The 60,948-nt window shown below is 41.0% G+C and overlaps 1 protein-coding gene across 1 annotated transcript; it reads left to right on the top strand.

The window, feature by feature from the left end:
• The first annotated feature begins 238 nt into the window (after nt 1–238).
• pip5kl1 (phosphatidylinositol-4-phosphate 5-kinase-like 1) lies at nt 239–54,859 on the top strand. The gene is made up of 9 exons (XM_085359601.1): nt 239–655; nt 30,008–30,058; nt 30,143–30,297; nt 39,542–39,666; nt 42,395–42,429; nt 42,523–42,578; nt 42,928–43,040; nt 43,221–43,383; nt 54,418–54,859. Exons 1-9 carry the CDS (start codon nt 239–241, stop codon nt 54,857–54,859), a joined length of 1,557 nt encoding a protein of 518 aa, XP_085215727.1.
• The last annotated feature ends 6,089 nt before the right edge of the window (nt 54,860–60,948 follow it).

Genomic DNA, 60,948 nt, shown 5'->3' with positions numbered 1-60,948 from the left:
TCATTCACTCAGTCACACATTTATACAAGTGCTTTTTATGCCTAAACGCTGATGAACGCATCATTCACCATCAAAAACTATCAGTTACTATTTATTCCATAGGAGTCTTTTTGTTTCTCTGGCTTAGTACTGAGTGGCTCGGGTGTGTAGAGCTCACAGGGTCAAACATTTACTGTAAAACACATGACATGACCACGCAATTAAAATGTTTTTCTGTGGCATTCAGAGGAGCAGCATTATGGCATTATCCACAGCACAGCCCATGAAGCTTTTATCCCTTTGTGTTGGTTTCCATGGTTACTCTGTTAAAGACTCAACTGACAGTCAGCTGTCTTTTGTGTTAGTCGCTGGCCTCTCTGGCCTCCACTCACACTCTGATTTCTTTTCTCCTCTGCGTCCACAGTGGAGCAGTCACATTTTTTCCTCATCGGGCTGTTTTTCTCTATCTCAGATGGAGATGTCGACAGCCGGTCCAGGGATGTTGAGTCACCAGCAGCGCTCCATGAAGAGAAGGCGGTGGGGAGGTCTGAGGCAGCAGTGGAAACTTCTGGGCCTGTTTGAGATTGACCAACAGCATGAGTTCTACAGCCTGACCTGCATGATGAAGGAGGGATTGGCTGCAGCCATCCAGAACACCATCGATGACCCACCCGCAGTGAGTAGCTGTCAGGAAACAGTGCAGCCACTTACACATGGCGGCTTCACACAAAGCCACCTGCTTTGTAGTGAAGTGGAAGCAGTTAGCAAAATAAGCTGAAAGGTGTCACTACCACATATACTAACAGTTACCATGGAGTAGTTGTGGGTGTTTTGAGAGGAGCCCATTTAGGTCGTGGACACATGAATTTTACCTGTCATAAGTTTATGTTTTTGAAAGTAGAGATCATAAAAAAAGAGGGTTTGAGCTGACTGATAAATGGAAAATACTACATTCTCAAACAACTCCAGTAGTCCTTTTATCCTCTAAGTGGGACATTCAATTATAAACTCATTAGGAAAGTGATACTGAGGTCATAAATCAAGTGACTTCAATACAATCAGACTTTAAAAAAAAAAACTTGGGGTCTCTCCCCATTAAAAATAATACACTCTTACGTACTAAAACATTAGCTTTACTTTTGTATATGAAAGATGAACAATCAAGCCTTTATGGCTGTTGTCATGTTGGGCTTTAGGAGCCCAAAGTAACCAAAATTAGATGGTGTGTGGAGTGTAACCATATGGCTACATCACACAGACAAAGATACCTGTTAACTGGTGCTGAGTAAAATCCAAATAAAGATAAATTTTGCCTTATTATTTGTTGGATAAGACAAAGTGGTCCAGTTCTAGGATTTCAATTAAGTAAGGTGAAGCCTAGCAGCTACAGTCACCTTTGTCACATCCACCTCTCAGTCAAAGAGGCTGCACCTCTAAAATTGTAAACTTAATATAATCCTTAAGAACATTTGGACTGGTGGGTTGTTGTACAGTTCTTATAAGGGAAAAAATGAGCTACAGGGACCAAAATCGTTCTTTATAACAGGTTGTAAGATCTTTATTTCTGCTCTAAAGCTGCAAAGGTTCATATTTTAACAGTTTTTCTTTTTGAAGCCTCTAGTGGACATCAGAGGAACTGCAGTTTGTGGTACATCCATATTAGCTCAGATTTCTGCTTGGTTTTGTGTTAGTAGCAGTAGTAGCAGAGTCAGTGAATCCTTGGCAGTATATTACTTTTGTTTACCTTCCATAAATTAAAAAATAAAAGCAGATTACCAAACTGAAAATTCTCTTGTTATATTGCATTAATGAGGCCTGATTATCCTTGTTGTCTTGTCTTGTCTGCTTAGTTTCATGTGAATGAGCCATAACCTACCCTCCAACCACCAAAAAAAACCTTATTATCCATTTATAATATGCAGTTCTTCCAAAGAAAATGTGCTGCTTGTGTAAATGTATTGTATTACAAGTTGGTATTACATTAAAGTACCACTGAGCTGTGACACTGGACTGTTGACACAATCTTCAGAGTGCCAACAAAAAGTCATGAGAGAGTGAATGAAAGCTGTTGCATAATATTTCTACATCACATTATTCTACAAAATAATGTGTCACATGGCGTAATCAGACTACAAAGGTCGTCTGTAATGGCATCTACAGCGACACCACAGCTGTGAAGGCATTGATTATTGGATTACTGCACAGAACCTGTGAGCTGCAAAAATCACAGCTTCACGCTCATTCCAAAGTGAGAAATGAGGGCTGAGGAATTTCACTGTGCAGATTCACACAAAGAACTAGTTCAGTTGTTGTTAATGTAGGGACACCAGAGCTACAGTGACTGAACAGCTTGTCTAAACCGAGAGACAGATGAAACCACTCACGAAAATATAAAATATAATATGATGAATGCTTACATATCTGAGAAATATAAATGAATATTTTGTTGAAGTTTAGCTGGTTAACACGGGCTAAAAACGGTTCGACTTTGAATATAAAAGGTCATTTTTGTAATTACCCTCTGCAAACCTGTACTATAACTTCTACCACAGGAGGGCAGTATTGTAAAACCGAGATCTGAAATCTAAGAAAATGTAATATTGTTGAGACTGAGGTGATGAAATGTTACCTGAAAGCAAGAGGTTTAATGGTTTGACTGTCCTGCTTAGTAAATGTGTTCTTTTGGTTTTCCAGCTTATCAAAGAATTGCTCAATAATGCACAGAAAGTTCAAGAAAATCTAAAACTTGTTTCCACTCTGAGGTTGAGTGAGAGAAGCTGACACTTACACTGACACTTAGATAGTGTCTGACCAATTCTGGGAAAAGGCAGATTTTGGAAACAAGCAAAAGGTTAAATACAAGGGAGGTTTAAATAAGTAGAGGAAAGAGGATCTAACTGATTCTAAATAAGCAGAAAGAAAGACAGGGAGTGTGGATGATGAAATCCTCTTTTCTCTGATTCTTAGAATGACCAAAGTTTTAAAAATGAATCATGTTTTAATCAGTTTGACTCGAAATGAATGAGTCAGACCGTAAAGTTGTAAGAAAGTGTTTACAGAGGTCAGGGCTGATGGTTCCTTGGACTTTTATAGGACAGGAAGTCGTTTTTTTTTTTGTGCCTGGTGGCCTTTAAAAAGAATGCAAGCTTAAAGCATTTCTGCATTTCCTTTACTTTTCAGACCTAGAAGCTAGGTCCATCCTTTATATTGTTTATGATTCCAGTGAGTATTTCCTCACTGGCACACTCAAACTGAGACTGGCAGAGTGGATGCTGTCATGAGTCACTGGGCCTTCTTACTGTATGAAGTCATGTTGCTTGTTTCTTTGCATTTTGTTGATCAATTTAGTCATTTTCCAATGGCTACCTTTTATTAAATGCACTGGAAGGTCAGTTTCCTAAATAATAATTCAACAGAGTTCGTTTTTCATGTGCTGCAGTTTGAGGCCACAGAGAAACGCTTACAAATTATAAAGTAATATTTTCCTATGTTCCTGCTCCCTCACTCAACAATCCTTTTTTTCTTTTTTTCATTCCCTTCATGTTGAAGTCAAAGTCATGGTTGCAATACTATCATCAGCATATGGCTGATTAGATTATATCACTTTTGAAAAAAAAAAAAAACTTCAGACATTACTTAAAAAGTAAAAACTCGATTAAAATTTTTATGTAATTAATAAGAGGCGTTGTAAATAAGTAATCTCTAAAATCTAATTAAATTAAAATCAAAAATATTTTTTTTTAATTTAAAAGGGTTTTAGTATGCGACAGAATAAATAATAGTCATGGACATGAATATAGTAAACTCAAGCTCTTTTAATTTCTGGGGAGAAACTAAATAAAAAGCATTTAAACTGCATTTCAATTCAAAACAGAGAAACAAAAATAATATCCCTGGCCAAAATTGGGCAGACTTAAAAATAAAGTCCTATTTTAAGTACCTTAACCTCCTAGGACCTGGCGTCCACATATGTGGACATCGCATTTTGGGTTATTTAGACCAAAATACTCAATTTGGGCCTGATATCCACTTACGAGGACACTATGCTGGTACTGTTTTATCAAAATTTTAAATGAATATCCTCATATGTGGCTCTTATTTTTCTTTAAAAAAAAAAAAAAGCCAAAAAAAAAAATCTGGTAATTCTTTTTTTTTTTACATTCATCAAGCCCCAATCAGCCCAAATATCAAAAAGAAATTAAAAATGCATGCCGTGGAAGAGTTCGGGTCTTAGGAGGTTAAGTACATTTTCAAAATGGCATTGTCTTTAAATAATAATAATAAAAATGTCATCATAAAGTGCAGTTTTTCTTCTTTAAAAGACTAAGGCAGAAACATAAACGTTTATTTGACCAGGTTCACCTTTAAACTCTGAGTACCCTTAGCCAAAAAGTATTTTGTACATTAGGCTAAAACAATGTGATCATCGAACGTTTTAGTGCAAAAAATAACAAACCCATTGGACTCACAATACCTGCATGCTTATTTATTGGCCGTCTCTTTCAGCCAGTTACTTAGACAAACTAGCCTGTTCGCATAGATAGAAGTGGCAGGACTCATCAAATACTTGCAGGCCAGGACAGACAGTTGCTGGTGGGTCCCTGCTCGACCCTGTTACGCAGGGCTTCATCATCTGAATCAGGGTCCGAGGACAATGAAGAGAATCAGAATCAGAATACTTTATTGATCCCTGGGGGAAATTATTTAAGAGAAGAGGCTCTTTGTCTTTGCTGGCTCCTTTGTGGTGGCATCTTTACACTGTTCCTGCAGCAGGGCCTCAAGGCTGGTCCAAACCTCTTCTCACTCTCCCCTTGCAAGACACAAATCCTTAAAGTGTGTATCAAGCACAGTAGCTATCTTGAACAACTGATGGTTGAGTGTAGCTACACGTTGGGATAGGTCCTTTGTGAAGGCAGTCTTAAATTTCACCATGTAGTTTGAGTCATCATCAGAGACCTCCATGGTGTGATGCAGGAGGCAGAAAGCAGGAAAAACCACTGAACATGAGACATATGTTTCACCTCCACGAAGCTCAGTCACAAACCTGTAGTAGACTGTTCAAGAAAGTAATTATTAACCTACACAATAACTAAACTATAAAGCTTTTTGAAGAAACAGTAACAATAAGTTAAAAAATAGTTTTATTTACCTGCATGGCTCAAGGACAGTTGCCAGCTTTGGAGTTTTACCAGCTCTGATGGAGTTAAAATGACTAGCTTGTGCTTCTGTTTGTCTAGCACAGCAAAAACAGCCTCTTGATTCTTTAGTAGATGTGAAACCATATCCAGCGTTGAATTCCACTGTGTGGAAACATCCTGTATGAGTGGCTTTTTCTGTTGCCCCAGGCTTGTTTGCTCATGTGTAGTTCCTCCATACTAGCAGGGCTGTCGTTTTAAAATGGCGCCGGTGAGGTCGGCTGCCGTGCTGGATGCTCTGCCCCAACTTCTCCACTTTTTGCAGTTTTTCGCCACTTTTTGCTATATCTGCGATAATCTTGCATGGGCATCATGCAAAACACACAAATCCGCTACAGTAGAGACACTTTGGTTTCTATTGGTCTGCAATACACGAACATTTCACCATGTTTAACTCCGGACCCAACCTGGCCAAAGGAGATCCTGAGAGAGAACAAAGGACGCGACCCTAAGCGACGGCCTCGAGGTAAAAGAGCCGGCATCAGGAACAGGCTATGGGCTCGCGCACACCGCGCACCCATGCCCAGTATCCTGCTAGCCAATGTTCAATCCATCGAGAACAAGCTTGATGACCTCAGAGCCAGAATCAAGTTCCAGAGAGACATTCGGGACTGCAATCTCCTCTGCTTCACCGAGACTTGGCTGAACCCAGCGATACCAGACCACGCCGTGCAGCCGACGGGGTTCTTTTCGGTTTACCGCATGGACAGGACAATGGAGTCGGGGAAGAAAAGAGGTGGTGGAGTGTGTTTGATGGTGAACAACAGATTGTCACGGCGGGGTGCGCCGATGTGTGCGGAAACAGGACCCAAAAGCAGATGATGACGAGGAATAGTAATGATTAACAGAAAAGTGAACCTTTATTGCGATGACGGCAGGAAATGAACCAAGAGACCAAAGCAAACAGGCAAAACACTAAACTGGCAAAACACTAAGAAACAAAACACTGAACTGGCAAAACACTAAGAAACAAAACACTAAAGGTACTAAGACCAAAAACTATAACTATGACCGAGGTGGAAAATAAACAGGCTAAGACTATGACTATGACTGTAACTCTGGTGAGAATAAACAGACGAACTGACAATGGCATGAAGAAAACAAAAGGCTTAAATACAGACATGAGGTGATCAGGGGAAGTGGCGACACATGGGGGAAAACAGCTGACAGACATAAACCTAATGACAGGACCAGGAGAGGAAAGCTAAATACAATGAACAAAGAACACATGACATTGTCAGAATAAAACAGGAAATGACAACACAACTTAACAGACCTAATACGTGATGAAATAAATAGAAAACCCCAAAACATAGAAAACCCAGGAACAATAACTGCCTAAACTAAAGGCAAATAGGAAATAACACAAACTAATAACATATCAAAAAATACAAAGAAAACTCAGAGTGCTGGGTCGGAGACCCAGCCTGTGACACAGATGGTGCGACAGCACAAACATCTCCCCACTCACACGCTCTTGCTCGCCCAATCTGGAGCTTTTGATCGTTAAGTGTCGCCCTTTCTATCTCCCTCGGGAATTCACTGCGGTCATTGCCTGCACTGCTTACATTCCGCCTCACGCGGACTCGAACACTGCCTTATGTGAGCTACATGAGGCTCTCACACATCAACAAACACTTCACCAAGATGCCACACTCATTGTTATGGGAGATTTTAACAGAGTGAATCTCAAACGGACATTTCACAACCTTCACCAGCACATCAACTGCCCCACCCGGGGCACGAGGACATTAGACCACTGCTACACCCCGTTCAAGAACTGTTACAAGGCTCAGCCCCTGCCGGCATTTGGAAAATCGGACCATGCCGCCATCTTCCTCATGCCTGCTTACAAACAAAGGCTAAAGCAGCAACCACCAATCAGGAGGGAGGTCGCTCGCTGGACGGACCAATCGGTGGCCGCGCTGCAGGACGCACTGGATGATGCACTGGATGACGCAGACTGGGACATGTTTCGGCGCAGCTCTGATGACATCAACATGTTTACGGAAGCGGCTGTGGGATTTATCGGGAAACTAGCGGATGACACAGCAGAAAGAATTATCATCCGAACGTTTCCCAACCAGAAGCCGTGGGTGGATAAAAACATCCGCGACGCTCTGAGATCACGCACCGCTGCCTACAATGAAGGGCTTGTCTCCGGTAATATGGACCTATACAAGGCTGTGTCCTACAACGTGCGCAGCGCGGTCCGAAAGGCAAAGCGGAGCTACGGGGAAAAACTAGAGTCACAGCTACGACAGTGCGACTCTAGGAGCCTGTGGAAAGTACTGCGGACTATAACGGACTATAAACGATCAGCTTCTTCAATGATGAATGCAGATGCTTCACTGGCTGATGAGCTGAACACGTTTTATGTTCGCTTCGACGCCGCAGCAATTAAAACAACAAACGGCTGCGCGCGCTCGGAGTGCACCAGTGAAGAAAATGCATTCGTCATCACAGAGCATGCCGTGAGGAACACCTTCAGGAGGGTGAACACCAGGAAGGCAGCAGGACCAGATGCAATCCCTGGCCGGGTCCTTAGAGCCTGCGCTGATCAACTAGCACCGGTGTTCACGGAGATCTTCAACCTCTCCCTGGCCCAAGCTGTGGTTCCCACGTGCTTCAAACAGTCCATTATTGTCCCTGTTCCAAAGAAACAACAGCCCGCTTGCCACAATGACTACCGTCCAGTAGCACTGACTTCAATTGTGATGAAGTGTTTTGAAAGACTGATGAGAGATCACATCACTTCTTCACTTCCTGCCACCATCGACTCACTTCAGTTTGCTTACCGGACTAATCGTTCCACAGACGATGCCATATCTCACCTGCTCCACACATCCCTGAGTCACCTGGACACTGGCAGAGGGAATTATGTTAGGATGCTGTTCGTGGACTACAGTTCAGCATTCAACACAATAATTCCCTCTAAGCTTTTCACCAAGTTGACGGATCTAGGACTCAGCTCATCACTGTGTCAGTGGATCCTCAACTTCCTCACAGACAGACCCCAATCAGTGAGGGTGGGAAAACAAGTCTCCCCCTCCATCTCACTCAGCACTGGAGTGCCTCAGGGCAGTGTTTTAAGCCCCCTGCTGTACTCACTGTACACTTATGACTGTGTAGCCACATCCGACACCACCTCCATTGTCAAGTTTGCTGACGACACTGCTGTTGTGGGCCTGATCTCCGACAACATCGAGACGGCCTACCTGGAGGAGATTAGGAACCTGGAGACCTGGTGCCAGGAGAATAACCTCCTCCTAAACATCAGCAAGACTAAGGAGCTGATCGTGGACTTCACTACAAAGCAGGCGAGGAATTACAAACCCCTCATCATCAGTGGCACGCCAGTGGAGAGAGTGGACAGTTTCCGATACCTGGGTGTCCACATCACTCAGGACCTGTCATGGTCCTGTCACATCAACACCCTGGTTAAGAAAGCCCGTCAGCATCTCTTCTTCCTCAGAAGACTTAGAGACTTCCATCTGCCACTGAAGGCGCTCAAGAACTTCTACTCCTGCACCATCGAGAGCGTCCTGACGGCAAACATCTGCACCTGGTTTGGGAACAGCACCAAGCAGGACAGACGAGATCTGCAAAGGGTGGTGCGCTCGGCAGAACGCATCATTCAATCAGAGCTCCCTGACCTGCTGTCCATCTACACCAAGCGGTGCAAGTCCAAAGCTAGGAAGATTATGATGGACCTCTCCCATCCCAACAATGGACTCTTCTCACTGTTGAGGTCTGGGAAGCGCTTCCGCTCCCTTAAGGCCAAAACAGAGAGAATGAGGAGGAGCTTCTTCCCCCAGGCTATTCGGGGCCTGAACCAGGTGTAGGACTGGACTCTCCCAAACACGTCACTATAAGACTGGACTCTCACACACGTCACCACACGCACCACCACACATTTCCTATAATCCTATAATTCCTATAATTTATAATCCTTATCTTTATAATCTCTTCTGCTATTTGCACATTCTTTACTGTAAATTCCTAAGTTAATTTGTAAATTTTTGTAGTAAACTGTAAATTGTAAATATTGTAAAACTTTTCTTCTGTCATTTAATGGTCGGGCGTTGTACAGCTAGAAGCATTTCACCCCATGTCATACTGTGTATGGTTGTGTGTGTGTGACAAATAAAATTTGAATTTGAATTTGAATTTGAATTTGAAAAGGCATCTAAAACAGAAATAAAGAATTTTACTGGAAATAGTCTTTCGGCACAGCATTTCGAAAGTTGGATCACCTGATGCTAACTGTAGCACATTTTCTCACCCCCTATCTTCTACCACTGATAGTGGTCTACAGTCCAGAGCAATTAATTTTGCAAGAGAATCTGTAAGTTTGTCCGATGTTGACTTACTAATTTTGGTCCTGAAGCCAGTCATTTCATCAAGTTTGGGCTACCGACACCTTTTGTTACTACAAATTTGTTTAGGACAAATTAGCTGTTAGCTACCACTAACAGCTTTCACAATTTCTGTGCTCGCTGCATCATGTTTTGCATTTAGATGCTGCCATAAGGTTGAAGTGCTTCGGTGGTATGCAAACTCCTTTTTGCACAATTTGCACAAAACCTCGCTTTTATCAAATCTTCCATCGGGTAGTCTTTTGAAATGAAATTTGCCTCTGATCAGTCCTAGCAACGCACTTTCTTCTGATTCTTTGTAGGTCTGATTTGTGCAACAGTGTAACTGGTATAGCAGGAGATCATACAATGACAAACTTTCCCTTTTGCTTGGAATGCAAAGTGTGATTAGATGCATTATTATTTTTAACGTGCTATTTTTTTTTCAATTAATTAATCGCAAACAAAGCATTAAATTCCCACCCCCATTAAAAAGCCTTTCCTTGACCCACCTGTCTTAGGTAATTATGGACCAATCTTAAAATTTGTAATTGTAGTTGTAAAACAGCAGGCTGGTCATCTGCAGAGGAATGGCTGTTCTAGACAAATGTATTAAAATTACAAAAATAAAAGAATCAATAAAATAAGTAAATTTGTCTAATGTACATAGTCATACCAAAGACAAAAACAAGTTCCCAGTGATGATTTCACAAAAACATTTGTACGTCTTTTGAAGTCAATTGAAATCAACTGAATGAGCTTCAAATCCTTCTTTAATGTCTTCTTTGCAAGCTCAGTACGAACTGATGGAACGGTGAATGTCCTGAGACCGCAGTCTATGAATAAAATGTTTGTGTAACATGTACTCTGATGAATAAGAGGGCATTGAAGTTATTTTACTCAGCCCTGAAAATCTTATCTTAATGACCTTACTGTATCACCCCATTAGAGCACTTTGCTCCCTGACTGCAGGCTTACTTGTGCAATATGAATACATTTAATTGAATTGAACTGAGTTTACAGGTTGCAGAGCAACCATGTTACAGATGTGTTTAGTTAGTCTTCATCTGTTATTGTGTTTTATTTTTAGCTCACTTTCAGTATTTCAAGTCATTTCATGGAAACAGTAGACACAGAAACATAAAATCTCTGAAATTATAGAAATTTCCATCTACAGTCAACAATTCTTTAGCAGTTCCTGTAAGTTCCGGTCTTTGTGGGTCATAGTTTCTGTTAGCTGTCCTCTTACAGGGAGTGCAGAATTATTAGGCAAGTTGTATTTTTGAGGAATAATTTTATTATTGAACAACAACCATGTTCTCAATGAACCCAAAAAACTCATTAATATCAAAGCTGAATGTTTGTGGAAGTAGTTTTTAGTTTGTTTTTAGTTTTAGCTATTTTAGGGGGATATCTGTGTGTGCAGGTGACTATTACTGTGCATAATTATTAGGCAACTTAACAAAAAACAAATATATACCCCTTTCAATTATTGATTTTTACCAGTGAAACCAATATAACATCTCCACATTCACAATTATACATTTCTGACATTCAAAAACAAAACAAAAACAAATCAGCGACCAATATAGCCACCTTTCTTTGCAAGGACACTCAAAAGCCTGCCATCCATGGATTCTGTCAGTGTTTTGATCTGTTCACCATCAACATTGCGTGCAGCAGCAACCACAGCCTCCCAGACACTGTTCAGAGAGGTGTACTGTTTTCCCTCCTTGTAAATCTCACATTTGATGATGGACCACAGGTTCTCAATGGGGTTCAGATCAGGTGAACAAGGTGGCCATGTCATTAGTTTTTCTTCTTTTATACCCTTTCTTGCCAGCCACGCTGTGGAGTACTTGGACGCGTGTGATGGAGCATTGTCCTGCATGAAAATCATGTTTTTCTTGAAGGATGCAGACTTCTTCCTGTACCACTGCTTGAAGAAGGTGTCTTCCAGAAACTGGCAGTAGGACTGGGAGTTGAGCTTGACTCCACCCTCAACCCGAAAAGGCCCCACAAGCTCATCTTTGATGATACCAGCCCAAACCAGTACTCCACCTCCACCTTCCTGGCGTCTAAGTCGGACTGGAGCTCTCTGCCCTTTACCAATCCAGCCACGGGCCCATCCATCTGGCCCATCAAGACTCACTCTCATTTCATCAGTCCATAAAACCTTAGAAAAACCAGTCTTGAGATATTTCTTGGCCCAGTCTTGACGTTTCAGCTTGTGTGTCTTGTTCAGTGGTGGTCGTCTTTCAGCCTTTCTTACCTTGGCCATGTCTCTGAGTATTGCACACCTTGTGCTTTTGGGCACTCCAGTGATGTTGCAGCTCTGAAATATGGCCAAACTGGTGGCAAGTGGCATCTTGGCAGCTGCACGCTTGACTTTTCTCAGTTCATGGGCAGATATTTTGCCCCTTGGTTTTTCCACACGCTTCTTGCGACCCTGTTGACTATTTTGAATGAAACGCTTGATTGTTCGATGATCACGCTTCAGAAGCTTTGCAATTTTGAGACTGCTGCATCCCTCTGCAAGATATCTCACTATTTTTGACTTTTCTGAGCCTGTCAAGTCCTTCTTTTGACCCATTTTGCCAAAGGAAAGGACGTTGCCTAATAATTATGCACACCTGATATAGGGTGTTGATGTCATTAGACCACACCCCTTCTCATTACAGAGATGCACATCACCTAATATGCTTAATTGGTAGTAGGCTTTCGAGCCTATACAGCTTGGAGTAAGACAACATGCATGAAGAGGATGATGTGGACAAAATACTCATTTGCCTAATAATTCTGCACTCCCTGTACACTGTGTTCGTGTTTTCCTCCGAAACAATAAGTTCCGTTGGAGCAGCCTTTCAACGCCTCTCTCTGTCTCTCGCTAGCAAAGTTGACCCAGACAACAAAGTAAAGCTAGTTTTCGGCTACGAGCCCGACACGGAACCCGACTACGGTGTACATTTTAGGACATCCAATTGAATTTAGGATTCATTTTAAACTCCTTTTACTGGTTTTTAAACCCTTAAATGGTCTGGCATCTGCATATTTGTCTGATTTGCTGAAGCCCTATGTCCCCACTCGTTCGCTCCGGTCAACCGAGCAGCTGTTCCTCCCAGTCCCCAAATCATGGCTGACACTGAGAGGAGACTAAGCGTTCTCTATTGTGGCTCCAAAGCTTTGGAATAATCTTCCTCTTCACAAATGGCAATCAACATCAGTGCTGGTTTTTAAATCCAGATTAAAAACGCATTTTTATTCGCTGGCCTTTGACTCAGTGGTTAACTCACTTGTATTAGCCAGAGGTCCCTTTACTACAGTTCGGAGAATTGCTATATTTAAAGTGTAGGAGTGGGAACTACTGAGTGTATTTCTCCAATCCAATCTTTTGAAGCTATTTTATACAATAAAATAAAAGCTACTCCAAAAAGTCTTACACACAAGCCTAAATGCTTTGATAAATATGTCTAAATGGTCAGAAAAATGTATGAGATCATGCAACCTAAATACCTACAATTCTTTCTATGACTATGGTGGTGGTTAAAGGATTTAAAAACATACAGGAAAGCCTTAAAATCAATCCTAAATGGGTTGAGCTCAAATAAAAGCAGGTATAACACTCTCAAAATTATTAAAATATAAGGTTTGACCTTAGAAATAAGCTTTAGTTGGTAAAAAAAAACAAAACAAAACATGATTTTACAACAGAAAGAATCTGTTAAATTCAAGAATGGAAAATGTGAACATAAATATCAGAATATTTACGTGATGATATTCATGTAAATGTAATAACTTTCATCACTGGATACCCTGCACTCATACTGAATTTCAGTATGTTTTTTAAAGCAGCAGGGCAGGCTGGTCAGACTGACGGTTTATGGAAAGAAGGACTGTGACTGTGAGAGTAACTAGGATATTAAAAAAGGAATAAATGGAAAATGTGAAATGAGAAGAGTAAAACTTAAGTTCTATTTTATGTCTGAGTTGGCGTCCAGAGTCCTGTTCCTCATAGTTTTGAATTTCCAGTGAATATATTTGAGTTTGGACTTCTGTGAAGGTTTTATTATGACTCTGAATGTTTAAAGTTTTGAACTTCTGGTTTCTGGGTTCCTATGTTGATTGATGTTGATTATGAGCGCTTTATTTCTAGTGAAATTTTTGAGACTTTGATTCCTATTTTTACTTTATGATTAGTCTAGAGGTGAGTTTTATTTTTGTTTCCTGTCTTTGTTTCTATTACACTGTAAAAAAAAAAATCTTAAAAAAACAGTAATATTCCGGCAGCTGGGGTGCCAAAATAACACTGTAAAATAACATAAAATAACTTTCTCATGAAAATACGGTTATTTTCAGTAATGACAATGCAGTTTGTTGCCCTAATTTTACATGGGATTTTGCCTTTTTCAAGTTCTATTAAACATTAAATTAGGGACATTTTAATGTGATTAAACAATGAAATTACCTATAAACAAGGTCAATGAATGCGGCAATATGAATAATAATACTTAAATGTACAGAAATATGCAGTTAACAGTTGGTTTAAATGATAATGGATTTCATTTATATAGCGCTTTTTGAGACCCTCAAAGCACTTTACAATTCATTCACTCTCACATTGGTGGAGGCAGCTACAGTTGTAGCCACAGCTGCCCTGGGGCAGACTGACAGAAGCAAGGCTGTCATATCGCGCCATCGGCCCCTCTGGCCATCACCAGTAGCTGGTGTCTTGCCCAAGGACACAACGACCGAGACTGTCCGAGCTGGGGCTCGAACCGGCAACCTTCTGATTACAAGACGAACTGCCAACTCTTGAGCCACAATCGCCCTAAATAACATTACGCGATGTAAAAAAAGTTTATTAGAATCATTTTATATATTTTTCCATAGTATTACATTTGAATTTAACAGTTCAATCTGTCAAATAACAGACCAACATTTGTGAAATTATGATACATTTGTGAATGTATTTTAACAATCTAAATATGCATATGTACAGACAAATATATTTAAAAAACAAGAAAATTATGTTTTATTACATTTACAGTGATTTTATGTTATTTTACATTTGAAATCTAAAATCACAGTCTATTTATGTGAATTTAAGGATATTCTAGAAAAACTGTACAAAACTGTAAAATACAGCGTAAAATACTTTTATTTTACTTTTTTTTTACAGCGTAGATGGATTCTTTGTTTCTTCAATGTATCCTGGTGTGTCAACATCTCTTCCTCCCTCTGTCTCATCTTTCTGTGAAAGTGCTAACTCTTACTTTCACCACTTCAAATTCAAGCTTGATTTAGACTTCTGCAAGAAATCTACATCCTAACTTATGACATAAACTGAACCCCTCTTAACCCTTCATGCCTTTCAGTCATTGTAAGCTATGTTGACCCGAGGTGTAATTATATTTCTCGGGAGCTCCTGTTACATGGAAGCCTATGTTGTGGGGTTAAAAGCCGTTCCTTGCTACATCTTAAGTTATGACGAACTGGAGGCCACTGCCTGATGAAGCCCACAGACCACATTGTCCATGAAAAGCAGAGATGAGATTCTGTAGCCACCAAAGTAGAACCCTTCCTCCACTTGGCTCTGCTTGTAAATTATGTCCATAAAAATTATTGACAGTCATTGACAAAGGACAGCCCTGGTGGTGTCCACCACCCACTGGGAGCAAGTCCAATTTATTACCGGCAATGTGACCAAGCCCTAGCTACAGTTTTACACTGTTGAAAGGGCCAGACACCCATTACTGCTAAAGCACCTTCCACAGGATACCCCGAGGGACACGATCAAGTCCAAAAAAACACATACAGACTAGCTGGACAAACCCCCAAGCATACTTGAACATTCTCAAGAGGATGAAGAGTGGGTCCAGTGTTCCTCAACCAGGACCAAAACCACATTATTTCTTCTGCATCCAAGCTTTGACCAATACACAAACTCTACTTTCCAGTAGCCTGGAACAGACTTTCCCTGAGCAGACCCTTGTGTCCCCCTTTTTAACGATGGGCTAATCCAGAGGTGCAGCCCCAGATCGCTGAGCAATGCTGCAGAGGAATGGCAACCAAGTCAGCCCTATAACATCCAGGGGTTTAAGAAGTTCAGGGCAAATCTTGATTGCATTTTTTCTGGTAGTGTTAGTGTTTCTGCTTTATTTCATGAGACATTTTTTGAGCCTTTCGTTTCTGTTTTTACTTTATGATTACCCACCCCTGTTGCACCCCTTATCCACCCCTGTTGCTTGTCACGTGCTTCATGATGTTGTGATGTGGACATTTACGTGCTCTTTGTGCAGAGGAGGTGTTTTGTTTTCTGTTCTGACTAGAGGTCTCTTTTTTTCCCCTCCTCATCTTGCCCATTTTCGGATTTCTGTTTGTCGTTTTGTGCTTTGTCACCTAAAAAAAAACACGGTCCATTGTTTGTTCTACATTCTGCTCCCCAAATTTTCAGAAATAAGTGAGATCAGGGAAGTGAAGAGTCTGCTGCTAATGTGTTACCCAAGTACACTTTTATATACTGATCGACAAGACTGAGAACACATTTTGACTGGCTCAGGTTAGAGTAATGGTTGAAGTTGGGTGCATGACCAACAGTGTTGGGACTAACGCGTTATTAAGTAACGCGTTACAGTAACTACGTTATTTTTGTGGTAACGAGCACGGTAACTAGTTATTATGCCAAAATCAGGAACGCGTTAGTCGTTACTGGGATTTAGATAGGGTCGTTACTCGTTACTTCGTGTGGTGGCTATCGCGGAGCTTCCACAGATTCAGTAACATTAGCAAGTGGTGGAGGCCAGCAGGTGGATGAAGGAAAAGGGACGCAGAAGGAAAAGAGACCCGAGGCGGCCGCCGGTCCAAGTGTGAACTGAACTTCAGGTAAGAAGTTATGACCTGCAGTCTCTCTGGGTCAGATATGAACCAAGTTTAGGTGGAGTTTATTTTCGTTATTCTGACTTTTTCCCTACTGCGTGCTAGCTAGCATGACGGAGTTTCTATACAGCTGGGTGGGTGCTATGAAGTTAATGATGTTGAACTTTATTTTGTTCATAAGTTATTAGAGTTGCCAACCGTCCCGTCTGGTATTCAGAGAAAATATTACGCGTTTCTTATTGAGGTGAAAAGGAACAGTTTGTCCCGTAATTCAGCTACAATGAAAAAGGCACAAAGCTGGAGTTATTCTGTGTCTTTGCTGCACAGCTGCCTCTTCTTCTTTCATTCTCTCCCCTCCCTCTCCCGTTTCTACTTCAATCATGAAAACTGATCAGTGATCAGCTGATCGGCTCTCTTGTTTGTTTATCGCCCACTTTGCGCCACAAAGAGGAAACCAGCGGATGTCGCGCTAAACAACAGCAGCACGTTTAAGCTTGATCAGCTGTTAGAATTTATTTAATATTAATTTCTAGTATCAGCTGATGTTTGCTGGAGCCACAGCTGCAAAAAAGCTGCTGGTCATGATATGGTTTGGTTATCTGGTGAGAGGGAAACATGAAGATGAAACCAGGAGATGTCCTTACTGAATCATCAGAGCTGTGATGGAGAAACAGGTTTACCTTTTAGGTGACATGAATGAGTTGAAGGGAAGTTATGAACTGTTTCTGAGAGACAAATAACCCCAGGATCCTTTTTTAGGTAGCTGACAGCTGGTAACTGTGCAGCAAAATCTCCAGTGTTAAATTAACACTAGAGAGTGTCTATATGGGTCCACACCTCTGAGTGTTAAATACAACACTGTTGAGTGTTAAATTAACACTTTTGACAGTGTTATATGTTTAAAAGTAACCTAGTCAGTTTTGAAGATTAACAAAACTGACTAGTTTTGTTATTTCTAACATTTTGAGTTATTTTCCAGTGTTAGAAAATCAGCACTGCTCAGTGTTGGTGTATTAAAAGGGAAAGGGGGGCACAAAGAAATACTTTTCTTTCTTATTCTCATTTAAAATGTCTAGCTTTTAAAAAATAATTATCTGAATCTATAGCTGCCCACTTGGAATTACCACTCGTGACGCAGAGAGCTTCGACTGATGCAACTTTATTCTCTCCTCTTTAAACCACCGACAATATGGCACCATGAAAACTATAAAGATGCACAAACAAATACCATTAAACATTCAAGTAGAAAGTGCAGAAATGTTCGCATTTTACTATAGAAAATTATTTTGATTAACCCAAACAGTGATATTGACATAAATGAATAGTTTTTAAACTATTTATGTTACAGCATTTAATAAAATGAATTAACAACAACCTTTCTGTCTCTTAAATACATAAACAATCGTTTGCAATCATTAACCAACCTCTTTCTGCTTCCAAGGGTGCTAATCATGCTGAATCAGCTAGCCAACCTCCTCCATGCGCATCTTTTAGCTAGTTCTGAAGCAACGTGTTTGCGTCGCCTCACCGAGAACAGAACAGGAAGTCTGACACAATAAAAGAGGAAGTGCTAAGGTACTCTTCAAAATAAAAGCGCAAAGTAAAGTGGCTTTGCCGGCATTTACACTCCCACCAAATCCTGATACAATGAACGAACAAATTCCCAAAGCAAGTGAGTTGTACAGGATTTCTTATACTAATAGATGGATGACTGAATTGAACTATTAGAGGTATACAGGTAAGTGTACTTTATGCATTGAGGTAGTGTATAAACATAACTATTATTGTCTTAACATATTTTGTTTTATTTAATTCTCAAGGAGTAGTACTAGTTTTTGGATTGGTCTCTCAATAATTGAAGGTTTAGAAGGGGCATCTTGCTTTCTTTGAGGCTTTCTCTCTCCAACTCGCACTTTAACTCGACGGACTAAGCCATCATGGTCTTGAAAGGTCTCCACAACTCGACCTAGTTGCCAATGGTTTCGTGGGAGATTGTCGTCCTTGATAACAACGATATCATTGACTTTGAGGTTACGCCGAGGTAAGTGCCATTTTTGCCTTGTTGATATGTTGAGCAGATACTCCCTTTTCCAACGGCCCCAGAACTGTTCAATAAGGTATTGGACTCTTCTCCATCTTTTTGTAGCATACAAATCTTCTTTCATGAACACTCCGGGGGGTGGAAGAGCAACCTTTGTTTTCATCGTGATGAGATGATTCGGCGTTAAAGGTTCCAGTGCATGAAGATCGTTGATTCCGTCAACTGATAATGGGCGACTGTTGACAATAGCCATGGCTTCATATAGCAGCGTTCTGAGGGAGGCATCATCAAGCCGACCTGGGCACTGTGCGAAGGTTGCATTCAACACATTCCTAACCGTTCTTATTTGCCTTTCCCAGACACCTCCTGCATGGCTGGCAGAAGGGGCGTTGAAGACAAATTCGCACTGTTTTTCAGATAAGAAGGTCTCCAATTGCTTGGCGTCGCATTGCTTAAGTGCTTCCTTGAATTCGTTCCTGGCACCAACAAAGTTAGAACCTTGGTCACAGTGTAATTGTTGGACAGCTCCTCTAAGACTGATGAAGCATCTCAATGCATTGATGAAAGAGTCTGTTGACAAATCTTCAAGCATCTCAATATGGACAGCTCTTGAATACAGACACGTGAAAATCAGACCATATCTTTTGTGTTCTTTGCGTGCTGTCTTCACAATGAACGGGCCAAAGCAGTCCATGCCGCTAAATGTGAAGGGTGCTGAGGCTTCAAGACGTTCTTTAGGGAGTTCAGCCATTCGCTGGCTCTCTGTAGGTCGTCGAAGTTTCCTGCAAAGCACACAGGTGTGTATCATTTTGGCCACCAGCTTGCTCCCACCAATGACCCAGAATCCATTTGCTCTAAGCTCCATTTGTGTCTGGCTTCGACCTTGATGGCATGTCTTAGCATGGTAGTGGGACACAATGAGCTTGGTTATATGACTGTTGCTTGGTACGATGAGTGGATGCTTCACTTTGTGGCAAAGAGACGACCACTTTAATCTCCCACCAACGCGCAAGAGTCCATCAGACCAGATGGGGTCAAGACTGAAGAGAGAGCTTGAGTTTGGAAGGTCACCTTTGGCTTGAAACGTTTTTATTTCATGAGGGAAGGCGTGCTGCTGTACGATCTTTATCACTGCTTCAGCAGCCTTCTCACGCTCCTCGATCGTCACATGTTCAGTATGCTTTTGTTGAGATCTCAGTCTTTTGATTCTTGCAACCACCTTTATGAGTTTTGTCCAAGATGAAAACTGATTCAGACGATCGAGAATATCATTGAAGGTACTGACGTCAGTTGCGAGCACCTGAATTGTCTTGACTTCGGGATCACCAACAAGTAACTCAGCTGGAGTGCTAGGTGTTAGACGTAACTCACGTTCCCAGAGAAACTTTGGTCCTTGCAGCCAGTTTGTAGAGTGGATGTCTGAAACATGAAGCCCTCTGGATGCATGATCCGCTGGGTTTTCTGAGGTGTCCACATAATACCATTGATTGGGATTGCTGTTGTCTCTAATGAGTTGAACACGGTTTGCGACAAATATGTGGAACCTGCGAGCGTCATTGTTGATGTAACCAAGTACCACTTGGGAATCGGTCCAGAAGAACTCATCATCAATTTTCATGTCAAGCTCAGCCTTTAACAGGACGCTTACTTTTGCAGAAACCACCGCTGCTGCGAGTTCAAGCCTCGGGATACTTGTGACCTTTGAGGGTGCCACCCTTGCCTTTCCCATCACAAGGCTGCAATGAACCTCGTCTTTGTCATTTTTATATCTCAGGTAAGAACATGCACCATATCCTAAGCAGCTGGCGTCCGAAAAATGGTGTAGCTCTACTCTGACAATGTTTTGGAAGTCGTGTGGGTGGTAACATCTTGGAATTGAGACCTCCTTCAACTTGAAAAGACCATTTATCCATTTCTCCCACCGTGGCTTCACATCTTCTGGGAGTGGGTCGTCCCATCCAATGCCTCTGTGACAAAGCTCTTGTAGGATAAGTTTTCCACTTAGGCTGAATGGAGCGATAAATCCAAGTGGATCATAGAGTGAGGCAATGACGGACAAACAACCACGGCGAGTCGAAGACTGATCTTTCAGGCTGATGTTAAAACTGAAGGTGTCGTCCTCTATCGACCACTGAATGCCAAGAGCGCGTTCTGAAGGGGATGGGTCGAACCCACGAGGTTCAATGGTTGCTGCTCTTTCAGAAGGGTCCAGGTTGGAGAGAGCAGCTTCTTCATTTGAGTTGAATTTGTGAAGGCGCAGGCCTCCCTTTCTGCACAACTCTTGTGACTGAATGATCAGTTCTTTGGCTTCCTCAACTGATGGAACGCTGGTTAATCCATCATCAACGTAGAAGTTTTTTTTCACAAAGGCTGATGCTAGAGGATAATCAGTTTGATGTTGTCGTGCGAGATGCTTTAAACCGAAATTGGCGCATCCTGGAGATGATGCAGCTCCAAACAGATGAACTGCCATTCTGTACTCCTGAGGTTCTTTCTCCAAATCACCTTCTTTCCACCAGAGGAATTTCAGATAGTTTCTGGATTCAGGGGTGACAGCGAATTGATAGAACATTCTTTCAATGTCACAGATTACGGCCACGGCTTCTTTCCGAAATCTGCAAAGCACTCCAACCAGAGGGTTGATAAGATCAGGTCCAGTTAATAGGGTATCATTCAGAGAGACACCATGGGATTTGGCCGAACAATCAAAAACAACTCTTAGTTTGTCCGGCTTCCTGGGGTGATAGATTCCATGATGTGGTAGGTACCACTCGGTCTGCCCCTGAGATGCTGTTGGAGCAGGCTCTGCATCACCCCTGTTGATGGTTTCTTCCATGAATGTTCGGTACTGATCGTAGTATTGTTTGTTGGCCTTTAGTTTTTTCTTGAGACACTGTAGACGTACCGTGGCTAACCTCTTGTTGTTTGGCAGGTTGGGTGGGCTGTTCCCTTTGAAAGGGAGAGGCATTTCGTAATGTCCGTCTTTCCTTTGTGTGATGTGATTACTGAGGAACTGTATGAAATGGACATCTTCTTGGGACACATATTTGTTCTCATAGGTTCTCTCAGCAAAATCTGATTCCAGGGCTTTTAGAACATCTGTCGCTGATAGAACAGGCAACTCTTTTACTGTGAGCCGATGCACAAAGCTTTGGTTTCCTTGTCTGTCTAGGTGGGGGTTTGATGAGCCAATTATACTCCATCCTAGTTCTGACCTTTGTGCGAAGGGTTCATGCTTGTCACCTATGATGACTTCAAGAGGAGCCAGCGCAGATGGACAGTCATATCCAATCAGGAGCCCTACATCACAATCTTGGAGAGGCGGCAACTTTTCCGCCAAGCTTCTGAGATGAGGCCACAGTAATGCTGTTTCCTTTGTTGGGATGTACGACTTGTCCACTGGGATAAAGTCGCGGCTATAAGCCTGTTGTAGTTGGATACAACTCTCAGAGTGGAGTCCTCTAACTTGTAAACCATGAACACTCTTACTCGAGATGACTGTGTCAATAGCCGTCATGGTACTGAGTTTCAGTTTTACTGGTTGGACATCCACATTCAGCTTATCAAGTATGTCCTCCAAGACAAATGTTGAGTCACTTTGTGTGTCTAGCAATGCATAGGTGAGTATTTCTCTCTGTGGTTCTTGTACAGAAGACACAAAGACTGGGACAATACTTGAGGTAGCCGAAACGCGTTGTGTTGATGTATGAGACATGACCTTGTGTGTTTCCTGGTTTACAGGTTCTTCCTTGGGAGTGGAGCTATTTGTTACTGCTTCTGCAGGGTTTCGCTTTCTGTTTTCGTGCAAGCAGGTTGGATGACGACGTTCACAAATGTTGCACGTGTGTCGCCTTTTGCAATCTTTGGTGATATGACCTTTTCTTAAACATCCAAAGCAGAGCCGGTTTTCATGGATGAATGCCCTTTTATCTTCAACACTCTTAGCTGTAAAGATGGGACACTTTGAGATTCCATGAGTTTCACTTTTACAAACAGAACAAGGTGATTTTGGTTTACTAATGTTTGTGTCTTGTTTCTCCTGAGCGGAACTCTTTGGTTGCATGTTTGTGTTGAAGACTTTGGCTCTCTTTGGGATTCGATCATCTACAGGTTTGAAATTCATCAACAGTGGAGAAGCTATCGGGTTGCAAGCTATCCGTGCTTCTCTACTCAGGAAGTCTGTGAAGCATGCAAGATTTGGATAGGTGCCAGATTCGTCAAGTTCATCTACGACAATTCGACTCCACTTGCGCACGATCCATTCTGGCAGTTTTTTGAGCAATTTGTGATTTTCTTCACAATCGTTTAGGATAGCTAGTCCTTTGACGTGTGGGATTGCTTCAGAGCATCCTTTGAGGAAATCAGCAAACTCTCGTAGCGCTAGTGGGTCATTTGCGCTGATTTTCGGCCATCTCATGAGTTTATCACGAAATGCTTTCTGTATAATGAATGGGTTCCCATATCTGTCCTCTAAGACCTTCCATGCTCCCTTGTATGCATTTTCTGAATTTTGGTAAAAGAAACCTTCTACCGCTTTGCGTGCTTCTCCTGCGAGATAATTTTTCAGATAAAACATCTTCTCGCTTGCTGGAAGGGGTTTTCGGTCAATCAGATTAATGAATGACATTTTCCAATCGGTGAACTGCAAAGGGTCCCCACTGAATGTGGCAGGCTCAGGAACTGGCAAGCGATTCATACTTAATGAGCTAGCGATTGCTTGTGCTAAGCTGACAGACTCCTGGGTCGTTGTCATTTCTGGAATTGCTTGGTGGGGTTGGTGGCGGCATTTGGATTCAGCTGAGGTTCAATTTGCCTTCTGTAGCAAGCAGAGCTAATTTTACTATCAATTTCCCCGTTGTGGTTCTCAAACCCTTCAAGGCTGTTGTACGCCTTCACGCGAGCTATTGCTATAGCAACTTCTTTGTCTGCTTGTAACTGCTGTAGTTTTGCTCTTTCTTGTTCCAACTGTTGTTGCATTTCCACCTCTTTTAGTTTAATTTCTGACAACATTTTTGCCTCTTTGAGTTTCCATTCACTTTCTAACTTGTGAAGATGTGCTTGCTGTGCTTGAATTTCTTCCATAGCCTTTGATTGCTCCAGCTTGGCAGCAAGCTCTGCTTCTGCATCTACTCTACTGTTGCGGGTACAGGATGAGCCAGAGTGACGGCTCAATTGCTCTGACAACTCTATAGAGCTTGCAGTTTCTGTTATGCTGTTGCCAAAAACAGACCCATATTCGTTCTTGCTTAACACTTCTCTTACTCTTTCTTTCTCAAGATGGTTATTATATTCCTCATGAACGGTCTTTAGACGGTCACTTATGAGGTTACATACCTCCTTTGTTAGCGTAACACAGGCGTCCATTTTGTTGACAATGTCAGGTGTGGTGTTACTGTTACGCAGGATAGGTTCATACTGTGAACTTACAGCGTCGTGCTTTGCTTCAATGTCTTGCTGCAGTTTATTGAGGTCTTCTGCTGAGCAGAGGGATTTTAGTTTTGTTCTAGTTTCCCTTGCTACGAGCTTCCAAGAGTCATAAGTCTTGTTGAATGATTTTTCACGCTTTCTGATATCGTGCTTTTGCATCTCTAGGCCTTTCTCTGTTAATTTTCTCTCACGTGAGCTAGATTTGCATGGTGCGTTCATAGGGTTGCCTGTTTCTTCTTCTGATGAGCTGGATTCGCATGGTGCGCTTGTGGGGTTGTCTGTTTGCTCTTCTGGTAGTGACATTTTGTTTCCGTAGCTGCCTTAAGTTGATTGTAGCTTTGATTGCCTTACTGCCTGACTATACTTTAAAGCTGTAGTTAATCTTTACCACAGAGTAACGCTGTGTCAAACATTTACTGATTATGGACATTCAAAGGTATGTTTAGCGTAAGACAGCAACAACAAATGTTCATAAATTAGCTAATGAGCTTCACCTTTTAAACCTTTTCATAAACAGACATCCTGTGAATTATTATTCCACAAAAAACACATTTCGCTCACCAAGAAACATTAACCAGATTCAGGAATATTATGTGTTGGCAGTCCATGAATTAATTTGGCCTCGTAACATTATTTAAAGAGTTTCTAGTTATGCATTAAGCTTGTGCATGTGTGTAAGCAGTCCCGTGTTTCTTCTTGGTAGTCAATGTCTCTTTTAGTATCTGGAGTCTTGAGCTTTAGTATGCTGTTCTTTCTAACCTTGCGAGTGGAATCAGCTGGCTGGTAACAGGTTGGTAGCTGGATCTCTGATGAAATGGTGTCAGGATCTCTGCAGGGATGGCAGGTCTCTTGCAGTCAAAGAGTTTTCACTGTAGTTGCCCACTTGGAATTACCACTCGTGACGCAGAGAGCTTCGACTGATGCAACTTTATTCTCTCCTCTTTAAACCACCGACAATATGGCACCATGAAAACTATAAAGATGCACAAACAAATACCATTAAACATTCAAGTAGAAAGTGCAGAAATGTTCGCATTTTACTATAGAAAATTATTTTGATTAACCCAAACAGTGATATTGACATAAATGAATAGTTTTTAAACTATTTATGTTACAGCATTTAATAAAATGAATTAACAACAACCTTTCTGTCTCTTAAATACATAAACAATCGTTTGCAATCATTAACCAACCTCTTTCTGCTTCCAAGGGTGCTAATCATGCTGAATCAGCTAGCCAACCTCCTCCATGCGCATCTTTTAGCTAGTTCTGAAGCAACGTGTTTGCGTCGCCTCACCGAGAACAGAACAGGAAGTCTGACACAATAAAAGAGGAAGTGCTAAGGTACTCTTCAAAATAAAAGCGCAAAGTAAAGTGGCTTTGCCGGCATTTACAGAATCTTACAACAAACGATTGATAGATTGATGCATATATACCATCAAAACAGTGTACATCACTGTCACAACAGCGTTTGTTTTCATTCAAAGGCTTTATGATTTTTCCTATAATGGTGGGCCGGTCTCTAGTCAAAATGCCCGGGACGATTTATTTGTCCCAGTCCAGCCCTGTATGCAGCTCATCTGCAGTCTGGTGTTACCTACATCTTCCTATTTGGAAGGCAGAATTTCCGAGTTCTGAGTACAATCGAAAGCACCACGACTGCAGTTTTTGTGTTGGATGTAAAAGGCGGACATGACACTGTGACGTTGGCTAGAATCATGGCAGCAGTCAACGACGGTCCAGGCGTGGCATTTCTCTCGTGGAAATGTGCACATTATCTTTTCCTTTCTATTAGTAGGTGGCACAGTGCACTGTGGCAAGTAAGCAAGCTAGAAGACTGGCAAAGTTATGGAAGCAACACATTAACAAGAGAATTCTGAGTAAAACCAAAGTTACTTTCCCTAGTAACTAGTTACTTTGAAAGTAACGAGTAACTTGAAGTAACTGAGTTACTTTTGAGAGAAGTAACTAGTAATGTAACTAAGTTACTATTTTAAAGTAACTTACCCAACACTGATGACCAATGACTATTTAGATCGCTTAGAGTGTTTTTGTGAAACTGCAAGTCGATGACTTTCAGATGAAGTGTTGTACATTTATTTTTCATTTACAGGTTTATCTTAAAGGTTTTTCCATTTGGTTGTTCGGTAATGTCCGTAAAAAGTATGAATGTTACTGAACTCTTACCTAGGATGAGTAGCCAATGAGCTGCAGATGCTCCACGGGCAAAGTTACAAAACTTTATGATCACACATTGTGTATGTTTGATGTGGAACATTCGCCCTGTTATTCATTTCTTTTTAGGCCAGAACAAGTCCAGTAAGTAAAATACACACAAATCAAGCTCTGACAGTGATGACAGGAGTTTTGCACACAAAGAAAATCTCATCAAAACAAAAATATTAATCCAGAGGTGCTGGAGGGTTGTCCAGGGGCCTGTTCTTCGTACGTCGCTTACTACATCCAAGATCAAATGACACATCCAAGACCAAACCATCGCGCTAACCGTGAGCTCGCTAATCCGGTTCCCCGAACACACCTGCTGTTGACGATTAGTACAGCTGGACGCAGTAATGTGACATCACTGGGTGTCGTAAAAGGGGCTACGCATCGATAGTAGAAACATTGATCGGCAACCCGCTGATTGGTCGGCGAAAATGTCGAAGGAGCGCGCTCGGTATTTTCCGGCAGCAGAGCAAGAACTCATGAGTGAGGGATTTCAGGAGTTTCAGAGTTTAATGAAAACGCAAGAGAACACTGCAAAGGCTGCAAAAGCAAGGAGAGAGGGGCTGGCAGAAAGTTGCTGACAAATCAAACTCGTAGGTAATTTAATAATAATAATAATAATAATGGATTGGGTTTATATAGCGCTTTCCAAGGCACCCAAAGCGCTGTACGATACCACTATTCATTCACTCCCACATTCACACACTGGTGGAGGCAGCTACGGTTGTAGCCAGGCTGCCATATCGCGCCATCGGCCCCTCTGGCCAACACCAGTAGGCGGTAGGGTAGATCTATCATATGACACTATATTGTCCAATATCATATGGCATTATATTATATTATAATATGTTATATTATATCCCCTTTCACATTAGAGCCACAACAGGACCCACAAGAACATGGGAACAAGTAAAAGTGGAATACAGGAGTATTCTACAGAATGGTAATATTTATCTCTTAGATTGCTTTTCGTCTCTTGGCAAGGTAATACTGGCCTGTAATACTCTGTTAGTTTGTTCATAACAGCAACCAAGAAAAGGGCAGAGGAAAAAAAGACAGGTGGTGGTCCTGCACCCCCTCGTCAACAAGTTGGTTAAGTAAATAATACCCTCACGGGAATATCGATATCTCTCAATGAGCACACTGTCGCGCTGAGCTAAAGGATCCTGTCTATCCCGCAATATACGCTGAATTCTGAGGACTCTCCTTATCAATCTTGCACCTTCCGCAATGGGTTGGTCGCGTATACGGACAGGACATAGCTGCGACAGGCTTCCCAAATCCACCTTCGCTTTTATAGCCGTGGTCTCTCATCTTGATTACACGAAGTAATTTACAATTACTACTCTGAAATATGAATTACATCTGTAATAATCACATACATGTAATAGAATGTTAATAGTACATTTCCCTTTTTTAGGAAATGACCTGTATGTATCTGTGTGAAATCAATGAAAGGATCAGGTGCTGCATTATCTTTAGTTACATTGATGTTATTTATTTATGGTGAAACAGTGGTGGAATATCGCTGTTGCTTTCGTATAAATGAAGCGGACATACCTGCGTGGCCGCGATCTAATCCTGTTTACATAAAGTAAACCTGCTCCCGAGCAGGTTTACGCTTACGGCTCTGTTGCTATGACAGCAAGTCCCGGATGAGCTTCGGGGAACCGAACGATCCAGGATCACGCAAAATCGTCAACAATCTAATCCAGCTAACTTACTTAGCGAGGTACGAAGAACAGGCCCCAGGTTTGTAGACACAAACCAGGTGTGGAATACTGCCTCCAGTACATATTTGGCACAAAAATGTAAAAACACTGGTCCAGCCTGCTGAATATAAAGTGCTCTTTTTTTCAGATTTTGAAAGGCTTGTGTTTTGTTTTGTTTTTGGTTTTGTGGTGAGTGCCTGCCTCATACTCTTAAAGCCTGTAAGTGAGATCTAAAATGGTAGGTTAAACAAATGGCAGTGATTTTCCTTCCTCATGTGAAAGTGTGTAAATAACACACCCAAAACTCAACAAGACCTTAAACCACAGAGAGCTCTGCAGTGCCTGCTGTGATGCAGCCATTTGCTGCTGCTTCACCCTAATCCTGTTTAAACACAATATGCTGGCTCAGCAGGTAGAAGTGTGGCAGCTCTGTTTGTGTTTCATCCACAGGGTCTCATGACAGCATTTTGTTTTTGTAGCCCTTTGGTGCACACAAGTCTCACAGGATACAGGTGTAAATGTGAGCTAAAACAGGCCAGTGTTTAGTTATTGTCATTGGTGATCTGCTGGTGATATTACAAGAATTTGTAATACAGACATTCTAAATAAACACAAAAACTAGTAGATTTTCCTTTCAAATAGACTCGCTAAAACAAACAGGCTAGTAGGGGGACAGACAGCAGGGTGTGTGGTGCATAGTCCATTTAAAGCTGTGTTAGTACGATTAATTGCATCCTGACAATAACTGAATGAGATTATCGAAGGAGTACAAATACCAAGGCTCTTGTCAATGTTAGTGTATGCAATAAGAATTTTCCTTCAACCACGGTTTGACAGCTCCGAGCTGTTCCCAGACCTGATCAGAGGATGCTGGCTCACGGCATGACTGCCATGAAAGCAGCCTGCAGAACCTGAGGTGGGGGGCTGTTTAAATGGTAGTCAGCATGTCCAAAAACCAACACATACAAATGTAACATAAATAAATAAAAATAGTAATAATGATATCTAAGCCACTTGAATATTTTAACTTTAAGCTAATATATACAAACTAACTTATATTTTATCCATCTTTAACAGTTGCCACACAATACACACAATCATTACTACTGTACACCAGTGTTGGTCAAGTTACTTGAAAAAAGTAATCAGTAACTAATTACTGATTACTTCCCCCAAAAAGTAATCCCGTTACTTTACTGATTACTTATTTTCAAAAGTAATTAATTACTTAGTTACTTAGTTACTTTTTAAAAACACGATTTACAACCTGAATAGGTGATAAAGCGATAGATCTTTAGCCCAGTTCTACTTTTTCTGCATAATCCATCATACAAAATGTAATCAAATGGAAAAGTCTCTTTTAAAAACTTGTTTTATTAGTTTTAATCTTTTAACTTTATGCATCAAGCAAAAATTTAATTATATGCAACATTCTCTGACTGGAAGAAATTTGTTTAATATTTAAACTTATTTTCTGCACATTCCAGCACATAAAATAATTTTTTTGTGTGTTTACACTCACTCTTTCAAATAGATGCAAGTAAAACACAGCAGAAAATAAATAAAGTCAAAGACTAGCAGTCCTGTTGCTCTATTTTCACCTGTAAAGCAGGAGTGCGGTAGGCGGAGGTTCACCCTGGTGCAGGTGTGCCGCGGCGGTCAGTGGAAGAATCCGCGAGTTTCTCTGTGAGTTTCCCACTATGTCATAGCGCACTCGGTGCTTGCTTGGAAGTTTAGGGGTTTTTTCACTGTAAAAAGAAGTTTTCTTCCCACACATAACGGACGCTAATGTTTTTGTCACTTTTTATGGAATCAAACTTAAAGTAAGGTCAGTACTTCCACGCTTTAAACGCTGCACGCTCATACTCTCTCCCGCACTCGATATATTATCCACTGTTGATCTGCACACAGCTGTTGTCACGAACGTCACACTTGCTTAGGTCACTGTCATGAGACATTCTCGCAAAAAACTCACAGTTTTAGTAACGCAGTAACGCAGCGTTCCTACGGGAAAGTAACGGTAATCTAATTACTGTTTTCACAATAGTAATCCCTTACTTTACTCGTTACTTGAAAAAAGTAATCGGATTACAGTGCCCATCTCTGCTGTACACACATAACTTTTAATAAGTCTATTTTGTCAGTTGTCCTGTTTTTCTGTGTGACTTGCTTTTGTTTCTTTTTATGCTTTAGAATGAACTGACAGATGAAGATTTCAGGTTGGAGGTCACTCAGATCCATAAGGTAGGATCCTGTGTGTTTCTCTGACAGCTCTCAGATGTATTACTGTGCAGAAGGCTTCCCTGTTTGATTTCTGTTTGTGTGTAGGACTTCACAATGGAGACGTTTGCAGGGCCTGTGTTTGCCACGCTGCGTGGATCTTTAGGAATGACTGAGCAGGAGTATCAGCAGTCACTCTGCTCTGAAAATTGCTACCTCCAGTTCATCAGCAACTCCAAGAGCAAAGCAGACTTCTTCCTCACGTGAGTTACAACAAATTGGCTGATCATCTGCCAAAATGTACAAGTCTGATAAAGACAGATAAATCTAGCGGGGCCTGCAATAATGAACCCGAGTAATAAACTTTACACACAGATGTGCCCAGTTAAGGAAATGCTGCTTAAAGGGGACTGATTATGCTTTTCATCAGTCAGTTATTTAAATTTTCCAATTACTTTTGAGTCTATGAAATTGTAGTAAAAATGCTTTAGTTCCGCACATTTTTACCTTTTTGGAAATAAGTGTTTCAGTGCTTAAGTATGAAAGCTGAAAGTCTGCATTTGAACTGCATCGGTGTTGTTCTGTTTGAAATTCACTGTGGTGATGTCTCTGTCCAAATATTTATGGACCTAACTGTATATAAGCAGCGGTCTAAGAGTAGCTGTGTATCATAATCATCATCATAGTTTATTTATATAGCACTTTAAAAACACACAAGGCTGACCAAAGTGCTGAACAACAGAAATATAAGAGACACAATAAGAATAATAAATACGATAAAATAATAAACATAGTAATAACAATAAAATATAATTAAATACAAGTCAGTTAACCACTGAGTCAAAGGCCAGGATTTAAAAATCTGGATTTAAAAACCAGCACTGATGTCGATTGCCATTTGTGAAGAGGAAGATTATTCCAAAGCTTTGGAGCCACAATAGAGAACGCTCGGTCTCCTCAGTTTCATCCGTGATTTGGGGACTGAGAGAAACAGCTGCTCAGCTGACCGGAGCAAACGAGTGGGGATATAGGGCTTCAGCAAATCAGACAAATATGCAGATGCCAGACCATTTAAGGATTTAAAAACTAATAGAAGGAGTTTAAAATGAATCCTAAATTCAATTGGAAGCCAGTGCAGGGAGGCCAGAACTAGAGTAATGTGCTCAAATTTCCTTCTACCAGTTTAAATCCGTGCTGCAGCATTCTGTACTAGTTGCAGGCAGCATGGATAACAGTCTCCAAATCACACTTTGAAAGAAAAGGTTTGACCTTCAACAGATGCCTGAGATGATAGAATGATGATTTCACCACCCATTCACGTGTAATTGAGCTCTTCAGGTGAGGGGCCAGAGCAGTAAGGTCGACATCAGGGGTATCAGAGGTACAATTCGGGCTGAACAGAATTACTTCCATTTTACGTTCATTAAAATTTAAAAGGTTTAGAGCCATCCATGACTTAACATCACTAAGGCAATCAAGCAAGAGTCTAATTGGGGAGCTATCAGAATGACTGAAAGGAAAATAAAGCTGGCAATCATCAGCATATAGATGAAATGAGACTTTGTGTTTTCGAAAGATCGCTCCCAGTGGCAGGAGATACAACGAAAACAGTTATGGCCCAAGAATAGATCCCTGTGGTACACCCCACAACAGAGGGGCCACAGAGGACGATGACGAGCCCAACTTAACACAGAAGCTCCCGTTTGAGAGATATGATTTTATTCACAGGACAGCCAAGCCAGAAATGCCCACACAATGCTGGAATTAAGAGATCAGCAGGTTGTGGTCCACTGTGTTGAATGCAGCAGTCATATCCAGTAATATAAGCACTACATGTTTATCACAGTCCATCGCTACCAGAGTGTCATTCATAACCTTTATGAGAGCTGTCTCTGTGTTGTGAAATGGCTTAAAGAAAAATGTCAAACATTTGAGAGTTATTTAGATAATCCATCAGCTGAGCGTGAACAATCTTTTCCAAGATCTTACTCAGAAAAGGAAGTTTAGAGATGGGTCTGAAGTTTGACATAACTGAAATATCTGAGCCTGGCTTCCTAAGTAAGGGATGAATAACTGCATGCTTAAACTCGCTTGGTACTTGATCTGACAAGAGGCTGGTATTAATTATGTTCAGAATATGTGGTCTAACAGTAGGAAACACCTTTTTGAGAAAACAGGGATGAACAACATCATTCGGAGAACCACGCGGTTTAGCATTTAACACAACCTCCTCTAGTTAAGGTAGAACAATTGGTTGGAAAGCAATACACAAATTTGAACAGGGAACATCCACAGCCGGGTCACCAGAAGATAAAGTGGAGGGTCTGAAACCGGCAACCTTATCCACAAAGAAATTAAGAAACTTATTACACATAACCTCAGAAGACTGCAAAAGAACATGATCCTCTGTATTCAGTACAGAATTTATGGTATTATACAAAGCACGAGGGTTATGTGAATTAACAGCAATAAGGTGAGAAAAAAAGGAGTTTTTGGCGGTCTTTACTGCCCTCTGGTAAGCTTTCCAGCTCATCTTAAGAGCTTCCAGAGAGATGTACAGCCATTATTATCATATTAACAATATGATAATACTGTAAATAATAGTGTAAATGTTCTTGTTGGTTACAGACTCTCGCATCACCTTCATAACTTGTATTTGGATTTCATTATTTTAAATTATATAAGCAAAGTTAGATGAATTAGATTGTTAAAATTCTTATTCTTTTCAAATTCTGATAGATGTTCAACTCAACTCAAAAAAACATTGTGTTTTTTGAGTCCACGTGTGTCACTGACAGTGTTGGTCAAGTTACTTGAAAAAAGTAATCAGTAACTAATTACTGATTACTTCCCCAAAAAAGTAATCCCGTTACTTTACTGATTACTTATTTTCAAAGGTAATTAATTACTTAGTTACTTAGTTACTTTTTAAAAACACGATTTACAACCTGAATAGGTGATAAAGTGATAGATCTTTCAGCCCAATTCTACTTTTTCTGCATAATCCATCATACAAAATGTAATCAAATGGAAAAGTCTCTTTTTAAAACTTGTTTTATTAGTTTTAATCTTTTAACTTCATGCATCAAGCAAAAATTTAATTATATGCAACATTCTCTGACTGGAAGAAAATTGTTTAATATTTAAACTTATTTTCTGCACATTCCAGCACATAAAATAATTTTTTTGTATGTTTACACTCACTCTTTCAAATAGATGCAAGTAAAACACAGCAGAAAACTAGAAAAATTTGCATTTCCTGCGAAAATGCAGTGTGGATGCTTTAAAGCTGAAGCTGTATGCAAAAACTAGCTGAAAAAGCTGAAAAGTTGCAGAAATTGTAAAAACTTTGCAGAAGCAAAGGAACTTTGCTAAAATGTAATAACTTAGGAGAACTGCAATATCTTAGAGGAAACATAATACTTGGCAGAAATACAATAGCGTAGCAGAACTTAGCAGAAATATTGTAACTTACCAGAAACATGACAACTTCTCAAAAATACAAGAATTTAGGAGAAATAGTATAAGAAAACAGAAAGAATATATTTAGCCAAAAATACTTAAACATTACAGAAACACTATGATTTAGAAAAATAGTACAACATAGCAGAAATACTGTGTTTTACCAGAGACACTGTGATGAACTATGAATATTGTAATTTTAAATTAATACTATGTTTTAGCACAAATACTATAATTTGGCAGAAATACTATAATTTGGCAGAAATACTATGATTCAGCACAAATACTCTGGTTTAGCACAAATATTATAAGATAGCAGAAATACAATTATATAGCAGAAATGCTATATTTAGAAAGAAAAATATAATATAGTAGAAATAGTATGATTTAGCAGAAATACTACAATATAGCATAATAACAATGATTTAGAACAAATACTATGATTGAGCAGAATAGTTATAACTTAAGTGAAAATACTGGAAAACTAAAATGACAAGCTGAGAAAAAAACAGAACATGGTTAAGCTGTCTCAAAACTAATTATTGTTCAACTGTGGGGGAAAAAAGAAATACAAATAAATAAATACAGAAATGTAAAGAGAGAGACACACACACAGGGTCTATGCCAGTCAAACAATGAGATGCTGCCCTAAAGAGGGTCTTTCTCTCTCTCTCTCTCTCTCTCTCTCTGTCTCTGTCTCTGTCTCTCACACACACACACACACACACACACACAGGGAGAGAAGCAAGTTTCTAGGTCAGTCAAGCAGCCTGGGAGCTGGTAAATTTGAATCCACCAATCAGAGAGGCTGTAAACTTTTCCCGCCAAAACAGGTGCACACACGCAGCACAGAGACAGGATTTTTGTAGTCTATTTCTCATAGTGAGGATTCCCCTCAAACAAATGACCATAATTTCCTAACCGTAGGGGCAAGAACTGTCATTTTTACACAGTTTTGTTCAGAAGAGATGGGGCAATCGTCAAGTGTTGACAATTTATCATTAAAATATGAATTTTTAGAGATATATGATATGGATGACGGGTTGGTTTAGAAGCCACGAAGGCCCCAATATGCAAATTTGAATGCCTCAGCCCACATATATGATTGGCTGGCTGGGAAGCCGTGGAGGCCCTGATATGTAAATTTGAATGTCTCAGGCCTCACAGAGGATTGGCTGCCTGGGGAACTGGCAGTAATATATGGAAATAGTATGCTTAAGCATAAATACTACATTTAGTAGAAATACTATATTTTAGCACAAATACTATAAAAAGCAGAATTACTAAAATTTAGCAGATATACTATATTAAGCACAAATCTTATAAAAAGCAGAAATAGTATGATTAAGCATAAATACTACATTTAGTAGAAATACTATGTTTTAGCACAAATACTATAAAAAGCAGAAATACTATATTAAGCAATATAAATATCCTATAAAAATCCTATAAAAAGCAAAAATACTATACTGTGATTTGGTAGAAAAACTATAATTATTCAGAAATACTATATTTGGCAGCACGGTGGCACAGTGGTTAGCACTGTTGCCTCACAGCAAGAAGGTCCTGAGTTCAATTCCACCATCAGGCCGGGGTCTTTCTGTGTGGAGTTTGCATGTTCTCCCCGTGTTTGCGTGGGTTCTCTCCGGGTCCTCCCACCGTCCAAAGACATGCAGCTTGTGGGGATAGGTTAATTGGCTAATCCAAATTGCCACTAGGTGTGAATGTGAGTGTGAATGGTTGTCTGTCCCTGTGTGTTGGCCCTGCGACAGACTGGCGACCTGTCCAGGGTGTACCCCGCCCTTCGCCCTATGGCAGCTGGGATGGGCTCCGGCACCCCCCGCGACCCTGAAAAGGATAAGCGGAAGCGAATGGATGGATGGATGGACTATATTTGGCAGAAATACTATATTTAGCACAAATCTTATAAAATAGCAGAAATAGTATGATTTAGCACAATAGTAATATCTTATACAGAAAAATTGGAAAAGCAAAATGGACAGCTGAAAAAATGCTGAACATGCTGAGGGTCCCTCGAATATGCTTGTTAAATGAAAAAAATCGGCAAAAAAAAATATAACAGAGACACACACACAAGATCCAATTCAGTCAACCAGTCTAAATATGTTGAATTTGAATCTTACAATGGGATCATCCCATTAAAAGACTTTCTTTCTCTCTCTCTCTCTCCCTCTCTGTCACACACACACACACACACACTCACACACACACAGAGGGAGAGAAGTAAGTTTCTAGCTCAGTCAAGCAGCCTGGGAGCTGCTGAATTTGAATCCACCAATCAGAGAGCCTGTGCACTTTTTCCCGCAAAACAGCTGCACGCAGCACAGAGAGACACAGGATTTTTGCAGTCTATTTCTCATAATGACGACTCCCCTCAAACAAATGACCATAATTTCCTAACCGTAGGGGCTAGAACGGTCATTCTTACACCGTTTTGTTCAGAAGAGATGGGGGAATCTTAAAGTGTTGACAATTTATCATTAAAATATGAATTATTAAAGATATTTGACTTCTAATGCACCATAACTGAGCAGAGCAAAGCAAAAACTGCCTTGACTTGCCCTCAAACAACGCTTTCTAACTCTAAATCTATTTGGAGTATCAATATCATTCTTTCTCTGTAAGAGACAGCAGGCTTTGGTGAACAATCATGGAAATTTTCAGGTCTCTGTGGAAATTCATTAAAAAGATATGACGAGAGAAATAAGTGGTTCATTTCCAGAGTTTGAAATCTGAAGAAATCTGAGCAAAGGACGAATTTCCTACCCTCAAACAAGTCTAACTCATTTCAGAACGGTAATAGGTGAGAAAATAATTCTTGAATTGTGAGCGTCAGGAGTGTCTGAAGATATACTGGGACAAGCCTTATGTCTTAACTTTGCTTCATTAAGGAGATATGACGATTCGAATATGCCTCTCATTACAGAAATCAAGCGGTGATTTTGAACAAACTCTCCATTGACTTTCTATGGAGAGTTTTGCGACTTTGTGTTGGTCTGAGGAGATTTGCCAAAATTCTATAAATCCCACAACAATGATAGTGACATTTTCGGAAAGCCAGCAAAAATACCTACGTTTTGATGTATAATTTGTGGAAGTTGAGTGAAAATTGAGCAAGTAGCAAGAAGTTGTTCGGACATGAAGAGAAGACTGCAAAACCTTCAGTGGCACACTGGAAGCCAAGTGCAATAGCAACCATAACAACACATGCAAAATTGTGATTTTTCACAAAATACAACTGAAAACGTTAAGAGGCATAAAAGTAAAACGGTAAAAGATTTGAAAAAGCTGATTTATACCTGAATAGCCCAATAATTTGAGAACAATTTAAAGTTTGAATGGTTGTTCTACGTGAAAATATGAGGAAGTAGTTAAGTTTCAAAAACAAGAACATTTTAGCAGAATTGCAGAAGTTTCCCATTCATTTCAATGGGACAAATTAAGCTTAATATTTTAAAAAGTATAATAGTGAAAAATACCAAAAGACATAGCACACATTAGCAGAAGTAGCAGAATAGTTTAAAATTTGAACAGTGAAAATCGGCTGAAAATTGTGGAAGTAGTTAAGTGCCAAAAAGTGTACGGAAGTATCAAGAGGAACTCAATATGTGTGCTTAAAGCATCCACACAATAAATAAAGTCAAAGACTAGCAGTCCTGTTGCTCTATTTTCACCTGTAAAGCAGGAGTGCGGTAGGCGGAGGTTTACCCTGGTGCAGGTGTGCCGCGGCGGTCAGTGGAAGAATCCGCGAGTTTCTCTGTGAATTTCTCATTACGTCGTTGCGCACTCGGTGCTTGCTTGGAAGTTTAGGGTTTTTTTCACTGTAAAAAGAAGTTTTCTTCCCACGCACATTGGACGGTAATGTTTTTGTCACTTTTTATGGAATCAAACTTAAAGTGAGGTCAGTACTTCCACGCTTTAAACGCTGCACGGTCATACTCTCTCCCGCACTCGATATATTATCCACTGTTGATCTGCACACAGCTGTTGTCACGAACGCCGCACTTGCCTACGTCACTGTCATGAGACATTCTCGCAAAAAAATCACAGTTTTAGTAACGCAGTAACGCAGCGGGAAAGTAACGGTAATCTAATTACCGTTTTTGTCATAGTAATCCCTTACTTTACTCGTTACTTGACAAAAGTCATCGGATTACAGTAACGCGTTACTTGTAACGCGTTACTGTAATGCGATTTACTTGCATCTATTTGAAAGAGTGAGTGTAAACACCAGAGGTGGGACCAAGTCATTGTTTTGCAAGTCTCAAGTAAGTCTCAAGTCTTTATCCTCAAGTCTCAAGTCAAGTCTCAAGTAATGTCAGGCAAGTCAGAGTCGAGTCTCAAGTCACTGGTGTAAAAGTCCGAGTCAAGTCACAAGTCTGAAACTTTGAATTTCAAGTCCTTTCGAGTCTTTAAAAAAAAAAAAACGAAAAAATAATGTTGCAGTTATGCTAAATGTAAATATTAGACCATGTAATTTTAAAATCTGTGTTTTTCTCAACACATGACAAAATAGTGAACTTAGAAAATATACACAAATTGTGAAATTGCACCTCTTTAAAATGCAGCTCAATTAAACCTAGCTCCAAGAATAATTTTCACCGACAGTTCTGAGATAAGCTGCATGTTATTCTTGGATGCGGTTGTAGGACCAGCTTTAAAATCGCATGACAAAAATATCATACACATTAAAAAAAACTGTATCACCAACGTAGCCTGGACAAGATTTGCTAGTTAGATGAAGTCAGCTATCTCATCTTAGCATATTTATATGCATATTTATAATCATACGGTTCTTGGAGTGAGTGCATACACTCATGAAGTTTAGTAACTTCAGGTCACTGCAACAAGCCCAGGTACAGTTTACCGACAGATGGGTGCAGGACCTTGAAATGCACCGTGTAGAACGAAAGACCATCGTACGTATCATAAGTTTACCAGTCTCACAAATTGTCGTCATAAATACACATTCCTTAACTGTTTATTAATAGGACCTTTGAGCTCAACGGTAATTAATTAGTAGTGGAAATAATTTCTGGTACCCATCACAGAAATGTAGCAGTGACAACAATATTGTATGCTGTAATCGTACTGGGCAATTAGTGATACAAAAAACCTGTTTTATCCTGTGAATAAAAGTATATGTTTTTGTCAATGTACCATAATAACAGAAGCGAAACGCAATATTGTGTCAGGACAATTCACTATTTATGCACAATAAACAAAGGAGCATAGCGCGACAATTTCTGTTCAGCGCCAGACTTGCTTGTAACCTATATCACTAATTATGTTATGAAAATGACGTATTAAGTACTAAAAAACACTGACCTTCGTGTAAATGCTTGGAGCAGACTAACCTGTGAGCTGGAGTGTTCTGGGACGTTATATTTGGTCTTTGAATGGCTGCAATCCAGGCCATCCGTCGTCTTTGTTACTTCGGAAACATGGCTTGAACAATTTCTCTTCAACGACGTAATCCGATAACAACCGATCTCTTTACCCGTCGGCTTCCCGTGGCTGTCATGCGACCGGCTATTGCAGTTAATAATACAACAGCTTCTTGACATTTTTGTGTTTCTTTTTATCGCTGTATAACTGATTTTAATTGAAAGCCTGCGTGCGCTAGTACCGCTTGCCACGAGTTCCCAGAATCCTTTGCGGTTCTACCCGTGAATGACGTCACATTTTCGATCTCTATATAATATGCATGTTAAATTTTATATTTGGGGTAAAATATCAAGTCTTTTCAAGTAAACCGGTTCAAGTCCAATTCAAGTCCCAAGTCATTGGTGTAAAAGTCCAAGTCAAGTCACAAGTCTTAGAACATTTTTTCAAGTCAAGTCTAAAGTCATAAAATTAATGACTCGAGTCTGACTCGAGTCCAAGTCATGTGACTCGAGACCACACCTCTGGTAAACACACACAAAAAATTATTTTATGTGCTGTTACAAGTAATGTGTTACTGCCCATCTCTGGTCACTGATAAGAGAGAGATATACTGACACCGTGTTTTTCAACTTTTAGGAATGATAAACGCTTCTTCTTAAAGACTCAGAACAAAAGGGAAATTAAGTTCCTTCTGGGCAACCTGAAGATCTACATGGAGCACCTGAGGAAATACCCACATTCACTGCTGGTCAAGTTTTTAGGTACCACACACACAGACTGAGAAATATCTCTGTACATCACTCACAATCCCCAGGGTCCGGTCAACCCTCCACATTAGACTGGATGCTTCTGTTCACAGTGTTACAGTATAGTGGGCACATTTTAAGAGTCCAAGAGTCCAGAGTCTGGCTGGCTCAGATGCTGGCAGTTCTCACTGCAGTCTACCGGTAGCGTCTCCTTTTAGGCCAGGATAGACGAATGTCACCGAGCAGTGACTAAGTTTGTGGTAAAAGGCTTGCCCCCGATTTTCGGTAAGTGAATGTGTTTAATTGTAGGCAGGGACATTACTGGATATTCTTGTGTAATTGCTACAGAATAATGGTAAATGGCCTGTATTTATATAGCGCTTTACTAGTCAAAAATAAACCTGCCCCGGGGCCTACCACAGCACTTTCACACCTGTGCCATGATACACAAATAATAAAATGCCATCTTGGATGACATTTACCCTGCACTCGTCCTTTGTATATCTTGGCACAGGCATAATATCTCTGTGGTAGTCCTATCAGAGCAGAAAACACTTGCAGCACACCTACAGCTTTCTGATGAATGATCCCTTTTTTCAGTGCAATGTTAAACAAACTCTGCAGGGGAAATTCCACCGAAAGCCTTTTACCTTCACAATGACACATTTTTCTCTGTTGCAGTTTGATTTTTACCTCGTTGAAATTGCAGCAACAATTAAACAACAGAAATTAGCTCCCTATAATAAATACACCAAACAGTGGGCGAGTGAAAAGCAACAGAAATTAGCTCCCTATTATAAATACACCAAACAGTGGGCGAGTGAAAAGCAGAGGCCCGTGCTATGCAGAAGGCGTGTGTAGGAAGTCACTTCAGGTTTAAACTTGGCTGGTTTTGATCACTGGTTCCCGTCTTATCTTGCTGCTGATGCATGCCTAACATGCTCTGGAGCAGATTACGTTCGAGACAACAGATCAGCACGAACAAAACCAAAACCAACCCAGCAACTCCACAGAAAGTGGTGTGGCGTATTGCAAGGGGCATAAAATCCCTTCAGCGTGCAGACAGTAAGAAGGTGTGAAGTCTGTCTGTAGTGAATGAAAATGAGTACAATTATGAATTAGTAGAATCAACTTTATTGATTTTTCCCCTGTTAGCTTCAATTTGAAAAGTACTTTATTACTGAACATTGTGATTACTGGAACTGTCAGCTTAAACAGCTGTGATTTTTGCTGCCCTTCTTTTCTGGTTAAAAAAAGGTTTATAGAAGTTTGTTTTCCAGTGTTATGGAGCAAAGCTCTTAAAGTTTACACAAAGTCCTGTGAATCCTTTTCCTTTCACTCGTACTGTGCTGCTTTGTCTGCAGTAGCTGTCACTTTCAGCGTATCATGTGTTTGACCTCTTCTGATTTTTCTAATATTAGTTTTATCCTCTTTTGTCCATGTATCTGATTGCACACGTGTTAAAAATTTGTATCTTATCTTAGGTTTGTGATTAATTGGCTTCATAAATACGATATTTATCATCTGTTGAGCCCACTAGTTTCCATTATTGTGCTGCTTTTAACTTGTATTAACAAAAGAGGTCAGCTAGCTTCTTATTGTTTTAGGATCTCATGAGAAATGAAAGGAACTTCGTTTTTGGGTAGGACCTCTTTGTTCATAATTTTAAATATCAAGCACTTTTCTATGCAAACATAGCCAGTAAGAAGTGCCTGGAAAATAAAATAATGAAATCAATTTCAAAATAAAAGAGAAAGTGATTAAAAATGAAACTTAAAAAACAAACAAAATGATTTTTGTAACTAGTGAAAACACCAAAACTGAGAGAAATGTCAGCCTTCAATGATCGACCTAGACTGAACGCTCAGAGGGGAAATGTATGGAGCCCTGAAAGGCGAATGAGAAGAACAATCCATGTGTTATTACTCGTGTAACATTGGCTCTTTTTACTTGTATGAGTAACTTAAACTTTAATAATACTGCAGTACAGAACTTCAGTGAATAATTGAAGAACAGATTATGACAAACACATTTTTATGAACAATCCCTCGGATGAATGCGACTTGTCACCAATTCCATGCACCAACACAAAACATGGAAAACAAGGACAGTGCCCTCGGATTGGCAGACTAAGGTGGTGAACCAAGGGATCATAAACCTCAGCCTCCATAGGGAAGCTACACCACTGTCCTGGTATGTCTAAGTATCACAAGTATTGGATGTTATCGTACGTGTATTTCTGGTGGACTCTCTTTCTGTTTTACCTAGAGTTGTGATTTGCATCTCATGGTGGTTTTGTCTTTATCTCCTGTTACCTCTGGCTCTCTTCCACTGCATGTCTTTCTTCCTCTCACCCCACCCGGTCACCACAGATGGCCGCCCCTCCCTGAGCCTGGTTCTGCTGGAGGTTTCTTCCTGTTAAAAAGATGTTTTTCGTTCCCACTGTCGCCAAACTGCTTGCTCATAGGGGAGCAAGGATAATCCATATGATCGTTGGGTTTTTCTCTGTATGTATTATTGTAGGGTCTACCTTACAAAATAAAGCACCTTATTGTGATTTGGGGCTGTATAAATAAAACTGAATTAAACTGAATTGAACAGGTGACAGCGAGTTCTCATTTGCAATAAACCGTAGAGTAGGTTTTAGAGTAAGAGGTTTTATGTTGCAAATCCCACATCCCACTTAAAATAAATCCCACTTAAAATAAATGTCTCAATTGAGTAACTGGTTGCTTGTTTTTAGGTGTTCACAGGATCCAAATCCCACAAAGACGAAAGGTACAGATACATTTTACGCCTGTTCAGTTCTGTTGAGAATTACAATGTGAAACAAAGGATTATAAAGTACTTTTTCCCATTTATCTGTTCCAGAAGTTCTTCATTGTCATGCAAAGTGTGTTTTATCCAGATGATCGCATCAATGCCAGGTAAGCTTGGAAGGATGTCCTTTACAAGCATCCATATGCGACAAGTTGAAGTTGACTATTGCTCAGGAACTGCAAACCTTCCGATCTCTTACAAACAGACTAGCACATGCTTGCATGGCTTTGGATGCTGATGCGACAGGTGCTGTCCATGACTCTCTTGTGACTTTTTTTTCACGCTTGCACTTTTTAGACATTTACTTTGTAGTGCCTTCTATGCATTATATACCAGGGATTGGGTTCACCTATACCAGGTGAACCTTGTTCCTGGAACTTTTGGGTCACGTTTCGATGGTCCAAGCCTCTAGCAGAACCTTGAAAACATCCAGTTATGCCTTTTTTGTGTTGTCAGGTATGACATTAAGGGCTGTGAGGTGAGTCGCTGGACAGAGCCTGCACCAGAGGGAAGCCACATCATCGTGGTTCTCAAAGACCTCAACTTCGAGGGCCAGTTCATCACTCTGGGTAAGAGCATTTATGTATTCAGGGTATAAGTTCAAAAGGTAGCATTATTGCACCTTCTTCCAGGCCTGTCACTGCAGTATCTCACTGCAAATGTCATGTCCATGTGCCGGAGTAACAATTAAATACCAGTTTTTGTGTCAGTATTGTGTTTTTCGAGCTGTGCGTTGTTTAATTGTTTAGACCAGCAGCGTTCCTGGCTCCTGCGACAGGTGGAAATTGACACACACTTCCTTCGCCAGCTCAACGTGTTGGACTACAGCCTTCTCCTGGCTCATCAGCCCCTACACCATGACGAGCGCCACCAGGGCCTCTCCTTTGCTACGCTCATCGTAAGAGCAAAAAAGTACGTTTTAGTACCCTGATTTTCATTTTTGTTGCATTTAGAGAGTTCTGATTGCGTATTAATTTTGGGAGGATTCCAGCAATTTTAAAACACTGAAAAGTGATGAACTGCTTCAATTCTTCATGATTCAACAAGGTGTTAGAAACATTCCTCTGAGACTTTGGTCCATATTGACATCACACATCACACAGTTGCTGCAGCTTCAATCCAAATGTCACAGCAGAAACCAAACTTCATCGAACCACGCAACGTTTTTCTATCCAAGCATGAAACCTGGTGTGCTCTCCTGCTGCTGCATCTGCTTCAAGATTCAACATGTGTGTTCAGAGAGGGGGTTTTTTTTTTGTTTTGTTTATTTGGGTTTTTTTTTTTTTTTTTTTTTTTTTGTTGCCTTCCTATCAGGTCAAAGCAGTCTGGCAATTCTCTTTTGTCAGCCTCATTAACAGGACATGTTTATCCAGAGAACTGCCTGGCACTTGATATTTTCTCTCTCTTCTCAGACTATTCTCTGTAAACTCTAGATATGGTTGTACGGGAAAATCTCAGCAGCTAAGCAGTTTCTGAAACTCTCAGATCAGCCGGTCTGGCACTAATGGCACTGCCTCATTCAAATTCCCTATCCTGATGCTTGGTTTAATCTTCAAAAGGTTTACGTGCCTAAATGCACAGAATTTCTGCCATGTGAGTTGCAAATTAAACATTTTTTAAACATGGCTGTTAAAATGTTGGGTAACGCGTTGTGAGAATTGCACTGCATCACTGTTTTAGGAAACCTGAGACTTCTGTCTCAGCCAGTGCTCTTTGAACTAACAACCACAGAAAGTACAGAGAGCCTCACCAGCAGACTGGGTTTGGTTTGTTTCTTTGCTGACATTACAATAAATATAGATAAATCTCTTAACACCAGATTTATCCATACAATAACAAATACCTGCAGTCATGACAACATGCAAGCATGGAGAAAGTGAAAGCACAGCATGACATCATTATGATCTTTAAGGTGTATGAAACAAAAGCAGTGGGGCAAAAAAGTATTTAGTCAGCCACCGATTGTGCAAGTTCCCCCACCTAAAATGATGACAGAGGTCAGTAATTTGCACCAGAGGTACACTTCAACTGTGAGAGACAGAATGTGAAAAACAAATCAATGAATTCACATGGTAGGATTTGTAAAGCATTTATTCGTAAATCAGGGTGGAAAATAAGTATTTGGTCACCTCAAACAAGGAAAATCTCTGGCTCTCACAGACCTGTAACGTCTTCTGTAAGAAGCTTTTCTGTCCCCCACTCGTTACCTGTATGAATGGCACCTGTTTGAACTCATCATCTGTATAAAAGACACCTGTCCACAGCCTCAAACAGTCAGACTCCAAACTCCGCCATGGCCAAGACCAAAGAGCTTTCGAAGGACACCAGGAAAAGTATTGTAGACCTGCACCAGACTGGGAAGAGTGAATCTACAATAGGCAAGCAGCTTGGTGTGAAAAAATCAACTGTGGGAGCAATCATCAGAAAATGGAAGACATACAAGACCACTGATAATCTCCCTCGATCTGGGGCTCCACGCAAGATCTCATCCCGTGGGGTCAAAATGATCATGAGAACGGTGAGCAAAGATCCCAGAACCACACGGGGGGACCTGGTGAATGACCTGAGAGAGCTGGGACCAAAGTAACAAAGGTCACCATCAGTAACACACTACAACAGCAGGGAATCAAATCCCGCAGTGCCAGACGTGTTCCGCTGCTGAAGCCAGTGCATGTCCAGGCCCGTCTGAAGTTTGCCAGAGAGCACATGGATGATACAGCAGAGGATTGGGAGAATGTCATGTGGTCAGATGAAACCAAAGTAGAACGTTTTGGTATAAACTCAACTCGTCGTGTTTGGAGGAAGAAGAATACTGAGTTGCATCCCAAGAACACCATACCTACTGTGAAGCATGGGGGTGGAAACATCATGCTATGGGGCTGTTTTTCTGCCAAGGGGACAGGACGACTGATCCGTGTTAAGGACAGAATGAATGGGGCCATGTATCGTGAGATTTTGAGCCAAAACCTCCTTCCATCAGTGAGAACTTTGAAGATGAAACGAGGCTGGGTCTTCCAACATGACAATGATCCAAAACACACCGCCCGGGCAACAAAGGAGTGGCTCCGTAAGAAGCATTTGAAAGTCCTGGAGTGGCCTAGCCAGTCTCCAGACCTCAACCCCATAGAAAATCTGTGGCGGGAGTTGAAAGTCCGTGTTGCTCGGCGACAGCCCCAAAACATCACTGCTCTCGAGAAGATCTGCATGGAGGAATGGGCCAAAATACCAGCTACTGTGTGTGCAAACCTGGTAAAGACCTATAGTAAACGTTTGACCTCTGTTATTGCCAACAAAGGTTATGTTACAAAGTATTGAGTTGTATTTTTGTTATTGACCAAATACTTATTTTCCACCCTGATTTACCAATAAATTCTTTACAAATCCTACCATGTGGATTCATGGATTTTTTTTTCACATTCTGTCTCTCACAGTTGAAGTGTACCTCTGGTGCAAATTACGGACCTCTGTCATCATTTTAGGTGGGGGAACTTGCACAATCGGTGGCTGACTAAATACTTTTTTGCCCCACTGTATTTCATTTATTTGGGTTTATTAGAGTTGTTATTTGTATATTTAGGTTTCTCAAATCAATGTGCGTGCCTAATAAGAATTATAATAAATATTTTGATGTCCATTAGTAGAAATGGGCCTTCATGGTCAGTGTCTGAGGTCTTCTTCCCCAAGCTATAAAGCCTGCTTCATTTAGCCCTGTAAAGTCTGACTGATATGCCTCTAAGCTCTTTGTTGCTTTTCTCTTGAACATATGTTTGCATGATGATATAGAGCCAATATTCTAACTAATAATTAAACTTTTTGTAATTAAAATAAACAAGGGTTAGTTAGATTTAATTCCTGGTTGAATTTATAACTTTACTCGCTTAGAAAGAAATTAACAGATTCTAACTTTTATGGTACTTTAATTTTAATGGAGAGAGACAGGATATCAAAAATACCAAAAAGCCAGAAAAAAAAACCTATTACATAAACATTATAAATTGATTTGCATGTCATTGAGTGGCTCATCCAAATTTCAATTCGTCATGTTCCTAAAGCACCCCTGTCATTCCAACCTCTCCAACACTGTGATAAAGACCAAAGAGCTGACAAAGGGAGTCAGGGACAAGACTGTAGACATGCTTAAGGCTGGAAGGGGGGGGAAAGGGCCATCAGCAAGAAGCTTGGTGCCGAGGTGACGAGTATTGATCCGATTATACGGTAATGGAAGAAATATGAAATGACCATTAGTGGCCCTGGGTCTGGAATGTCATGCAAGATTTTGCCTCATGAAGGGAAGATGATCTTTAAAAGGTGGTGGATGACCCAAAACCTAATGACAGGAACTTGTTAATGATCAGGTGACCACCTACACTAAATGCCTTACCTCTGTGCTTGTCAACAAGGGTTTCTGCACTACTTCTGTGGTGAATCTTTGTAGACCTTGCAACGTAACTGACATTAATAGCTGACACCATTACCAGGATTCATGCTTTTCTGTGATGTTTTATGTGTTAATTACTTTGTGGTTGTGTCCCACAGCTTCATCTGTCCTTATACTAAAGTGATGACTCTTATTCTCTCACTGATAAAATTAAAAGCTGCAATGAGAAAGTAGCCTGAAATCCACAGCAGCAATCGACAGTACTGAAAAGCAGTTATATTTCCACAGCAATGCACGTCAGCTTTAGTGTATGTTAAGTGACAGGATTACAGAGGCCTCTGTGTTTTTGATGTACCTGTGGTCTGTAAGTCCTCAGTGGTGGACTCTGCTCTTCAGGTGATTTGTTTGCATTTATAAAATGTTTTTTAGTGACTTAGCAATCAAAAATATAATCATTCTACCTAAAATACATTAGAAACATGACGTTTTGGTTTACCATGTGAGTGGTAAACCAAATGCCTTACCAGCCCCAACCCTAAACCCAAATCAATATTAAAAAGCATTTTTAGTAACTAATTAGGTATGTAATCTCTGCATACCAGCCCCAACAGTAGTTTCTAAATCTGTTGGAAACTCCGTCATCAGTCTCTCCTGACATTTTTTCCAAAGCTGGTAGGGTTTGGTGTGTTTTACCGCAGCTGTTTAAGCCCTGACTACAAAGCACCATATAAAAGATTTGATAAAGCCAACTTTTAGTCAAGACCTCAACTATAAAAACAGAAATTAGCATAGCTTCCAAAGAAACTGTGAATGCATAAATGTCTTAAAGTTAAATCAAAACCAACAGGTCATTAGCAGCTCATTTGCAGTTAAAGTTAGAGCTAGGGTTACGTTCAGTTTTTTCTTTTCAGTTTCTGAAATTGGCACCAGTGTCCAGTTTTTGAAATATAAATAGCTGCAAGTGCACAATCACGACTGTGTGTCTCATTTAGACACTCAGACACTGAGCCATGTGCTAATTGCACACATTTCTGCATCTCTGCCATTCAAAGAGACTGTGTATATAGTTTATTGTGTGAATGCCGTGAGGCCCGGGTTCAAATCCTGCTTATGGCAACAATTTTTTCAGTTAACAGTTCAACCTTTTTAACTCTTTTCAACATAAATTTCAGCTTCTTCACCCCTTTGCAGCACAAATTCCAGATTCTTCAGCTGTTTTCAGCAAAACCCTCAGCTTCTTTACCTCTTTTCAGCACAAAGTTCTGCTTCTTTACACCTTTTCAGAAGAAACTTTTGCTTCTTTACCTCTTTTCAGCAGAAGTTTCAGCTTCTTGGCCTGTTTTCAGCAGAACTTTCAGTATCCTCATCTCTTTTTAGCAGAACGTTCAACAGGTTCACCTCTTTTCAGCAGACAGTTCAGCTTTTCCCACCTCTTTTCAGCACAAATCTAAGCCTCTTCTGCTCTTTTCAGCAGAATTTTCAGTTTCTCCATCTCTTTTTTGCTGAAAATTCAGCTTTTTCACCTCTTTTCAGCACAAATTTCAGTTTCTTCACTGCTTTTGAGCACAAAGTTCTGCTTCTTCACCTCTTTTCAGCACAATTCAGCTTCTTCTGCACAGTGCACATTTTTTCTCTCATCATATCGTTGCTTGGGAGTAGAACTGGTTTGGCTTACTGGGATGAGTAGCCGCTGTGAGACCCAGTGGCGAAGTTTCGAATCCTACCTGTGGGGGTTGCCGCACATCTTCCCTGCTTGCATGCACACTGCTTTCTTATCACTCTGCAGTATACCCTTTCAAATACAGCCATCTTCAGCAAGCACTTCAGCTTCTACACCTCTGTTCAGCAGATAATTCTGCTTCTTCAGCTGTTTAGCAGATTCCACTACATGGCATTCACACTTTCGCAGGAAATGCAACTGTTTCTAGTTTTATGTAATATTCAGTACTGAACTTAAAACTTTTCAAGGAATCAATTTATCATTCAGTGTTTTCATAAAAGCCTTATTTTTACACAAACGAGGTTTAAGGCCTGGAGACGTTTGAAGCTTTTTGTCCTCCACAATGGAAAATGGCTAAAAATAAAAAGCCACTTTAGCCACCTCCTAATTTTATTAATTCTGTGCTCAGCTTTGAGTCTCTAACATCATTAAAACATAGCCGCTACTGCTCATTTTACATTTTTCGCTTGTGTTTTCACTCTTTCCCAACATGCTCAAATCTCTAGATTCATATATGTCCAAATTCCTTTGGAAAAATATGCCCCCACGTATAAGCTTAAAAACACTACAAAAGACCAAGGATAAAGGAGGATTAGAACTACCTAACTTTCAGCACTACTTCTTAGCCAACAGGCTTCAGTTTATCTCAGGATGGCTAAAACATACCTTCTTAGATGAACCTTGGCTAGATGTAGAAAAAGCACTTTACAATAATCTAGAGATTTCAGATCTACCATTTATCAGCTCAAACATCCAACGACATGAATGCTTCAAAAGCGTCAACATCGGCTCTTCTCTGACAGCATGGTGGGAGTTTCTAAAAATAACGGAGTCTTCATTAATCCCATGCAAACGTACACCTATCTGGAATAACCCTGACATATTACAAAACAATAATATGATAAACTTTTCAGATTGGAGTGGTAAAGGAATCAAATATGTAGAACATATACTAGAAGGAACAGAATTTATTTCATTTGACAGACTAGTTACACAATATGGGATCAACAAGAAAAGATTTTTAGAATATCAACAAATTAAATCCATAATAAACTACAAACACCACCAAGTGTGGTTCAGTTTCTTACTCTTAAAACCCCCAAATTACTATCCAAAATATACAGAATGCTTTCTAAAACAGATGAATCAATATCACTTCCTATGGCAAAATGGGAAGCGGATTTATCAGTTAACTTAGACCAAAACTTCTGGTCTCAGATTTGCTTAAAAACCTTTCATCTAATCAGAAATCCCAGAAATCGCTGCTGCACTGGGCCCCAGTCTGGATGGGCCTGGGCCCACTTTCCCTGGCGGGTCGCGGAGTATGGGGGTGCCTACTGGGGTCAGCGGGGGAGCTGACCCCAGCTCCACCACAACCACCGACACATGCAGGGCCTTGGAGTAGGGGTGTGTCACCAGCGTGCAGAGGAGGCATCCCCCCCCTCTGTCCCCTTCTGGCTGCCTCTGCCTCAATTTTATCCCACAACTCAGACATTCACATTACTCACACTCTCATTACACATACAGTGGGGCAAAAAAGTATTTAGTCAGGTAAGCGCATAGCCCCTCCTGCTAGCCCTCAATGTCTACGTGTATTTAAAATTGAGAGGTGGGCATGGAGCTACCTGCCAGAGAGCAGCAAGTAAGCGCATAGCCCCTCCTGCTAGCCCTCAATGTCTACGTGTATTTAAAATTGAGAGGTGGGCAACGACGCCAGGGGTGAGGTGTACACCCTGATGATAATTTGGATTCCGTGTAGCGTGTCCACCCCCAAGATCCTATATGTACAGTGGGGCAAAAAAGTATTTAGTCAGCCACCGATTGTGCAAGTTCCCCCACCTAAAATGATGACAGAGGTCAGTAATTTGCACCAGAGGTACACTTCAACTGTGAGAGACAGAATGTGAAAACAAAATCCATGAATCCACATGGTAGGATTTGTAAAGAATTTATTGGTAAATCAGGGTGGAAAATAAGTATTTGGTCAATAACAAAAATACAACTCAATACTTTGTAACATAACCTTTGTTGGCAATAACAGAGGTCAAACGTTTACTATAGGTCTTTACCAGGTTTGCACACACAGTAGCTGGTATTTTGGCCCATTCCTCCATGCAGATCTTCTCGAGAGCAGTGATGTTTTGGGGCTGTCGCCGAGCAACACGGACTTTCAACTCCCGCCACAGATTTTCTATGGGGTTGAGGTCTGGAGACTGGCTAGGCCACTCCAGGACTTTCAAATGCTTCTTACGGAGCCACTCCTTTGTTGCCCGGGCTGTGTGTTTTGGATCATTGTCATGTTGGAAGACCCAGCCTCGTTTCATCTTCAAAGTTCTCACTGATGGAAGGAGGTTTTGGCTCAAAATCTCACGATACATGGCCCCATTCATTCTGTCCTTAACACGGATCAGTCGTCCTGTCCCCTTGGCAGAAAAACAGCCCCATAGCATGATGTTTCCACCCCCATGCTTCACAGTAGGTATGGTGTTCTTGGGATGCAACTCAGTGTTCTTCTTCCTCCAAACACGACGAGTTGAGTTTATACCAAAAAGTTCTACTTTGGTTTCATCTGACCACATGACATTCTCCCAATCCTCTGCTGTATCATCCATGTGCTCTCTGGCAAACTTCAGACGGGCCTGGACATGCACTGGCTTCAGCAGCGGAACACGTCTGGCACTGCGGGATTTGATTCCCTGCCGTTGTAGTGTGTTACTGATGGTGACCTTTGTTACTTTGGTCCCAGCTCTCTGCAGGTCATTCACCAGGTCCCCCCGTGTGGTTCTGGGATCTTTGCTCACCGTTCTCATGATCATTTTGACCCCACGGGATGAGATCTTGCGTGGAGCCCCAGATCGAGGGAGATTATCAGTGGTCTTGTATGTCTTCCATTTTCTGATGATTGCTCCCACAGTTGATTTTTTCACACCAAGCTGCTTGCCTATTGTAGATTCACTCTTCCCAGTCTGGTGCAGGTCTACAATACTTTTCCTGGTGTCCTTCGAAAGCTCTTTGGTCTTGGCCATGGCGGAGTTTGGAGTCTGACTGTTTGAGGCTGTGGACAGGTGTCTTTTATACAGGTGATGAGTTCAAACAGGTGCCATTCATACAGGTAACGAGTGGGGGACAGAAAAGCTTCTTACAGAAGACGTTACAGGTCTGTGAGAGCCAGAGATTTTCCTTGTTTGAGGTGACCAAATACTTATTTTCCACCCTGATTTACGAATAAATGCTTTACAAATCCTACCATGTGGATTCATGGATTTTTTTTTCACATTCTGTCTCTCACAGTTGAAGTGTACCTCTGGTGCAAATTACTGACCTCTGTCATCATTTTAAGTGGGGGAACTTGCACAATCGGTGGCTGACTAAATACTTTTTTGCCCCACTGTACATATAGGATCTTGGGGGTGGACACGCTACACGGAATCCAAATTATCATCAGGGTGTACACCTCACCCCTGGCGTCGTTGCCCACCTCTCAATTTTAAATACACGTAGACATTGAGGGCTAGCAGGAGGGGCTATGCGCTTACTTGCTGCTCTCTGGCAGGTAGCTCCATGCCCACCTCTCAATTTTAAATACACGTAGACATTGAGGGCTAGCAGGAGGGGCTATGCGCTTACCTGCTGCTCTCTGGCAGGTAGCTCCATGCCCTCCTGGGTTTTAAATGCACTTTGGAACACACATACATCAACACTACAATGAGCGGGTGGAGGGAGGTTTGGAGTCTTCTCTCACCCCCGTTCTCTGCGGCCTGCTGAAGCGGGGGGGCTAGAAGGAGGACTTGGTCGTCCGACTGCGGTCTGGAGTGTGGGGCCTCCCTGCTGCTGCGGAGTCGGGGCGGTCTGCTTCTCCCCACCGCAGGGAAAAGGGTAACACTACCTGGGTCTGGGTGCAGTCCCCCCCTCCAGGGGCAAGGGTACCTAGACCCGGTTTGTAGAGTACGCTTGGGGAGTGTGATCGTGTGTACAGCGTCTCTTTATATCTGTCTCCACGTTGGTTGAGTGTGGAGTAAGTGCATATGAGAGCATGAGGGTGGGAATGGATGTTTGTATCTGTGTGTGCCTGTATGTCTGTGTCTATATGTCAGGTTGGGTATCAGACGCCACCTCTCTGGGGACATCTCAGGCCCTCCAAGGTTTGGAGGCCTATCTCCCCCCACCACTTCCCCTGCCGGTGGCGGACTCCCTCAGACATCAGTTCGTTGTGTCTGGGGATGGGCGTCCGGGTACACACCGGCTCACTCCTTGGCGGCTGCTTATCAGGGCCTGGAGCCTGGGGCTCGCTTGGGCCACTTTGGAGGTGGGGTGCCCCCGGCCTCTCGGCCTGGGGCTCGGTCACTCAGGCACAGCTGGCTGCCGTCGGAGCTCACGGGCACGTCACTGCAACCCGCCCTGGCTTCTGCTCCGCGGCTACTGAGTGAGCCCTCATCTGGGACTCTCCTCAGCTCTTTCTGGGACAGTGGCGCGGCTGCCCCTCTGTTGGTCTTCCTTGGTCTCTTGTGTTCTGGGGGCCTCTGGATGTCTGGAGTTTTGATCTCCTCCATACCTGCTTCATGCCCTGGAGGACGGGGCTGTGGCCCCCCCACACCCTCTAGCAGATCATTACATGAAGGAACCTTTTAAAAAAACAAGCGCGTCCATGCTCACAGGTGTACACAAGGGTGATCACACCCACAAACTACACCCTTTTTGGCTCCTACCTCAAAGCACACTGTGTTCTGTTGATCTTATGTGCTGCACAATAATGTTTAATATTTAGTATTTACTGTCATATTCCCATATAGCATTGTGATGTTGTTTATTCTATTACTCTCGTTTTCTTCTGCTTGTTTTCTTTTTTCTTTCTCAACAGGTGATCCAGGTGATCGATAGATGTATTTTTTTTTCTGCCCATTCTGTTGGTTTTTGTTTTTTGCCCTTCTCCCCCGTCCCTCTTCTCAGCTGTTTTTCTTTCCCTCTTTCTTTCTCCCCTTCTTTCCCCCAGTCAAGTCTTTCCCGTATTCAGCAAGTGAAAATAAAATAAACAATAAAAGGTGAATCAAATGGACCATTACGGCAAGGCTGGGATGGTCAGTTTGGTAAAGTAAATCCGTTGGGCATCTTTCTTTGCCTTTAGACAATAATTCTGATGGCAAAAGAGCCAAACGGGACAGGCAAAAAAAAAAAAAAAAACATGCTCAAATTTAATTCGGTTCCCTGTCTCTCTGTGCACCTTGCCATTTTGTGTGAAAATTCCATTAGATCAGGATTTCTGACTCAGACTATCCTGTCTGGCACCACCAACCACACCAAGTTCCAAGTCAATTTAATAAGCCCTTTTTTCCATTCTGATGTTCAACCAGCAGTCGTTTCAACCATGTCCACACGCCTTAGTGCATTCTTCTATAGGAGTGGTGGATGAAATATTTGCCTTTACCATCTTGACACCCATTAGGCCAGCAGTAACCAGTGTGGAATTTTAGGGTTGCTCTGGGTTGCTTTTATTTAGGCTCATTTCTCAGAAACCAAAAGATATTACCTTTCAGATTTTTGACTATATATTCTCTTAACATATTTTCTTTTTAACTGTTTCAAATTTGAATAAATATTATAAAAAATGGTAGACTGTAACCTAACCCAAGCCCCAGGCTTAACCCTAAATGAGTCATCAGTTACCTGGTGTTCAGAAATTAATGCATGAGTATAATGGCGTGAGAATTCAATGTGTATATTCAGTCTGGATTCACTTGGTGCCCTAAACTCTGTTGTAATCTGTCTAGACCGGACTGAAAGGATTACAAAAGGGTCAATTAGGGTGTCCGTTTCAGTGACTCATTCTCATCTGTATGGCTTTTCTTTTCAGGTCTGTGAATCCAGGCTCCAGTCCAATCCATATGAATGCAGCCACAGTTCCCGGAGCAGTCGTGGACGAGGACCCTGCCCTATCCTTATCTGAAACAGACAGCGGCTTAAAGACACCACACTCTCAAGCTGCATCAAGGAGCAGCTCTCCTCGAACATGTGCAAAGGATGCTGGGCCAGCAAGCGCCGAGGCTGAGCTGCAAGACTTCCAAGCCCAAAACCGACGTTTGCTGCCAAACTTAAAGAATCCTCTTCACATCATTGATGGCCCCGAGCAGCGCTACTTTGTCGGCATCATTGACATTTTCACAGTTTACAGTTTTAAGAAGAGGCTGGAGCATTTGTGGAAGAGGTTGAGGCACCCCGGTCGGTCCTTCTCAACCGTCAGTCCACAGACTTACTGCCTCAGGCTGTGTCAGTGGGTGCAAGACCACACCAAGTAGAGCCTGAACAAGAGGTGGAAACTCATTTCCACTTCTCACCTGCAAGTCCAAATAACCAAAGTTCAAACGCATGGCGTAAAGCACGTTTCCTCTCAAACCTTCTCATCATAAGAACTTCAGACATTAAATGTGGGCCTCACCTCTGAGCCTTTAGCAGATACCAAAATGATTTTTGCACACACATAAATTAGATTTTGTAGAAAATGGATGGATGGCTGATTACGAAACAATGCAATGAAACAGGCTGTACGCAAATAGGAATTTCATTATTTATTTGAACATTTTTTTGGATTGGATTACTTCTTTATACTTCCTTAACCTGCCAAATAGTTTTAAGACAAGTATGCGTTTCAGCCCACTGTGTTCAAATTTTAGAATTATATTCTGGATTTGACGCTTCAAGCTGAATGTTTGGGGTATCTTAGCTTGCTATGACCATGAGTCTGAGCCGAAAACTCTGTACTTGGGCCCACCCTAACGCATAAGCTGCTTTATTCTACATTTTGACTCTGAGTGGGACCATAATTTACAGACTAAACACCAAGTTGTGTTCAAAATGGCTTAAATTGAGTGACTCTGACCACAAACACATCAAGAAAGTGATTAGAGAAGTCGTGAATCCAAAACAACACAGGGTTATTTTCTGATTTCTCTTCTATACATTCATACTTCTTTTTGCAACCAGAGGGTTTTAAAAGTAATGCAGGTGTAAGGCCTTTAATACACAGAGACTGTGATGTCCTCTATCCAGCTGTTATTGTTTCTATCCACTTCTTCTTCTGTTACTGCTAATGCTACCTCAGAAAGACTAATTTAAATACATGGGTGCATTAAAGGGTTAAATAAATACTTGTTTTGTGTTTTGCAAACCAGTGAGTTTGTGAAGCAAATATATTTGCAGCACAGGGAGCCTCATTCCTCAAGATCACATACATGTTCTAGCATCATGGAATAAAGCTGACTTGCAATCTTTTTTCTTTTTAATATATTTTCATTCTTATTGACTTCTGTAATGTACAGGGTGAACCTACAGCCATGGACCTTCTGTTTTTCCCCATCTACAGGGTGGGCCATTTATATTATATATAATAAAATGGGCCGCCTTCTAAATGGCCACCATGGTCACCACCCATCTTGAGGAGTTTGCCCCTTCACATATACTAATGTGCCACAAACAGGACTTTAATATCACCAACCATTCCCATTTTATTATATATAATATAAATGGTTCACCCTGTAGATGGGGGAACAACAGAAGGTCCATGGCTGTAGGTTCACCCTGTACATTACAGAAGTCAATAAGAATGAAAATATATTAAAAAGAAAAAAGACCTACAGCCATGTAGGTTCATGTCATCTTACCCTTAGATTTGAAAAAACATTTGAGAGAAACAAATTAAAAACAGGTAATTGAATTTTCTCTATAAATTATATTGTTCATGAGTGTGCTTGCATTTCTCAGCAAAACATTTTTTTTCTCCTAACTCAGCTACGCCTATGCAGGGCCAACCCAAATACGCAGGGCAAAGCTGCTCTGCAATCAAAGTCCACTCGAAAATCATTCCCCATGTGCCTTGAAAACCTCTGTACTGACGTCTTTGAGTAAACTGAATCCAAATTTCCATTTTGGAACAACGACACCCGAATAAATGAAAGCATAGGGTGATGTTAGAGAGCTAATAGCAAAAGAGCTTAGTGTAACTTCCAGAAAACCACTGCTGTTATTAACATCCATTAAATTAACTGCAGTTAATAATCTGGTGTTTCCAACCAATGCCAATGACTTGAACAAACCATTGTTTGATAAAGTGGAAGTAAAAGTGCTACAGGAATCTGATAAACTGACTGGAAGTTTCTGGCACTGAAAGCAAAGTGAAAATGCCTTAAAAATAAATAGATGGAGGAAAAAAAGGAATAAAAAGATTTTTTTTAAAAAGTTAAATAATTTAATAGATGGGTTTATTAAACCCTTGTGGGGATAGGTTAATTGGAAAATCCAAATTGCCATTCGGTGTGATTGTGCGAGTGAATGTGAGCGCGAATGGTTGTCTGTCTGTGTGTTGGCCCTGCGACAGACTGGCGACCTGTCCAGGGTGTACCCCGCCTCTCGCCCTATGACAGCTGGGATAGGCTCCAGCGCCCCCCGCGACCCTGAAAAGGAGAAGCGTAAGCGAATGGATGGATGATGGGTTTATTAAACAGCTAAATTAATTGAAAGTGCAGCAAGCAGTAAAAAAATGAGGCAAATTAATATTTTATGTAATCACCTTGTAATCACCTTGACACCTATTTAGGGCTCTGTGCTTTTAATCTTCTCTTGGCTGCACATTCTCTTTGTATGGCTCTGTTTGCATTTAGTGTTGTGATGTTGAATACATTCGTGATTCTTTCTCTGACAATACAAAGATCTCACAAATGCATGAAGGATTTAATGTGTGCAAATAAAATTAAATAAAAATGAAGACATGGGCAGCAGTAATTCACCCAATGCAAACATACAAAACAAAAAACAATAATTTCCTTTCCCACAGAAAGAAGTAAAGTGTGCCCACTGAGTAGATGGGGAAGAGCAAAAAAATAAATAAATACAGGAAGAAGAAACTTGACTGGATCACAATTGCACCATAAATTAACTGTTCCGGAGTTCAACTGTAACCAGATCAAGACCACCTACTCCGAAGGCTTTCAATGTGGTTGTTTTAGTCCACACCCAAGTTTGATTAGCATGTTGGTATCTGCACAAACTAACTGCACCATGGGACAAAATGATTGAGAGTTTGAAGTAAACAGTGCAATGCCTCATTAAAGGTGGAGAAACACCACCCTTACTTCAAAATGCTTCTCACCAAAGTCACTGACAAAAAAAAAAACCTAAACAGTTATTTTGGCTACGTTCTTTCTGTGCATCTTTGCCAAAGTAAACCAGCTTCTGTTTCTGACCATGTAGCGTTACAGAGCAGTCACAGACTCAGGGGTTTAAAATGTGGCCGTATCTATTGAGAGGTCACTTGCGAGTTTGCGAAATCCTGGGTGACACTTTATAATATGACCCGACAGTAAGGGCATTATTCCCCTATAATTAAACAGACTTTAGTTGTTTTATTTTATTTATTTATGCATTTTATTTGAGTTTCAATGTAGGTTGTGCCTAAATATTTTACAGGGAAGGAAATACAAGGTATAGCGTGAGTTATTTGAAGTACAGGGTGGGCCATTTATATGGATACACCGTAATAACATGGGAATGGTTGGTGATATTAAAGTCCTGTTTGTGGCACATTAGTATATGTGAGGGGGCAAACTCCTCAAGATGGGTGATGACCATGGTGGCCATTTAGAAGTCGGCCATCTTGGATAAAACTTTTGTTTTTTCAAAAGGAAGAGGGCCATGTGACACATCAAACTTATTGGTAATGTCACAAGAAAAACAATGGTGTGCTTGGTTTCAACGAAAATGCGCCCGACGTCAGGGGTGAGCCATGGCTTCCAGCGGAGTTCCTCCTCCAGCTGGACAAAGGCTGCTCGGCGTCGCTCCTGAAGTTCGATGTCTGCTGGGTCCATAATATGGTCGCGATCTTCTGTCAAGTGAAGGCTGTGTGCAGGCAGGAAAAAGACCCAAAATGCAGACTCACGGAAACAAAAGGTGAACTTAAATAAGGCTTTAATGCTGGACGACAAAACAGAAAACTGGCTGAACAGCATACAAAATAAACTAACGCGGCGGGCTGGCAGGCTGGCAGACAGACAGACAGAACACACAGTACAATATGATGGTCCGTGTCACCCCAACAGATATTTAGCGAGGAAAATTTAAAAACAAACAGCAATTAATTAATTAAAAAAACAATTTAAGATTGGGAATGTTTTGTGTTTTATTTTGGTTTTTCTAAAAATAATTACCATGATACCAATTACACTACTTAAAATTACTTAAGCTGTACTTAAATGTAATCAAGGTTTAATTATTGCTTTGTTTCCTGTAAAATCCAGTTTAATAAATCTGGAGCTGAGGATTTCCACTATGGCTGAGCCAGGTGGTGAAGAATGAGCCAAGATCCAAGGACACTGGATCTTGGAAGGCTGGTTATTAGGACAAGACAGCCACCTTCACCACATGAGATGGATGCCACCTCCCACCTCCCTTCCCCTACCCTCCTCCCTGTGTTTCTATATCTAAGCTTCTTTAAGTCCTTAGCCGACAAGCATACCTAGAATAACTTGAATTCTGCCTGTTATTATGACCATAATTTACAAATTAACTTGATATTTCATGGGGAAATATTAAGTTATGGGTCATGGGTGAAGGTCATGGGGAAGATTATAGATATAGATTATAGATTAATGGAGCTGAGGGCCATTTTCTCATAGACCTCTATACAGCTAGGAGTGTTTCTCTAGCTGGAGGACTCTACCAGTCTTTGCCTTCACTTACCAGACTTGGAGACTACGTCAGTTTTTTCTGCATGTGTGGAATGATACAATGGAAGTTTCTTTCTGTTTTTGAAAGGAAAAATAGAAAAATCCAGAATCAGAAGCTGTCCTTGCAAAATTCCTGTTTAGTCTATGTGATGTTGTCTGACAAACTGTTGTAACAGCAGTCTGGCGAGGAAGGAGCGGCTAGCAGGTCCAGCGGGCATGAGGTGTGGAGGTTAGCCGGATAACTCAAAGCCAGTCAGTTGAATCAAACAACAGACCTTTATTCGCTGTCAGCAAAATAAGACCACACTAGCCAGGTCTCCACGGCTCTACTCGGTCCGTACATACATGTGCAGAGATGGGTAGTCGCCGGCACCAGGCTGTTACAACGGTAAGGTTTCTCCAGAACAGACACACGAGCAGCATGTAATGGCTGCCGCTATACCGATTTTCATTGATTTAAACCTTTCTGTGTGTGATGACACAGTTTGATTGCATTCGTGTTGTGATCCATGTTAGGCTGGTTGGCTTTGTTGTCATGTCCTCTGATTTCTGTGTTCCCCTTTTATTGTTTTTATGTTCAGTATTTCAGGTTTGGATGTTGTCATGTTTTAGTATTATTTGACTTCCTGTTGTAGTTTGACCATTTGTTTTCTCATGTGTTATGTTCGCTTTTACTTCCTTTCTTCTTTCATCTCCTATGCTTACAGTTTTTGTGGTTTGTGTTTTTGCCTTTTTTTTGTTTGGCTCTGGAATTTGGCTTATCAGCATTTCAATAAACCTTTTTTTGTTTTTCTTTGTTGTTGTTGTTGTTGTTTTTTTATTCTTATTTTGGTCTGTATGTAAGTGTAGCTCTTTATGATACCTTTACACTTGCGCTTAAAAGTCTCACTTTCTGGATTACAGAGATTGTAATTGGTTCTGTGGGGTTTTGTTTTGTTTATGTTTTTTTGTTTGTTTTTTGCCATAGTCTCTGAAACTATTTTGGGTTCAGCAGAGCAATTTTAAAATCTCATAGCTAACATTAATTCACTAACAATAATACAGTTTACATGCCTGAGCATATCAAATTAAAATGGACCTACTAATTACGTCAAGCCAACAAATGCACCATCAGCAACTTCAGGAACTCTTTTTTTTCTCACCTTTTCATACAATTTTCAAAGGTTCAAAGCGTTTATTGTCATATGTACAAAGAAAAAAAGGCCCGGTTAGGTTAATGTACAATTTTGTACAACATCAGCTGATTGCACATACATTTTGAAATCAGAACATATTGCACTGATTACTGTGAAATCAGCACAATATGTGCAATATTTTGGTGATTCATTATTAATTACGTCTATGCAAACAAAAGCACCGTCAGCAGCTTCGGGAACTCATTATTTCCTCCCCTTTTTGTTCAGTATGTAGATGATTTTGTATGACATCAGCTGTTTGCACAATATGTGCAGTTAGCTGATGTCTACATATTGGGTGATTTGGACGCTGCGTCATTTTCAAAAAAGGTTCCATTGTTCTTTCCATTGTTCTTATGGGTGGCTGTAGCTCAGGTGGCAGAGCAGGTCAGTCACTAACCAGAAGGTCGGTGGTTTGATCCCAGGTTGCCTCCTGGCTGCATGCCAAATATCCTTGGGCAAGATACTAACCCCGTGTTTGCCTACTGGTGGTGG

This window comes from Diplotaxodon limnothrissa, linkage group LG7 (assembly GCF_057381915.1).
Source record: "Diplotaxodon limnothrissa isolate DT_005_m linkage group LG7, D_limnothrissa_male_GT1.1, whole genome shotgun sequence".
Lineage (NCBI taxonomy): Eukaryota > Metazoa > Chordata > Actinopteri > Cichliformes > Cichlidae > Diplotaxodon > Diplotaxodon limnothrissa.
The sequence above is the reverse complement of the archived record's forward strand: the minus strand, read 5'-3'. Positions and strand labels throughout refer to the sequence as shown.

What these genes read in the sequence shown, in the direction of transcription:
- pip5kl1 (XM_085359601.1), top strand. Translation starts at nt 239, where the DNA reads ATGGCATTATCCACAGCACAGCCCATGAAGCTTTTATCCCTTTGTGTT. An exon ending in AGGTCACTCAGATCCATAAG is followed by an intron (nt 30,059 to 30,142) that starts GTAGGATCCTGT and finishes GTTTGTGTGTAG; the next exon opens with GACTTCACAATGGAGACGTT. An exon ending in AAAGCAGACTTCTTCCTCAC is followed by an intron (nt 30,298 to 39,541) that starts GTGAGTTACAAC and finishes TTCAACTTTTAG; the next exon opens with GAATGATAAACGCTTCTTCT.